Source organism: Onychostoma macrolepis, chromosome 09 (assembly GCF_012432095.1).
Source record: "Onychostoma macrolepis isolate SWU-2019 chromosome 09, ASM1243209v1, whole genome shotgun sequence".
In the NCBI taxonomy this organism is placed as follows: domain Eukaryota; kingdom Metazoa; phylum Chordata; class Actinopteri; order Cypriniformes; family Cyprinidae; genus Onychostoma; species Onychostoma macrolepis.
Window position 1 is genome coordinate 20,019,500 of NC_081163.1, and position 72,089 is coordinate 20,091,588.

General features: G+C 40.7%; 1 protein-coding gene across 1 annotated transcript; it reads right to left on the minus strand.

Annotated features, from left to right (window-relative positions):
* Window positions 1–580: 580 nt before the first annotated feature.
* On the minus strand, window positions 581–44,499 carry klf7b (Kruppel like factor 7b). Its single transcript, XM_058786372.1, has 4 exons — window positions 44,019–44,499; window positions 15,643–16,252; window positions 10,897–11,020; window positions 581–5,452 (listed from the first exon to the last, which is right to left on the minus strand). The coding sequence occupies exons 1-4, from the start codon at window positions 44,118–44,120 to the stop codon at window positions 5,401–5,403; spliced, it is 888 nt and encodes a 295-aa protein (XP_058642355.1). The 5' UTR covers window positions 44,121–44,499; the 3' UTR covers window positions 581–5,400.
* Window positions 44,500–72,089: the final 27,590 nt, after the last annotated feature.

Below are 72,089 nucleotides of genomic sequence, written 5' to 3' on the forward strand. Positions count from 1 at the left end.
ATATTTTCATCCAAAATATCTTAAATTGTGTTGTGAAGACGAACAAAGCTTTTACGGGTTTGGAACGACAAGGGGGTAAGTGATTAATAACAAAATTTCATTTTGGGGTGGAGTAACCCTTTTAACGCAGCAACCAGACATTGCCTATAACTAGGCTAATGAACTATGATACTTGGAATTTATGATTTATTTTTAATTTGATTACATATTTATTGGTAACTGAATTATTATTATTAGATTTTATGAATAATTTATTTGTTACTGTGAACACTGGTAAAATCGATTCGAATACAACAATATCTGCAAAGAAAATGTGATAGTCTTTGACCTTCACAGTGCTGTTGTTGGTGATTGTGTTTGGCTTTCCAATTCCAATGAACCGTGGCCACACAAAAAAAGTAATTTTGAGCCAATGTACACAGGGCCATTGTCACAATGTGGTGATTTCTGTGACAAAAACGGTCTAGTAATGAGTCTTGGCTATTTGAAAGAACTCCACCAAAGGTTATAAAAGGTTATGACAAGACTGCGTTTCTCTCACCCGCTGTCAAAGTAATATTTCTTCTTTCTGGTCACAGAAAATGTCAGTCTGAGGCATTCAGATTCTACCATTTATTACACTTATTACATTCTTAAATAAAAATGCTCCACTGAACAGTTCTTGCATAGATATCTTACAATACCAATTTAAAAAAGAATTATGAAACAGACCAGTAACAAAAATAAATTTCATCTTCTTCCTTAATAAAGAACATTACCATACTAACATTATATCATACAAATAATAATATTTTAAACACTTTGTACAGCAAAAGAACCAATAAAGAAAAACACACAAGGAAAGAACAGAATAGAAAAAAACGGAGAGGAAGAGTGTGAAGATTACAGGAAGTGAGGGGGTGGAGTGTTAGTGATGTGGCGAGGGAAAGAGAGGACAGTGAATATGAGGGTCCCTGCTCTAGCGAGAAACTACATGCTTCAGCCTACATATGGCAAAATGTCGTCCTACTTCCATACAGATAAATCAAGATGGCACATAACTGTTCTATTTTTTCCTTTCTTTCTTTTTTCGGATTTGTATCTGCTCTACCAACTGGCGGCTGCCTGCGAGATCCATGTTTGGATAAGAGAGAGAGAGAGCACCTGTGAAAGCATTGAGGTCTGTTGTTGGCCGGTTGCTCCCTGGTTAATGATGTCTAGGGACGTTCATAGGTAAGAGAGAGATCGCCGACAGCTGGTAACGCATAACTGTGGGATGAAGCTGAAGTGATAGAGTTTTCAGGAAGTGACCATGGTTCTGCAGGTGCAGGGTGGGATAGATGGGGGTGGGAGGTGAGAAACGCAAAAAGCCAAAGAGAGAGACCTGGTGAAAACCTTATGTACTGACATATCAAGTTTGGACAAACACGGATACAGACGCACTTCAAGATGCAGTATATCTCAAGACTAATAAGTTCTCACCTCTGTTTGTGAGTGACTGGGAACCTTGTGGATGAGTATTTGAGTATATATGCAGAATAGAAGACTTTATTTTGATGCACTGTTGACTAAAAAGACCATTTATGTTATGCCATGAACCTACAAGCTTTATCTATCAAGCAGAAGAATGAATTGTTCCCATGTTCTTGTGATAAGTGCATCTTGAAATGCCACTAAATGTTATGTAGACAATCGACAGCAGTGTCATTTAAACAGACTACGCTAGCTGTAACAATGAAGAGTGTTATGCAGTGAAATGTTGTTCCAATACGGACAATACAAAATGAAAAGGTTGTCACCTCTGACCTTTTGTCATAAAATTCCCTTGTGATGTTTCAAGCATCTTTTTGTATAAAATTTAAGCTGCCAAAAGCCTCTTTGAAGCTAAAAAGCAAACGGCTTGGGAAGGGAGCTTCACTGGAAGAGTGCCCAGATCTAGTACACTTAAAATTGTTCCCTTAGAATGTTTTCAAACATTCTTACTGTCATGTAAAATGCTCAGTCACAGAATTATCTCCGTTTCAAAGTCATACGGAAACTCGCGGTAGATAAAGTGGTCTTCTGTACAGCTAAATCAGAATTGTGATTTTAAGTGAACAATCGCTTTAAAATTGATTTCTAAAGACATTCCTGACCTGCACTGACTATAGAAGCGCTAGAACCGATGCGACTAATTCGCTGTTTGAACTTGACGTTAGGCTCTAAACTCATCCTCAACTTTGCATTCAAACTGTATTTTACAAGCTCACATACTCGAGACCAAGTCAATGGTCTCCTAGACGTTCAAGAACGAATGATAGGAAGCTGGTGTAGGGCAGAAGAGATACTGTTAGAATAAAGTTAAACACAAATGTCTCTCTTTCATCACCCAGCAGTTTATTTGCAAATGCGTAAATCTTTGGGCAAAGTATGCATCAGACACCTGTGCGATTGCCTGGACCGCTGCCGTCGTTCTGAGAGTGAGATATTAGGGTTTTCAAATGGCACTTGATTTGTAAGGGGGATATGTATGGCATGTTGCCTGCTAATGAATCTGATTGGCCTATTCCGTATTTATTTGGTAACGTCTGGAGCATGTTGGCAAAAAGGAGTACTGTTTGTAGTTTTGCATTTAATGTTGCTTTGCACTGTATTTAAACAGACAATATTTATATGTATATCTTCAGTGTTGATTTGAAGATTGGCTTCATTGTTTGTCGGTGTCAAAAATGATATGAAGCATTTTTTTAGATTGCTGCATTCCTGCTGTTCTATCCCATATGGTGACTGAAGGAATAACTGGAATCGTCATTTTGTAAAGTAAAGTAGAGCAGTGTGAAACAAACGCAGCTTCTCATCACTGCTACTTGCAAGTAAAATGGAAATAAAACCCTTTCAAAGTGTTAAAGTTGATGTGACATGTAGAATGCTGTACACTGTCAATAATTGCCCCATTTGTGAAATTGTGGAATTTTAGAGAACATCATTATGACACTGTAGCATTACATCCTGCTTGCTTGCTTTACAGACACTCATACATACAGTCGTCACGTACACAGGCCGCTTCTTGCGGAAAAAAGTGCCACAAACCACAACTGATTGTACATTAGTGGAGATGAACCAATTCACCTCCTGTTTCGTCAATTTTGGCATGACTTTGCATTTCAATGGAGAAAATGACATAGAAATAAAAAGAAATCAACTAATAATGGCAACTGAAATCTAACGTGTAGTTGTGGTCAAACAGAAGTGACTGCGTGTTCGAGTCTGTGTCTGTGTGAGTGTGTGTAAGCGTGATAGAAGAGCTGCCTTCAGCAGGCCTCAAACCAAGAGAAAGGCACCAACCCTTCACTCTTAGAGTTTCGCCATCGATCGTCAAATCTGGCGGTCCCCCGAGGGATACTCTGGGTTCGTTTAGTAGAGTCTGCGATGACTCCGAAACATGTTACCGCTGAATCGTAATGGCTTTCAATCTCCCTTCCACCCTTGCAGCCATTAAATCAATGCAGAAGAGGAGGGTCGGCAGGAAAATGCCCTGATTGCGACGCCATGACAGGCTTCACAACCTTGGGAACGATGATATATATTTCGTCCCCGCGATTTAGAAGCTGATTGTTAACGGAGCTAGACCTAGGCCCGGTTTAGCATAATTTACTCGAGTGTATCAACAAGCTTTCGATTTAACGTCTGACGTCTGGATGGAACGCAATCCTACAAAACAACAATTGCTAAAACCCTGCTGTGAAGATTTTGGTGCAAAACAAATAATGCTGAGAGGCAAGCTGTGCACGTATGTGTGCGAGTGTGTGTATCTGTCTGAAAGAGGCTGCCATGCAGTGTTTCGTTTTAATGCTGTTCATTAACTTGGTAATTATTGTTCTACTTTTTTTTCTTCTTTAGTTTTTCTCAGGAAAAAGCCAAGAGCAAAGAAACCGTTCTGTCTGTGGTGTGTGTGTGAAGTTTTTTTTTTTTTTTAATGCATTTTGTGTTTTCTGCTTTTTTCCCTCCAAGTTGTTTTTTGTTTTTATGCTTTTTTATTTTGTTTTTGAGCTTTTTTTGACTATGAAAAAAAGCACAGAGAACATTGAAAAAATCAGTGCAGACAATGGATACGAAACAGGCAAAGTTTTGTCTGGGCTGATGCCACCAAGTTCTTTTGGATCCTGATCCCAGCAGGTGCTCCAAATTGAGAGTCAAACGTCCTGCCAGCTGTCCCCCCCCCCATAACGTCTCCTCCATTGGCTTCCTCTGGGGCACCGGACTACTACGTTCTTACACGGGTGCCAGTATCAACACAAAGCAAAATAACTTTTTCCAGTGTCAAAGAGCGACACACAAGGTCCGTGCTGACGTGCTCTGGTTGGTTTTTCCCGGATCAAATCAGAGCAAAGCAAAATGAAAAACAGAAGACTTCTGTCCTTTCAAACCAAGCCAACAATCCCGATTTAGTTTTTTTTTTTTTTTTGGGGGGGGGGGGTCTGTTCCCATCTTATGCTTCAAACGTTTCCTTTCAGTGCCAGATAGCGGTCACTGAACCTTGTGCATACTGAGAAGGGCTCACAATTCCCTCCCGTTGCCCGTATGTGCACATTTATGCTTGTTCACAAAGCAAGTTTTTATATTTCAGAAGTTTAAGACATTTCAGCTCAGAAGGAAAACAAACCATCTTTTTTAACACTGTCTTTAAAAAAAAAAAAAAAAAAAAGGCAAGAAAGTGTCGCTGCGCATCATTTCGGTCGCCCGTGAGGTGACGGGCGTGAAGAGCAGAGAAGAGTTCGCTCCTGAGCGAAGAGTACGAGAAGTCAGCACACATCCTGAGCATTGCCGTATTTTTTTTGTTTTTCATATTTCCCCCAAGTAGAGCCTACTTCAGGGGCCGGGCGTTGCGTTTGGCCGCTTGTTCCATTGGTCACTCCTCAGAACGTATTGGCAATGTTGTTTTCCGTGTTTGGTTGTTTGCTGTATACGACATAGCTGCAGGTTGGTTATTGTGATGTGTCCTTGGAAAAAGAAAAAGGAAGTTCCATAATGTACAACAAACATGATTCTCTAGTAGAACCGTTATGTTACGTGATGAATGACATGTGCGTTTCGGGTTTTATACATGTAGAGTTGAGTATCCGTTCCATGCTAATGGTTGATTTACTGTACACAAAGAGAATGACGGAAAAAAAAAAACGGTGGTGTTTGGCAGTGTCTGACCTCCAAGCTAGCACTCGGTAAGGCATGGCTAATCGCTGATGAAAAGGAGTTTTAGACTTTCAGAATCCAACAACGTTTGCCCACGCTGCCTCACATGTTCCTCCTGGTGACGTTTGCGGCCAGACCCCTCATGTGCACTCAAAGTCTGTTGTGAATGTTCCCGTCTGGGCGGTGCACACCTGTTCTCCTCTTCGTTCTCACTCGTTTTCTCTCACTCTCTCTCTCCCGTCTCCCTCTGCCTTAGATATGTCGCTTCATGTGCAAAGCCAAGTGATCAGACCTGGAAAAACATCTGTGAAGAGAGAAGGAGAGAGAGTTAGCTTGGATTCACTTAAGGAAACACAGTTATTATCGCACTAAAGAGGGACGCAGTCTGAGTTTCTTGGAAGACGTGTGGCGGCTTTGCAGATGGAACAGAGAAAACAACATTTGGCGTTTGGGAAAAAAAAAAGTGAATTTTTAAGCATAGCCAGCTTTTTGCTCTAAAACTGGTGACAGATCGTTTCGAACGCATATCTTGCCAATGCAGTTAGCAGGGAAGTCTGTGCCGAGCCTTGCGAAAGAAATAATTTTTTGGGAGTGCAACCACAAATCACGCCGAGCCTGTTTGAATTAAGAAATTATTTCAAGGCTGGAGGTGAAATGCTATTGTTTAAACTGTGCGGCCACATTAGTTATGTAGCACTTGAGTCATGGTGGTTGGTTTCTCGTTGTGGGCCGTGGGCTTTTTCGTGTCATCATCAATTAAGCTCACATGTAGCTGCTGCTGATAGGAGCAATACATAAATGTGCTTGGAAAATACGGGGTTGCGATGCCATTTCTATGTTACATTTATGCGACTATGAGGATTCCAATATTACAGCTATAGTTTTGAAAGTGAATCTTAACTGGAATGAATAAAAACTCAGAGTGTAGAGAGTTCGAAAGGAGTGGAGAATTATAATTTCAATTTGCCTCTGGCTGTATCCATTATTAATTAGTCAAGAGCCACAGTGTTAACTCCTCTGTTGCTTTTTGGATGGGAAGCAGCCAAGATAGAAATTTGGGTGGAAGGAGGATTTACATCTACAGGTAGACACAGTTGGTTTTCAAATGAGTCATTTTGATGATTTTCTATATTATATATCAGTCAGATGGTTTCTGGTTTTCCCCAGTTGCATTGCAGAATTCTATTCTGAACGTTGAACAAATTTACAACCATTTTTCAGTATTTTCCTTCTTTCTCTGTATGGCCCTTCAAGATCAAAAATTCCTTTGATCATATTTGCAATGATCAGTCATACTTGTATGCTAAATGAGGGTTTAAGGTCTATGGAGTGCAAAAGCCAGGTTTTAGAAGTTAAAATCCCATTCATTTTCTCTATAGAGGAACTGTTTTTTTTACAATTCCATAGAAACCTTTCAAGACAGACCTACCATGAGCTCTGAGGTTAAGAAAAAAAAAAACTCAAAAATTGTATTTAATTGACATTGTCCAAGTGAAAAAGCGCAGTTCACTACTCATGAATCCTGAAAAAGATTTATGATTTATAAAAGATTAAGATTTATTATGATTATTTTTACAAATCACACATTTCTACAAATCAATATTTTTATATTGTACCATTGTTTTGGCGTTCACAGTTCTTCCCTCATAAAAGCCATATTATTATATCCATTATTGAGTTTTTTTTTTTTTTTTATGGTCTAATGGTTTCTAATGTTAATGTTCTTATGTTTTCAAAGTTCTAATGTGAAAAATGAATGGGGAAAAACATTTCCAGAACCAAAGCCACTAAAAAGTGGGTGGTTACTGTGGCATTGTTGACATTATTTTCACGGCAATTAAGCCCATATCCCCAACCATTACCAGTGCTGCGATGACAATTTTTTATTTTATTTCTTATATTGCTTACTTTTAACACAGCTGGACTGCAGTATTGACCAATCAGCATCTGGCAGTGGATTCATTTTATGCGAATGACAGTTCAGTACATTTTCTTTTCATTCAGGTGTGTGAATTTTTAGCAGAGCCTGATGACATTGTGTATTACATTCGGTTAAATTTTCGTTTGTGATTTGCATCGATCTTGGTGTGACTGGGATTTTAGGTGTGTGTGTGTGTGTGTGTGTGTGTGTGTGGAGGCAGGGCAGAGCGACTGGACAGATGGTCCTGTGACTCACTGTAAGTGGCTGCTACACCAGCTGGCACACCCTTAGATCTCATAACCCCTCCCCCCACCTCTCACTCAACCCCTCTCAACACCCGACAGGGGGCTGTGCTTGATTAGGCAGGATTAATGATGCCCAATACACTGGTGTGTGTGTGACTGAGACAGTATGACTGTGTATGTGTTGGCTGACTGTATTTACTGTTAGACTGCCCATGACTGTTGCTCCTCATAACCCATTGTGATGATAACACAAACACACGTGCAGTCAGTAATTACAACTAGAAGAGAGAAACTTTTATGCCTTTCCTTTTATCTTAATGTTTAAACCTTTTTTAATGCATTTATTTTCTTAATGAAAGTTACCTATTTATATATAGTTACTTTTTTAGTTTCAGTCTGCATTGTTTTGACTTAGTAATACTAGTATTACCATACCACATTTGAAAATATGGATGTAAGAATGATATTTTAGAAGAAAAAAATTCACCAAATAATTACATTGAGAACTTTTTTTTCTTGTTCAAATTTGTATGGCTTCAGAAGACTTTGCATAGTGATGTAGTTGAGATGTATGGAGTCATTTTTGGAGCCGGTATCATTTTAGTATTTATATACTATTATAGTATTTATTAATCAGTCAATCAGAATCAAATTATTTTTATATTTAACTTTCATTTATCTTTCTTTCAGTTTTAGTCATTTTAGTACATGAACTTAGCTGTACAGGTTTGGAACAATATAAAGGTGAGTAAATGATGACAGAACATGTCATTTTGGGTAAACTGTCACTTTAAAGAGCATGGGTTATTTAAGCTGACCTAAAAGGTTGTGGGTTCAACTATCACTATTATGCCCTTGAGCAAGACTTTTAACCTCAGGTTGCCCCAGAGGGACCATCTATGTAACTTAAGACAGTTGCAAATGTCTGGCACTATACCATAAATTGTAGAAGAAATGCCACATTGTGTGTTAATTTATTCTATTCCTATTTTTATTTCATGATCTGACCAGGGAGTTCAGCTCTGTTACTGGACTCACCCCAAACTGACTGGAGGCAGTGCCAAAGAAGAGGACAGTTGCAAAACTGAAGACCATAATGGACAATTTTGCACGTTTTCAACAGTGCACTCTGAATCACCTTTAGCCGCTGGCTTATTCACATCCAGATTCAACTGGGCATCCTTCCTGCCATCAGATTGTACAGTACTGCCTCCTCCTGTCATTCCAACACATTACTCTTGATTGTTGTCCCAGTGAAGAGCAATAATGCTGCACAAGGTCACTTTCACATCCCAGCAGCATCACTTTTCACACTTGTAATACTTTTTCCACTCTATATACAAGTATATATACTATACTATAGTATATATACAATGCACAACTACAAATGGATGTGCTCCCCAAAGATATTCTTCAGTGTTTAGTATTAAAAGCGAGTAACAGGAGGGCTCAACTTATAAATGCTTCCCAGGGAATGATGGGGGTCTATCTGTGCGGATTCTGCAGCGGAGCTAAATTGCTTAGGCTAAACTCCAAATTCAGAAGATGCCCTTGTTTATACCTGACATGAGGGAGAAAGAATTGCCAATGTAGATTTGCTTATCCAAGCCGGCTCCTCCTCCTTTTGTCATGCAATAGCTGCCAAACACGGAGTAATGAGTGTAGGGACACAGATTTCCCCATGCCTTCCCCCAGAGAGTTCACGTGCTTGGCTGCGCCCGAGGGAAAACGGCACTGTTCAGGTGTCAGCAGCAGTCTGTAGAACAGAGGCCGTCCCAGCCACGTCTCGTCCGCTGGGATCGGTGGAGCTTCATTGTGATGGAGCAGCAGAGAAATGTTCAATGGACAACTTTCAAAAGGCTGCAGCGAGGTTGGTTTGATGCCGACGGCGAGACAGGGAGCCGTGTCTAATTGTGCTTCCACCTGGAGCTGGCTCAGTGGGCACATGGCCTCCACTGTGTAATTGCTGCCCGCATGCCAGGCCCGAGTGACAGCTTCCTAATACTGTCACCTGACAGGCTATCACTCTTTCTCCCCATGCTAATGCAAATCTCTCTTTTTCTCTGCTGTTCCTGTGTCTCTTCACCTCTTTATCACCAACATACACACACGTTCACCACACTGCCTCTGCATCATGTGTCTGCCCTAAAATAGTCCTTAAGATTTCAACGGGGATCCCACAGTCACAGAAAACTTAGAAATATGAAATATAAGGGAATTTTAAACTTGTGATTTTCCTGTCTTATGTAGAATGTATAAATGTATTTATTGTATGTTCAGCTATGAAATATTTTGTTAGAAAGAAATTTGCTCTTCGGGAGTCTTTGCTCTTTTTTTTTTTTTTTAATTCTAGTTATCATGAACAATTCAGTGGTCAAAAGGTGTGGGAACATTGTTTAAATAATTATTGAGAACTTCAATAATATATTATAGTTATTGTCATTGGCCAGTTTACACCAATGACAATAACTAGAAATATAACGATAAAGATATAGTTCTAAAAATCTCTCTCAATATCAAAGCATAGCAGAGTCCACACCACAGCTATAACGATAAAGGTACAGAGAAACGATATTGTTGGAATCACCTTCAGAACGATTTTTTTCCAGCTGATGAACAATAAAAACATTTACACCCAATCAGAATCCATCCTGCTATAACGAGCTTGCGCTTAGAATAAACAGACGATATCGTTTGCTGATGTGGATGCTAATATCGTTATCTTTATAGTTATCGTTCTTGGTGTGAAAGGGCCTTCGTGCGAGTTTGATTTAATTTCTTTACACAAAATGCCTTTCATTTATCATTTGTCAGCAATAACAGAGTAATTGTTGTATTGACCAGAATTTGATTATCAGTGCATTTCTAATAGTATGCAAATTGCGATTAGTTACTCTACATAGCGTCCTACAAAAACGCTTACTGTGTGCTGATGTTTCAGTATTCACTCAAAAAAGCCCCTCATCAAATATGCTGTGTCTTTCCTCTAGAGCCCTACGTGCATCCATTTCATCCTGTGCCTCTCCCCGGCTTTTATATTACTGTTATATAACTCTCTTACCTTGGAATGCACACCCATGCCTGTAAACTTCTCTTTCTCCCTGCACTCAAGCCACAGTGTGGGCATACACTGTACCGATGGGAGGACGGAGGAAAGTGGAACAGAATGTGAGAATGAGATATTCGCAGTAATTCGGTAATGGGTATCACAGGACCAGACTGTGAATGAGTTATTCAGCAGGGAACTGGGCCTGCAGTAACTTCCAATGAGCCCAATGCAGTACGGCTATGTGCGTGCCATCAGAGAGAATTCGAGAAAACAAGAGCGAAGGGAGGGGGCGATGGGTTCTTTTTAAGGGAGAGAGTTTAGTCTTGTGGTCTCATAACTTGAGGAATTTGTTTATGGGTGCTTGAGGACTGTGGACTAGTATGCTTGAGTGTGTGTGTGTGTGTGTATGTGTGTGTGTGTGTGTGTGTGTGTGTGTGTGTGTGTGTGGGGGGTGTTAAAGAACTAAAAAGGGTTAAATATGTGCATACATTTATTGTGAGCTAGCTTTGCAGCTTTTGCAGTGTGTCTCTTACCTGTCGCAGTGGTTGCACTTGAAAGGTTTGGCACCAGTGTGTTTGCGGTAGTGCCTCGTCAGTTCGTCGCTTCGTGCGAAACGCCATTCACAGCCTTCCCAGGAGCATTTGTAAGGCTTCTCACCTGCATGCACAAACACACATCATTTAATCCCTGCTTCACCATTCACACACACCTGTACACAGATGGTGCACCTCTGGAGCGAGGCAGCTGCTGTGCCACTGTGAGCACCGTCAGCAGTTCCATTATCTACATCATTCATTACTGTTTCTCTCAATCACACATCCAAGCCAGCCAATCAGATCGCTCGCTTTCTCTCCTAGTCAACCATTCGCATCTCTGTAGCCTAAATCTCCTGCATTCTCAGTCATCGAAACGTGAAAAATGCTGTCTTCTCAGGCAATATATGGAGGCGATCGTTTTCAGACACAGAAATTGATCCAATCAAGGGTCATTTTCCATCTTTTCTTAAATTGAAGAGGAGCTGCCTAAATGTGCTCAGTCACCATAACAGAACGAATTCATAACCCAAAGTCAAGTATCCAAAATGAAGCCATTTGTGTTAAATGTTCTCCACCCTCCCAGTGAGCTCTGAAATTCAAATGAAGTTAAACAGATGGGAAAGGAGATACCAATTGTTCCACATGCCGTACTTTTATGCCTCAGATTTAAAATATGGCCTTGAGTGAGGCAGAGAGGGAGGAAGGGGGGTTTCAGCACCCGAAGACAGGATCCCGGCACAGTTGCAGTGTTCCTGGGGAACAGAACAGGCTTCAGCCTGGGGCCTGGGTGGGAATGGGGAGGGTGTCGATGGCACTGATTCAGATCCGGAGGTGGTAATGATAATTGGGGTCTTAATGACGCTTAATGGGAAACAATGCCATATTCACAGCGCAAGAGCTGCCAGCTTCTCCAGCAAACAATGTGTGCACCAATCTTCCTAACTAGAGTAAGGCTCCATTAAATTTGAAGTTGCCCAATTGGAAATAGTTGTTCACTAAATTGATGCTGACCACGCTTCTGAACTAGGATGACCACCAAGGTGGTCATTTATTTCTTCAATAAAAACACATGATATTAGGCATGTAGGCTCATTTTAATCCTTTAGTTAGATTTAGGTTAAGTCTTTCAAGACATGATGTTGGCTTGTCAAAGCACTGTCTGAAAGTTTAAAATGATTGTTAGATTTATTACAATCAGTCAGACAAAATTGGTAGGTTGCTAGGGCATTATGAGCAGTTATTCGAGGGTTACTAGGTGGTTGCTTAGATTTCCAAGTGGTTCTTTTCTATGGTGTTTGTATCTATGTGTTTCTATGTGCCTTGGATAGGCAGTCCAGACATATAGATGGGTGGATTGACGTATGGCTAGACAGATAGATGGACACACAGATGGACTAGATGAGCAGACAGCCAGATTTTTGGTTTTTGATTATTGATAATTAATCAAATCATCTTACTCAACCAATCTAAGAGCATCCTAACCAGTCTAAACCAGTCTGGACCAGCATAGAAACTCATGCTGTTCTATGCTAGTCTTTCAGCAAGGAAGTGCCTGGACCTCCACGACTGACTCTGGATACTGACGGAGAAAATCATAGAGAGGAATGGAAATGATTACAGGCTGTTATTTTCCTTTCTCCTTTTCCTTTTTTTGTGAGGAAAATATGATCCAATAAGATGTGGAGAAAGTGGAAGGTATTTGCTTTCGCAATATTTCATATCCCAAAAATGTATGCAGTTGATATGAGCATACATATTGCTGTAATGAAATCAAAGTCTGTTCATCTATTTATCCCATCTCGTTTTTTAGCTTTATGATGCAAGATGAGGTAAAGGATGACATAACGTCGGGTTTACCACTACATCGCTCGGTCGGTCCTGGAAGTCTCTTATGATGCAACACAAAGTAAAGAATGACATGGCAGCGGCGACTAGGAAAACGACTCCAAGTAAGATGTCTGACCGGTTCCTCTTTCCATCCCCCATAGACATATTTCTTGACTTTCGATGACAAAGAGAGGATGATTTTTAAATATAATACAATGTACTTGGCCTTTTTTCCACTGGTTCACCTCTGGGAATACTGCAAACAAGCAGCAGGCCTTCTTTGACATCTCTCATCTTTCTCTGCCAGGCAAGACGCGCACAGACAAACAGCAGGTCAAAGTGCCTTGAGGTTTATTTTATTATGTTTGCCTGTCCTTGAGCTCCTTCAATTTATAAAATCAGTTGGAGAAAATATCGCCACATCTCCCCTCGTGTCTGTGACTGCTACAAGTGCGCAGGAAGAGCATCTCTGTGTCATTTGAAGAGTGGCGGGGCCGCAGGTGTGAGACGGCAAACGTTTCGCACTACACTCACAATAATTGGCCAAAGACCCCCTCACACTGGCTCCCTCCTTATGCCGTAGCCCCCTTCCTCCCCCTCTTTATTTCCTTCCCTCTCTTGCCGTCTGACAGCAGCGAGGCAGGCTTGGACCTGCAACCAAGGCAACCATAACACAGGCCAATTATAACTTGGAGAGTCATGGATGCATGATGGAGTCGCCTAGCAACCAGCCGAAAGAGGTAGAGAGAGTGTTAAAGGAGAGAAGAGAGAGAGAGAAAGAGCCATCCAGTCGGTATGCAACCTATGGACACTCCGCAATACCAACCAATTATTGCTCGCTTTAGATATGCATGATGTAGTTGCCTGGCAACCCCAACTGTACACAGAGAGGGTAGGGGAAAGGTGGGATTGATTTGGCACATTGGCGCTTCAATTGGTATCTACAGCTGCAAATAATCAACCTATTACAGTCTTTTGATATAGTCTCCTAGCAACGAACCCCCTCCAAAACAGCAAGCTCCTTCCCTCGCACCAGTGTCCTAGGTGTGTACGGTGCAGTTAATTACATTTCCTCTGGACAGAGTGGCAGAAAGCTATTATGGTCTCCGAAGTTTAGATTTCAGAGGTACTGCCCAATTATCATCCATTTATTTCGTCTTCTCCAGTGGCTCATGTTGCATTTCAAAATGAGCTCTCTAATTCTAACCCACTTTTACCCTCTGAATCCCATTCAGGGATGTGCTATTAACTTCAGCAAACATTGTTGACGAAGCAAAGTAGGACCATGTCATTAGGCTCCACAGCTGCTCTACACATTCATGAGCATAAATGATCAAGTGCGAATGTGAAAAATTACTTGAGCGACTTCTGACACCTGATCAAATGTATTTGTATATTAAAACAATCAGAATAAAACTCCCTGATGCAGCTAACCTTACATGCTTCAGTGTGCTTTTGTTTTCTATCCGCGAAAGCGTGGCTGTATTTTTTTTCAGCATTCTTTGGCATTAGGGTTGTGGATTCTTTTTTTTTTTTTTTGTAAAGACAGCATCAAGTTAAAAATAGTTCTAAAAAGATTTCATACATGTCAAGATTTCAGCATTCTGCTCCATCCGTTTCTCCCTGTCTAGATGTTTTTGAACACAATCCATTTTAATGTGAAATTTTAAAACTTTTGGACATGCAGTGTGTTCTTAAGTAAACTTTTGGCAGCGTCCAGTCAAATCTAGTCATGAGCTTTGTTGGATTTGTTTTTTCTCCAGCTGATTAATGTGTGCTTAACAACATCTGTCTCTAACATTATATAACATAATTAATATTCATGAGAAAAGCCTTCACCTTATTAGGATTTGTTAATTGCAGTGTATAGATATCTCCAATAAAACAAGAGGTGTTCTAATAACAGATATACACATTTTCATATTTGTCTGTTCGTGAACTACTTATTTGTTAAGAGTCCTATAGATGTTCGGATGTTAAGGGTATCAGTCAGGTCTGCTTTTGTTTAGTACCACCTCTCAAGTTATCTTAAAATATTCAGTTTGGAAAAAAGTTATGCATGTCTTATTTCTAAAGAATTTAGAAACATTCTAATTCAATTTTCAGGGTCAGGAGTGCTCCTAAACAAAAATATGTAGGCTTCCCTTAAATCCTGTTGTAATTTAATCTCCCTGTTTTAGTAATCTACGGAAATGATAACCGAAAAAAAAGGATTAAGCCAATTAAAAGAATAAATCTGTCTTCTGATAAACACATAATGTGATGAGCCAGCAAGGCAAAATGTCTCTTCAGGTTTTTATTTTCCCCTTTTTTTCTTGCTATTGCCTATTTCCCCTCATTTTCAAAAGCGAAAGTGCCGTCTATACGCTAGAATCAGCCCAAAAGCGATTAGCATCACCAGCGCTCACAGGAACCTGCCGAGTCAACAGCTGGCCACAGGGGCCAGATACGCCACATTGAGGCCACTGTCACAGTAGGTTTCGGGGCCACGGCAGAGTGCAACACGCTCTCAGGTTCAGCGAGAGGGCAGAAACGACGGCACTGGAGCGTGCAAGCCCGAATTAGCTGGGAAACGAGATTTAGCTCAGTCGGTCTATCAATCATCTTGCAATTACTGACTGCACTGGCAGGTTTTGAATGGTGTGGCTGGGTTCATTTTAGTCTGAGATTAAGGTGCAGGAGAGAGAAAACCAGCTATCTTGCTGTGGGGTTGTGCTTCAAAAATCGAGTTAGCTTCACAAGATCTCGTGACCCTTCTGTAGTATCAGAGGCTTGGCAAAGAAGATTTTCCAAACTCTGAAACTTCATCTCATTACACGCAGAGTTAGACTTGGTATACTAGAAACCTTTCTCCAGGAAAGCTAAAAATGCTACATGTGATGCTAAATGCTAAAAAAAACTGATGCAGTTAATCACCTGTATGTGTCCTCTGGTGTGCCTTTAGGTGGGAGCTTTTTGTGTAAACCTTCCTACAGCCATTAAACTGGCAACGATGGACCCTCTTTTTGTTCTCCGGAATGTCCCCTCCGCCTACCGTTCCCAGTCCTCCCTCTCCGTCGCTCTGTGCACCGCGATTTGGTGGCGAGGGTAGCGAATGTGTCGCCACCAGCTTTGCCGCCCCAAGACCGACTTTCTTGGCCACCAATTTCAGTGTGAGCGTGCCATCGGCTGTGGCGGTAAGAGTCTGCGTAGGCTTGACAAGATGGCGTCCCAACTCCGGCGAAGAAGGTGGCGTGAGGGACGTGACTGCGTTTAGCTGGGCGGGATTAACCCCTCCGCTGGCTTCTTTCAGCCCTGCCTCGGTATTCTTGGTGTTGGCTGGGGCATGAAGGTTTTTAGGAAGGGATACGAGCAGAGGTGGTGGGCTGGGCTCATCGGATAAACTGGGAAGCAGGGGGTCCATCAGGTCCTCGTCGCTGTCTCCCTTCATGAAGGCTGGCGTTAGGAGGCAGTCGAGCTCCTCGTCGAAGAGTTCTGAAAGCCTTTTGGGCTCCGTCTGTAGGTACCTCTCCAGTTCCAGACATGTCTGCAGGAAAAACAGAAATGCATAAACATGAGACGGTAAGGTTCAGAATACTCTTTAAGTCCAGTGATGTTTATAGAGGGAATGCTAATCGTCTGAAAAAACACTGTTGGTTACAGCTGAACGTGCTACAATGAAACACGTGGCACATCAACACATTTCCAGTTGGGATTGGTTCAGTTGGTCGCACCATGGAAGGTGTAAACGACTAAATCTGCTACATAGAGACTTTTGGACAGAAACATTTTTGAGTACAGCTGGGGGGCAAGATTTTTTTGGAGAGAAACTGAACATCCGTGGAATTATTTCCCTTGCTGCGGTTGAGGGAACAGTATTTATCCATGTAGCATAGCGCATTTCGTACGGTGCTTATTGAGCGAGAAATGACCGTCTTATTACTTAAGATACCTTTCCCCTCACCCTGGTTTTTCTTCTGAATACTTTGGCAGACAGAGGGAGGACGGAAGAGAAAGACGCCGCTATCATGGCTCACTGACTGCTCACTCAGCAGTTTCTTTTTCAGTGGTTTAACATTATTGTTCCCCAGTCACAGTGGCCAGTTTGGATATTAGAGACTTCTGTTCACTGTGTTGCGGTAAAAGCACTTTAGCAGTCAAACAGCAGTAGAGTAAACCTTCCAACTCTTTACTTCATGTCGGCTGTAAATTACAGTCGCTGCACATGCCCCTATCTTAACTTATTCTGTCATCTCCTATACCTCGTCCAAAAAGAAGATTTTGCCTAGCATCTGTTGTCTGCTGATAAGCTGCACTTTTTATTCTATTTTACTGAATTGAAATATGCATTTGTATGAGGTTTTCAAACTGGGGTCTTGGGGCCACTAGGGGGTTTCTTCATGTAAATTCAAGAAATTAATGAAATGTTTAACAATTTTAGCACATTTGCTTATATTAGAAGAGAATTAACAGTCAGAAAAACAAATCTACATGACATATAATATATAACCTATTCGTTTTATATTTTAGGGAATCCCTCTCAATAGAATCATATTTGGGGTCCTTGGCATCAAAAAGTTTTAAAATCCCTATGCATATAGGGCTTTTTTTTTTTTTTTTTTAAGAGGTTACTGTTTAAAACCTAATGCAGAAGTGTTAGAAACAGTATCAGATGAATTCTAATGCAATGCAATCCCAGCTACTGCTGCAGTGAAATATTGACCATTCAATTAACCTGAAGCCAAATGGTTCCTGTGCACTTTCTCTGACCTCATTGGTGACACCAAAAGAACAGCACTAATACCATAGCTACAATTTGACTCATGTTATGCAATATAGCAGAGCCTTCAACAAAGACTAAAATAACTGAAATGCAGTCCACTGCAGCAGCTACAATTTACCACTGCAAGCTCTCCCTGTGAGCTCTGCGTTCATTTATGATTCTGAGCACTACCTGAAAAGTGCATGAATTATCCATACACTGAAGCTTTTTTAGCCATGTTTTAGCGAGCAGGAATTTTAGCAACCGAGAGAGATCATGCTCCTCTGGAATTATTCCATTCTTGTGCATTTTGTAGGCCTTATTACTATAATAGATGCTCTGAGGACGTACCCAACCTGCATTGATAAGCACAGAGCATAAATTCTCTATGTCATGCAGCTTAAAGCAACATGCCGTTGAGAGATGACAGAGGGTTGAAAGAACTTGGCATAAGCACACTATATTTTCACACGCATCTGTGCAACAACATAAAAAAAATAAAAAAACAGAAAAGGAAATGTAGATGAGGTGAATCAACTCTTCTGGACTGGCTGCTAGTGTAGAAAGCCCCTTCAAACCCTGCTTATATTGTACGCACTGAGCTCCATCTATTATAAATGCAGTGCCAGGGGGTTCACAGGCAGCGCTAAGAGGCAATGTCAGACAAAGAGCGGGCAGAGAGAGGTGAGGGGGAGAATCGCAAAACTGTTATTAGCAAATGTGGATACAGTCCAAGTTAGGCACAAAGGGGAAATTATCGCCAATCTCAGAGTCAGTTCCTCTCGCTGTCTCCGCTCCCTGCTTGGATAATAAAGTCGGCACATTATCTAAACTAATGTGTTTATATCTCCACCCGCATCTAACAAAACAGATTTTTTTTTCACACCCTCTCTATTTTTGGGGTTGAAATTATGATGATTTTTCGCTCATACAAATAGATTTTAATTAAGCATTTTGGCTTTCATCAGATGTCGTTTGAAGTTCTACCTCTTGATGCAAAACCGATCTCTCCTGCGCTCCTCTCTCTCTCTCTCTTTCTCACTGTGTCTCTCTCTCTCTCTCTCTCCCTACACAGCATGCGCTGATGACTAATTAGCCACTCAAACGACCCAGCAAAGAGAGGCTCTTTATTCAGTTAATTTGCTGATGGGAAGCCTAAGTGTGTATGTGTGCGTCTGTGTGCTTGTATGTGTGTAAGATGTAGTGACTAAGAACAACACTTGAGTTAAAAGTGCTGTATTTATATATTTATTTAACATTTTTTAGGACCGTAGGAAGAGCTACTGCAAAGCATTCCAAAAAAAATGTTTTTTAGAGTCTAATGCAATAGAAGAACCTTTTTATTTTTCATCCCTGCTGGAAAAAAACAAAAAAAAACATTTTAAACCAGCAAGCATGTTCCCAGCCTGCACTAGTTGGTCTTCTAGGCTGACCAACTGAAAAGTGTCCCTTTAAAACCAGCAAATATGCTGGCCAAGCTAACAGCAACAAACCAACATAGGCTAGTTCTATCCACATACTGATGCTTCAAAGAACCCAAGAGAGCTCCAGTTTTCTTCGTTTTCCACCAATATGCTGACCAGAATGACATATAATGTAACATTAGTAACTTTTTTGTAACCCTAGTCAGCACAAGAACCATACATGGTCAAAAGGAACCCAAGAAAACGGTTCTTTGATGTATGTTAGAGATTGTATGTCATGCAAAAATATGAACAGGCCAGTTGTTCCTACCTGCAAAACCTGTCTTAAGCTCTGGCAATGTTTTGTTCAGTACAGCACAGGCATTGTCAGTGATCTGGCGATGAAATCTGTCTATAATATGCCATCATTCCATACCCTGCAGCGTTCATAACAATTTCCCAGGGTGCTGTGATTCCACCATGGCCATTAGCTCTTTTACGACCATAACATCCCCTTGTAAGACTGAATATGCGTCCTTCATGTATTGAAGGGCTTTTGGCCTGTTTGCACACCACATTCATTTATCTATATTATTTCAAGTAGTTTTTTAGGGATCCGCCATGGCTCCTGCACGATTACCTCCGTAATGACACAACAATTACCCGGGAACCCTCGGAGATGACTTGTGCCAAGTGACACGCACCCGCCATCAACCTCAAGAAGTGTTTCGAAACTCTATAGCCCATAAGGACCTCCCTCCAGGATCCGTCTATCCATGCACCAAGAGAGATACCGAGCCGCCTGCAAATCTGCAGTCGGAGGCATATCCTATCTGTCCTGATGACATATAAACCATCATCACAGCAGGGTGGACATCAGAGTCATCTGAGGCCCTCACCGTCATGGATAGGATTTCACGGATCTCGCTCGCCTTTTCAACTGCTCTCTCTGTTTGGTTCCTGCACCTCGCTGGCTGAGCTCAGGGAGGGGAGCTGTCACTGCTGTCCTGGTGTTGGAGTGTTGGGGTGAGTAATGGTGGGGAGGCTGACAGGGGTCCAGGGAGGGGGAAGTGAGTGTGGAAGAAAACAGCTGTCAAACACACACACACTGGAGTGAAGCTTGAATCTCTTCACTTCATCTACTGTCATCGTCCCATCCCCCTGCACCCCCGCTCTGGGACTCCTGACATTTAGACAATACAGTTACAGCATGGGGCTGTGCAGAGTTTGTGATTTACTGCAGACCTCGGTGTGCGTGTGCGTGTTGCGGATGGCCAATTGATAAGTGGCCATAAAACCAATGAACTACAATCTCTTACAAGCAGACCTCCTAACAAAAGGCCCAACAAAAGCATGAAAAAGAGCAGTTAATAACCAATAGAAGAGCTCTTATGTGAAAAGTAAACATCAGTGTGGTACGATCCTGAGCGGCTACCGCACCTCCTTTTGATCTCGCTCGTGATTCTCCCCATCAAAGCCAGCGCAGTCAATAAACGGCCGCTTCCACGGCAACCTCACTTTTACAAAAGAGATGTCAGCAACTTGTTAGGCGTCTACCGAGACACGATTGCATCTGAAATTGTAGCCCTAGCCTTCCCACAACCCGTCACTCTCACTAAACTGCAACATTTGGACAACAAACAATCCGTGTGTCTAGCAACAGCGCCCGATGCCTGCGGAAATGCATTCATGTGCTACTCACCAATAAGTACAAGAACAGAAAACATTGGGATATGGGTCGATGAAGTAACCCTGTTTTTTGTATCCTATCTATTAATTTAAAAATACAATTCATTCATGTAATGAATTATGAATAGACCTCTTTTATTATGAGTGTTATTTTTTTATTTTAAATGTGACTTTTTATGAGGCACTGTTACCCAGTTTGTAAAATGGATAATAATGAAAAAAAAACAAATCCCTGAATTATTGTAAAATAATTGCAATTTGTACATGCACATGTAATCCAAGTATAAGCAAAATATGTTTTCACTTTTACATTTTTACTTTGTCAACATGGCTTTCTTCGAAAAAATTAAACTGAAACTTTTCTTGAAAAGACAACCATATGAATACAAACAGTACATTTCTAAGAAACAATTTTTTTCCCCCAGTGTTTTATTGCGGACACTTACATGTCATTGACCCATAACCCTACACAAATAAAGGAAATCCAACTATTTCCACTGGCCTCCATCCACTTCTACTGTTTTACTACTACCTACAGCAGACTCGCCCCTTGGCCCCCTCCAATGAAATTTTAATCAGCGGTCTGTGATGGAGTGACTTTTTGCAGACTCTCCCGCTGTGTAATAGCCCTTCTTTTTCTCTGTTTCTGCACCTGTGTCATCCCTCCCTACCCCCTCTTACACTTCCACCTCCCCCTTTTTTGCCAATACGGTGGGCTCCTCTGAACACACACATGCACACACAGACGTTCTCAAGCACGAAGAGGCAATTAGCGCCCGGGCGCCACTCCTTGGTCCCCTCTGCCCCACTTCGGCCTAGTCAGTCTGATAAACACAGATTATAAAATGAATGAATGGCATGGACACATGTGGGAGATAAATGCTAACAGCTGTTAGCGGGGACAAGACAGATATGCTCTTTTAATTTGGGTGGATAATTTAATCCCGTTTCCCTTGGCCCTTGGCCACTGTTGCAGTGGATGGAGGCTCATCGCAGGTCGTTTGTCAAGTCAGGGTCCCTGTCTTCCGATGTGCAGCATTTGTTTGCTGAGGAGAAAGATGTAAGTTGGAGGATACAAGGAAAATGTTTTACTTATAGAAGGCTAAGAATGTCGTGCCGGTCAGCATGCAGTTTGAGAGTGTATTTATGTATTTAAGATCAGATGCTTTCAGCTTATCCGTGTGTTTGAGCAGCAGAGAACGATCTTGAAAATTGTGTAATTTTAGTGAAAAGTGTGATGCTTGAACACCATGGCTAAACCATTTGTCATTCTTCAGTGACGTGCTAATGACCACCTGCCACTGATTTCTCTGCTTCTGCTTCATAGCTGAAGAGTAGGCTGAGATGGGTTATGTGCGTTGGAGCTGACTATCTGTTATCAGGGGAACGCTGGTAACATGTTAAGAATTATCCATTTTAGAGATCTCTAATATCCTGCCTCTGCCAAAAGAGACACCAAAGCCCCAAGAGAAAATAATGCAGCTCTTGCCATGGCGAAATTAAAATGTGCGTCTTCAGAGCTACACTAAAATTCGGAAAAAAAAGGGCCAATTACTCACTGAAGATGCTGTCCTATTAGCGAGTTGGCAAAACTGGACATTCAGTGACGAATGGGCCACTGCAAATAAGCCTGAGGCTCTGGCAACCCGACTGCCTGAACGTTTTTAGGGCCAGATTTACTGAGCAGCTCTTTAGCGGAAGAATTTCTCTGGAGAAATTGACTTGGTTTTGTGTCCTGCATTTACATATAGGTTTCATTATTGTTGTGGTTGCCTGGGAACCAGATTATATTTAAATCCCTCGTGTACATCTGCAAATTTAAGTTGCATGGCTTGTCAGGGAGCCTTTCTGCACAAACAAAACGCCAGATTCGGCAGGCTTATGCTGCAAATGCATCTTCACAGGCTTGTCATCAAGTTGTTCAAAACCACCTCTGCACTATACAGGGTCGTGCTTTTAGAAACAACTCAACTTGATTACAAACAAGTGCTTTTTATATAACAGCAGTGTAGTTCTTCATTACGGCATCTCAAATCATACATCCTAATTGGAAATTATATCTTACAGAGAACATTTCAATGCTGTAGTTATGCCAAGTAAAACCTAGCTTCAGAAGCCGGGTCTCCATCCACGAATGTTTATAAAAATTCTGGATGGAACCACCAAGATATAAATACTCATATACCCTGACTTGAGGTAGATATCTTGTGTATTTTGTGAGAGGACATGCACATAAACTATGCTGTGTACATATTTACTGAACAAATGCTTAAACGTGCATTACATTTTCTGGGATTATGTTGCTTCCAGACATAAGGCATCTGTCACCGATTACTAGCAGATGTTGTCAGAACATATATCAGTGCATCATGTCATATCAATTGTTTAAAAAAAATAAATAATAATAATTTATATATAATAATAATAATCTGTACTTGTTAATACTGAACATTTAATAACACATGCTCACTTGCCCCATTTATACATTTTGACTGACCTTTAAAGACATCTCCCACTTATTTAAAGAGTGTATATGCATTCGCTGCTGGGTTCTCTGTTGTAGACAGATGCACAATTTTTTCTTTATGTCTAGTGGCCTGTCTGCCTGCCAAACCTGTGAACGAGTGTGTGTCTGAGTGCTCGGTTATGTAATGACTGCTATCGCCTAATACGAAGACGTTGGCTGCAGTTTAAATCATTATGTCTTGAATATCTGTGTACCGGACTTGACCTTGCTCAAATGTGTACTTAGAGTAATTGAATCACTGGCCCAGTCCCAGTGCCCAGAATATTTTGTATCCGCCATTATTTTACACACAACAAATTTGACAGGAGCAGCCAGGACAAAGTCATATTTTAATAAGTCAAACACGTTTGTACTAATACTGTCATCTGGAACCGTGTGTATCGAGATTATCGTTTTACCTCTCATTACAGTTCTTTGACCCAGAACAAAACATGTGGTATCTGTGCTACTTAATGCTCTGTTCATCTGCCTAGCTCATATCTATCATGTTTCCAATCTTGGATTATTATATATTGATGAAGGTAATGTCTGGAGCCGTTTTCCTGATGTGGCTTCTGTTCGCCGCTCCTGTTGAGTCATTTTCTCCCCCTCGTCTCAGCATGTTCACATCTGTTCAGAAACAATATTACGTGACTCCACTGAGAAATCAGATACTTGTCGTAAGATTGCTTCGAAGTGCTTGCATCGTCCCTCTTCTCGAAAACCATAAAAAGCACCATGCAAATACAATGTAAGGATAATGTCGCTGAGCATAATGGTCATACTCTAGAAAGGCTAAGCTTGGCTTTGGGTTTCAGATTAGTGTAAACTCCATGTACTCATTACTGTGTGTCAATATTTACACTCGCACACAAAGCTAATTACATGTTGACCGTGTAATGCGATTTGCAAATTTGTTTTGAAATCCTCATCCTTTCCCTGCCCTCCATTTTCCTTCCTAGTCTTCCTTCTTGCTTTTGCAGCTGCACCTTATGTGAGAGAGGGCCTCTCCAGTGCTGTTCCTGCTCCTGTGTCTCTCTTTGGCTGGTAAACACAGACCAGCTCCTCTGGGAAATGAGAGGAAACAGACAGACAGGAACTCGGCCAGAGATGAGCACAACAGGCTTGGCAGCTGTTTCCATAGCAGCCACATTGTTGGGTTTTGAAATTTGAAAAGACAGCAGGACACTGGTTTGGGACGTTATTGTGAGCACTGCCTGTATCAGAGAGACACATTTTCCTGTTTCCATTATCAAGTGAGGGCCAGAACAGTGAGACCAGAGTCTGGTGAAGCACTGAAGTGTAGAATGTCCAAGTAACTGGACACCAGAAATGGCAACTCAGACACAAGTTACCAAAAAATTTATTTCGAGATTCGACTTAAACTTTAAATTAGTGACTCGTACACAACACAAATCACATACATATACATACATACATAACACACACACACACACACACACACACACACGTGTATATTTTGATACAAGTTAATTAATCTTAAATGCTTTCCTGGTTACAGTTTATTTTAAGGTATCCTTGTTACAGTGTAATTATGCATTTAAGTTCTGAATAATATTAATTAACTACATGTACTTAGTAAATGGTTAGGGTTAGGGTTTATTTTAGGGTTACTTGCATGCAATTATGCATAATTTATTGTTGTTATGATAGTAAGTACTTGTAACATGTGCAACAAGGACTTATGAGTAAACATACATATATATATATATATATATATAAAAATCATAATGATCTGGATTTTAGACAAAATAAAAAAAAGCATAATTTATACCATGAAAAAATTACCAGGTGGGTTATTTACTTATTTATTTACAGATTGTTCTTTTTTTTTCTTTTATGAATGCTATAATGTGTGCTATATATACACTAGCATTCAAAAGTTTGGATTTGGTTAGATATTTTTAATGCTGTCTCTTATGCTCGCTATAGTACAACAGTGATATTGTACAATATTATTTACAATTTAAAATACACATTTTCTATTTTACTACATTTTAAAATGTAATTTTTCCTCTCATGGCAAAGCTCAATTTTCAGCAGCCATTACTCCATTTTTCAGTGTCACATGATCCTTCAGAGTGATGAACAGAAAGTTCAAAAGTTCAGAATTTATTTTTTGTAACATAAGTCCTTTTGTAACTTTAGATCGATCAGAAAAAAACATCTTATTTTATCATTTTCTCCACCTCCAAAATCCCAAGGTGGTAATGCTTGCAGTTGAGAATCAACTTGGACTTGAGACAAAACACTTGAAACTGTACTTGGACTCTGTGTCAGAAACTTGTGAACATATCTGCTGGCCAAATATTTAGTTACATTTCTTTGGACTGAATAGCAAGGTTTTAGTCATCATGAATTGTCGCTGCAGTCAGCTAACCATCTTTGGTGAGAAAATACAAGCTAATAAAAATATTTGGCAGATTCGTTGTCTAGTGGGGGAGTGCAGGGATAAAAAGCATTCATTAGCTTTAGTTGTGGATGAATTTATCCCAGTTGACAGCTCCTGGCGGAACATTAGGGCCCTGATCAGGTTCATGACATAACGGAGACAGCTTTATTATGACAAGAACACTTGTGAGGTCAGAAACAGGAAATACGCACCCGTTCCTGTCCACTCCATCAAAACAACTGGCAATATCACTGAGCCTATTCTCTACAGACACATGGCCCATTTCTCCACAATTCGCTGAATGAGCATGCATGTAATGCGAAACAAAGAGCAATGCTAATCATGCAAGATAACAACCAAACATTATCTGTGCACTGTTCCCTTAGAGGCAGGATTACTTCACAGATGGATGCTACTACAAGCAAAGTGGTGAGAATTATGACACACTTGGCACCAAAGATCAGCAAGCTAGCATTGACTTGTATGTTTATAGTTATATATTCAAGTCTTGTCCATTGAAAACTCTCTTTGAACACCAGCTAACTAATATATTGCATATGATACTGCATTCTAGGCCAGGCCAATAATAGATCAGCCAATAATTTGACTATTGTTGTCTACTTGTTCTTCTTTAGTTGTTTTGCAATCCTTTTAGGCTAGATCCATGCATGCCAGACTTCGGTGCCTCGTCCCATCAAAGCTTTTACTTGATAGGACACTTTCAATAATTTAGGATTGACAGTGAAAAGACAGTGTCTGCCGACTTCTCCATCTGCATCCAGCCGCACAAGGAGACTTTAAGTCTGACATGGTGCAGCTGCAGCTAATGAATACCTCCATTTAAAGATGGAAGAGGCGGCTTGGGTGCCAATCAGCCTTTGGGTGTGCTTGTATGGGGCTGCTGAGAGCTATTTCTGTGTACACAAACACCGCTTTTGCTTTTAAAGTATTGTGAGACTTCAGTAACAGAGGTCACAAAAGGGACAAAGAAGCTGTGAAGGAACAGAAAAGGCACTATGGCGTCTCTCAATAACTTCATCAGCACAGGATTGTAGAGGGCATAATGCAACCTTGATCGTGTTCCCAAATGAACAAAGTCACTATTAACTCTTTGTGAACTCAGTGAAGAACACCTGATGAATCTGTAGGAGGGAGAGGCGCACAGATGAAGTTGCTGTTGTGCTGTGTGTCACAATGTGAAGTCTGTGAGATGACAAAGTACGATTTGGTTAAACAAGCTTGGTATTTTAAAGATTATGGATTCATGTTTAACTATAACCTGAGTGTATGTTGTGATCTGGTTATTTGTCCTTCCTTTTTGGTTGTTTTTTAAATAAATTTATAATAATAATGTATAAAAATATGTTTAGTTAGAACAAAAATGTCTTGCTATGGTTGTCGGAAATATTAGTAAAATTTACATTACTATCTTTGATCTTGAAAGTAATATATTCTATACTAGGCAAAAGTCTTCTTTTTTTTTTTTTTTGCCAATATTGGATATTCTTTTGTTTTTAGATTTTTATGTTTAAGTTTTAGCAATATGGCAAATATTTAACCCTTTAAATGGATAGTTCACCAAATGGATAGTTCATTCCAAACCTGTATGACTTATTATGTTAAACATAAAAAGATGTTTTGAAGAATGCTTGTAATCAAACAGTTGCTGTTCCCCATTGACTTCCATAGTATTTCTTTACTATGGAAGTCAATGGGGAGCAACAACTGTTTGGTCCTTCAAAATATCTTCTTTTGCGTTCACCATAAGAAAGAAACATATACAGGTTTGGAACGACATGAGGGTGAGTAAATGATGACAAAATTTTCATTCTGGGCTGAATTATTCCTTTAAGAGCACTTTCCCTTTGTACTGCACGTTAGACAGCAGAGCTATTTCTAATTCAAATTATACTATGCATAGAATTTTTTTTTTTCATCCATATAAACATATTCACATACAATCTGTTGGGAGATATAATCATTCACATGTATAAAAAAAAAAAAAAAAAAAAATTCTTCTAGTATAGATTTAAATATTTGGAAATTATTGAGCATAAATAACAGAATAATAAACATCTTATCTTCATCACAATTTCAATATCAGTGCATCTAAGATTTACCATAATGAATGCATGCTCTTTACAAATCACAGAAATCTTGCTAACAGATATGCCGTAGATGATCACGCTCAGCAGAATGACAGAGCAATGAGACAAGCGCAATAATGGGTATAGAGAGGGTACAGGAGGACGTGAATGAGTCCTCACCATAGATGTGCCAAATGGGGGATAATCCCACTGACAAAGGGAGTAAGACTGCAGGCTGGTAAGAGGCGAGCTGAGCCTCAGAAAACCTCTCTCCGTCTTCCTTTAACTGGATTTGCGGAGCGGGGCTGCTGTTTATCTGTGTACGGGGTCGGCTAATGGCCACTGGCTGGCGGCACTGGGGTAATCTAATCAGGATACAGCGATTTTCATTAAATCGCTCAGGCTGGATTATTCCCCGTCACAAGCCGATTGAAAGGGGACATTTTTAAATGGGGTTAACAGCTTGTTATAAGATTGGGGAGTCTAAGTAAGGGATACTAGTGATGGGGGCTCTATTGTGACGGACATAAGGCTAATCTTCATTACTCAATGCAAAGAGAATGCCACATGGGTGGGGGGATACAACACATGGAGACAAAAGAGAACAAGAGGAAACAAAAGAGAGCTGGCCGTCAAGGAGCGAGTTGGAAGAGGGGGCTGAGTTGGAGGGCGTTTTGTTTCATAAGATGTATGGCCCTCTGGGTATTGTATAGAGATCTCCAGTTACATACCATACTGTAACAGGCAACAGACATGACTAATAGGCCAAGTTCTCCAAGGGAGTCAATTTCAGCTGCAGTCCCATTATCAGGCACCGGTAAAGGTCTATACCCCTAGGAGACATAAAGAGAGCTCTTTATTTCACCAAGAAAGTCTCTTATCTTGGTTGTGGCGACAAACACAGGAACGTATTTGAAGCACTATAAATGATTCTGCCCATTAACTTGATGATATTTCACACAAATCCCTGCAAACGAGCTCCTACTGACCTCATATTAAACATAAAACTTCTTGAGGGAAGCTGTTTGGATTTAAGGCTCTTATTGCATTCATATATTCTTATCTTGATCGATGTGTTTGTTATAATCATTAAGCATACTTGAGTGGTATAATGATTCACGTTAGAGATCTGTCTTTCGAATCGACCTCTCACATCAGCACTTCTGTGCTGTGCATTACGAGTGGGAAGCCACATGGAGAGAAGATTAAAATTTCCCTGGAGTGATGACTCTGGCACTGGTGTGAAAGGGTTGTGTTCTCTCATTCTCAGTTATGTCATCGCAAAGCAATAGTCCACATGACTTCAGATTGCAAGGACCTTGGGTTCACTGTGTTACGTTGTCTGTCTCTCTCTGCAGGACGAGGCATCAGCCAGGGACGCAGCAGGTGCTCTCATTACGCCTATCCCACTGTGGGGACTATCAGTCAGGCTTCCCTGCTTTCTAAACTCTGCAGTGTGGCATAAAACCATGGGAAATTCACATCTAGACAAGGAACAGCAGGGGAGAAGTGAAGAGGCCAGTCTTATTCATTGACCACAGAGTCAGTGGTGGGGACTGATAAATGGACTGATAAATGTCTTTGGTAAGTAAGAAAAAGAAAAAAAAAAAAAAAAATAGCAGGGCTGCCAAAAACAGGCTGCATTGCAAAACCCTTGTATAAATGTAAAATGAATTTTCTGACCAAAAATGGTATCAGAAACTGTGACTTAAACATTTAATAACAATCTTTTACATGTTAGAAAGGATATACGATAAGGAATCCCATAAGTTGAATATATTTGTGTACAATTATTGTAGGTTATTGGTATGCTTCTATCAGCCAAGAGTCAGTATTTACATCTACACTACCGTTCAAACGTTTGGGGTCGGTAAAATTTATTAATGTTTTTGAAAGATGTCTCTTATGCTCATTAAGGTTACATTGATATGATCAAAAATACAGTAAAAAATAAATATATTTTAAAATGTCATTAGTTTCCTGTGATGGCAAAACTGAATTTTCAGCTGCCATTTCTCATTCATTCAAATATGCTAATATTATGATTATTTACTATAATTTTGTTTTACAAACAATTTACTTCATTTTAGTCATTTCCGTTTTTTTAGTTTCGACAGTGTGTCCAGAATTTTCGTTTTCGGCCAAGAATTTTTGTTTAGGTGCATCTAGATGTTAAACCCACATGCTTCACCATGCTTGGTTGTCAGTGTATCCTCATGCTATATATAACCCTGGATGATTCTTTGTAATAAACCACAGGATGTGAGCTGTAGGGACAGTGCCACAGCATTGACAAGGAGCCCTAGTGGAGAGGAAACACTACATCTATCTGAGCTTCCCGTCCCATGCGAGTAACACGCACGACGGCCCGGCCTGCCAGCCAGCTGAAAGGAAATGGAAAAGGAAATTGCATAGATGGGATGCAGGAGTCCATGCCTTTCTGCAGATGCTACGACTGGAGCAGAGAGAAGTTACGTAACCCTGCTGGGCCTCCATCCTCTGGCTGCAATCCTGCCGATAAGCACACATAAAAAGATCGGCACGAACAAATTTTCTGGCTGGAGTCGTTGCGGACTAGTGCAGGCACGCTACCCTGAGGGGAATGGATATGGTAACCTGTCCAATCTCCAACTTAGCCCCTGGATCAGGCCGCGGTGATGGACAAAGGCAGTTATGATAACAGGAATTCAAGACCCCTCCCAACCCAGCAGCTGCCCCCACCAGGCTTTGTGCTACGGGGATTTTTCACGCACGAAAGGCTCCAAAACAAAATGAAGAATGCAGATTAGCAAAGCCGCTTAAAAAAATTAAACAACTTGCTCGAGCCTGTTCGCAAGGCTCACCTCCAAGAGATAGGAGAAGGCCGGTCGTTTCTGGTTTGTGTGATAACTGGCTGCAAGGATTTCCAGCCCAATTTCTCAGTGCCGGGATAGGCATCCGAGTTAATTGCCATCGCTCACTTAAGTGCACGTAAATGGCTTTTTCATCCCTGCATCTGTCCTCTTTATAATTATCCTGCAGTGTGGTAATTACACAGACTTCGCACAACTGGTATTTTATGGGACAACAAACTCCTTTGCTCTTTTCTAGTCTCTATTCCTCTCGCTTTCATGCACCAGGAAGGTAAACATAAATCCTGACTTTGAAAGCCCATCTCTGGGGATGTTTACGAAAATCACAGTATTGCTATTTGCTGGATGCTTCCGAAGTATGTAAGCTGGAGTGATGAGGATGTAGTCTGTCATGAGCGGAGAGTTAGAGCTTTGACGACTGCAGTAAAAATCGCAAAAGCAATCTCTCAGAGAGCCTACAACGACTTTGTTTCATGCTAGCAGCGAAATTGTCCTTTCCATCTAGATGTCTCATTACTGACACGTACGGGAGAATTTACAATGAAACAATAGCCTCGTGTAGCTTCTAAAACGCTGGCATCGATCATAGACACCTCGAATCAGATGTCTGCTTCACCGATACCTCCTATGATCTGATACCGCTCCAGCACGTGCTCTGAATACGCAATGGCAAGCCGCCACTGCGTTGTGACGTCTCAATCCTCACAGACTGTCCTGTTTTCTCCACGTGGCTATCAGCCCAGCTCATCTCTCTAACAACAGACACAAAGCCCTGCCACTCTGCCAGTCAGCCATAAATGGAGCGAGGTGGGAGGGAGCATTTGATCGTGAACTGATGCATAAAAGCTTTTTTGTGAAGAATGAAACAACAAACCGCAAGCAGGGGCCGGTGAGAATTTTTTTTGCCATGATAAAACAATGTCTGGATGAAATCCCTCAGTGTGGTAGAAACTAGTTTTCTTGTTTTTATATTTATTTATTTTTAAAAATGGACTTTGTAAACTGATTGGTTTAAATGGTATGACATTTTTTATCATTTTTGTATAAAAATTCATTTAGATTTTTTTTTAAACACAAATATGTTAAATATAAACAAATTAAAATATGAAATAAAATGTCAGATAATTTAAGACAATAAGTTCAGGTTGTAAAATATCCTGTGATGAAATATCACTTTTTACTCGATGGCCACACCACATGATTTTTTTTTTAAATCTATAAAACTAAAAGTTTTTCAAAAATATGAAACCAACATGAATACAAAGAGCACATTTCTTTGTGTTCCCAACTAGATTTTTCCTTTTGTTTATTGATATCGGACATGTTACTGACCGATATCAAAAACTAAGCTTTTCGTTTAGCATTTCTTTTTTTTTTTCGTACTTTTTTGGAGGGGGGGGGGTTATTAGCGTCACAAAAAGTAAGCTCAGAAATCTCCAGCCTTATCACTTCCAGCGTCTATCGTTCATGCATGCAGACACGCACACAAAGACACCTACGCAAATCCAGCCCACACACTCCCAGCGAAAGAATGACCTCATCCCCCACCTCCTCCCTCCTCCCTGCACTCTGGAGCAGCTGGGCCGAGAGTGAGGTCACCTGAGACGGCGAGGTTCCGCCCCTTCTGACTCACTCCCACAAAGCTTTTTACTGTGATGGCACTTTGAACCCAATTACCAACATCTGACAAGACTGCTACAGTGACATAAAAGGAAACCTAACTGGGACTTGATGAATGCCTTTGCAGTCTATTAATTCCTGACTACAATAAAAACTGCGGAGAGGGAGACCTTTGCCAAGTGCACATGGAATATGTGGGCATTCGCACCTCTCCGGGACTGGCACGCTCGCCCAGGAGTTGGGGTTTTTGAAGCCACCGGGCTCGCAGACGGGGTGGGATGGCTGAACGGCAGGTGCCCCTGCTGCCATCACACCTGTCTGCACTGCAGGGAGCCCCGTACGGGAGCTCCGGCAACACCTTGCCAAAATACCCCAACCCTTTGCTGATTATCACAAGGTCATGAATGCAATGACAGCATCGTTGCTAGGACGAGGTAGAAACTCTGAGATGGATCTCAGGCATTACCTCATCATTTTACTGGAATCTACAGAGCAGTTGAGCGCATTTAGCACTTTGCATTTGACAAAGTGGGTGATCTCATCCTGAATATTGTAGCTCACGAGATGAGTCACAGGCACTCAAAATGTAGAATTGAGCTGCTGGCCTGTCTGAGGATCGCCTGAGGGGGGAGGGTACCGTAAGAGCGAGAGTGCCAGCGCAACGCTGGCTAGTCTGTGCAGGGTTTACCCTGGTGCAGTGGCCCATGCCTAAAAGACACATATACGCCGCTTGCTCCACTGAACCTAAGAGGGTACGAGAGGTGCCCAGTAGGCATCTCTCATACTAAAGAAAATCTTTAAACAACCTTTCCGATCTACACGCTCTAACCCGCCATACCTATGCGTACACACGCAAACTGGCACTTGCACACAGACAAGCCCCCATTCCAACAGAGCCGGGCTGTTCCCCCAGGTATTCCCTGCAACATTACAGATTAAAATAGCAGCCGACCCACATAGCTGTACACTGGCTCAGCCTCCCCTTTGGAGAAGGCAGACTTTTTACGTTCTTGACTGCAAACACCTCACAATCGCTGTCATTTTTGCACTCCTGTTTCAGTGCGTTCGCACCAGATGGTGAGAGCGCTGTCATAGCATCCAGGTGCCTTGAGAAAACGGTGCTAAAAGAACTCGGTAACACCACCAAAAAACACTTACAAAAATGCATATTACAGCCATTTTTGTATAAATTATAATGAGATGATTAAGACTTGGGTGCAAATGGTGGAAAGTGGGTCTCTCTGTCTCTGTGCAAATTAAACAAAGAAGGCTGAATGTCTCAATGAGCAGGACAAATGCTCCAAGGTCGCTGGTCCTCAGCGCATGACCTATTTAACTGAGCCATAACAAACTGGAAGGACTAAGAGCAGCACGGTTGTTCTGTCTCCTTCCCAAAAGCACTCAGCAGGACTCGCATTGTACAACCTTCAGGACGAAAGCGCAGTTTAGTGTGGACGTGGTGGGGAGGTTATTGTGTTTGTAGGGCAGCTCCAAATTAAGAGAAGCAAAGTTTCTGCTGCTTAAAAACATACCACACTTTTCAAGATGAGCAAGATTTTAATACAATTATAAAAGCAGTTGGGCAGTTTTGTAACCTTTTTAAGATACACTTTTATTTAAACACCTGACATTATTTGAGCTAGTTATTTTGCAAGACATTGATGTAGTAAATGTAAGTATTTAATGAATACAGAATATATGGATTCTATGGAAACCCATTTCTGCCTGTCCAAAACTTCAAAAGTAAAGTTTTTTTTAGCCCTTTATGCTCACCAAGGCTGTGTTTATTTGAATGCAGTAAAACTTAATATTGTGAAATATTATTAAACCTGAATTACTAATAAAAAAAATTACTTTTAAAATATATATTAATTTATTTCTTCATTTCTTAATTACTGCAGTCTTTAGTGTCACAAGATCCTTTAGAAATCATTCTAGTATGCTGATTTGGTGCTCAATAAACATGATTATCAATGTTGAAAACAGTTGCTTAATTAAAATTTAATGCATCCTTGCTGAATTGAAGTCTTAATTAAAAAAGGGGAAAAATGAAAAGAGAAGCTCACCCCAGTTTTTGAATGGTAGTGTATATTTCCTAATTGTGACTCAGCATTCTCTGACTTGTCTTTATGTGTCGCAATATTATTTCTTACAATATGTTTCACAATTATGACTTTATATCTCATAATTTGATTTTTCTTGTTAACTATCGCATAGCTACCCATTTTAGTTTTTACTCCGCTTCCATAGGATTCAGCTTGATTTGAGTTTGATGTGCCAGCGATAGTGAACAGGTGGGTCTCACAGCAGAGCAGCTCAGAGCAGCCTCAAGGAGAGACAGCAGTGCCTGCAGATCCTTAGCCAGAGCTATATCAGGTATACAGTATGGCACCTGGCACAATTTACAGAGGGTCTGGCCTGCCTAAAATAAAAGGCTTAAAATAAAGCTTACACAATATGGCGCTTGCACCAGCTTAGCAACCATCACCAGGGGCTGTAACCAGTGTAACTGTAACAGTACAGGCTATTGGATTGATGAATGGAGAGGATGTTGGCAGTTGTCCATGTGGAGCGAGTGACTTTCGGGGCATGGGGAAGGAAAGGGGGGCTGATAGTGGAGAATCCCGTCGGTAAACAAGGGCTTGGTTTCCTCCACTGAATTGGCAGCGGATGGAGAGGAAGTGGTAACACGCACTTAAAAACTCGCTTTCTAGGAGAGGAACCGCAAACATTCTCTGTTTGTGCTTGATGGGGCGGTCCTGCTTTCTGAACTGTGCTCAAACTCAGCTCTCTAGGGTATTTGCGTCAAGCTTCTCTGCTCGCTGGAGCAAAGAGTCGGGCGTGTATGCTCTTCCACAGCACCAGGTTGAACACACACCGGTCCTGTGCCCGGTGCCAGGGGGGCATCTGCCCTTTTTATTTTCTCCCCATGTAATTACTGAGCAGAGCTGTTAGTTAGGTGGAGGGCTCTGCGAGGGTGATGTACACCAACCCTGCCTGCACACTTCTCAACATAAGTGCCATACACCTGCTTTGACCTCTACACGAATAGATAGCATCACAGAGATGCAGTTTTACTGCTTTACTATTTTAATAATATCCTTATTTTTTGCATAAAACATCTCAAGTACATAATATGATGATTGTTCCATGTATGTAATGATATGCCTTTTATTTTGTGGTGTACATTGTATCTAGATATGTGTAGGATCTTGTTTTGTTTTTTGCACTGGAACAGCCCACATCATGCAAATTGTACGGTAATCATTGGCTGTGCTCTAAAAGGTCAATGCGAACAGGGTCAAACTGGGTGAGAGAGCAAGAAAGAATGAGTTACTGGAAATGAGCAAGTACAGTCAAACTGGAGGCTGGAGTGATGCCAGGTCATGTGGCCATCAGAGAGAGAGACGATATGCAAATAAGCACATGCACACAGATGTTTATTTTTCTATCATGGTGGAAACTTTCTATTGACTGCCATTGTTTTTATATTGTGCTAATTAAGTTTTCTTTCCCGTAACTTTACCCTCATTGAATCTTGAATATTTTTTTTTTTTTAGTCCTGACACAATACACAAACAATATAGTTCAGTCCCATTTAAAAAGGCAAACTGGGTATGATAGGTTCTCAAACTCTAAACTGTATCTTATTCAAATGTATATTTTCCATGTTTTATTTAAAATATCTGATAGCAGCTTTAATGTCTTTTTGACTTAAGACTTCTGCATATCTTACAGCGGCCATGCTGAAATGTCTACAACAGTTTTGTTTATGTGCCTGAACGAAAGCAGACAGAAACTGATTATTATTCTGTTTGCCCTAATAGTGAGTATAGGCTCCTTTTGAGTCAGAAAAACTGGTTTTAGTGGAGAATCATATCAATAATTAAATCTTCTACACAGATGATATGTTTTAGCATGGAGTACATTGTTCCAAATTCATAATATTTTATTTATAGATATCAGTATTGCGAAACGTCTATATGTTGCTATTGTGTATGTGTTGTTTTAGATGCTGCTTCCACAGATCTGCAAAGGGCAAAACAAGTATGCTTCAGCTGGTAAGTATGCTTATTAAACAGCATGATTAATCTTTACTACAGGATTATTGATATTAATCAAAATTATATAAATAAAAACCCAATTGTGTCCCTTTGCACTTTAGTTTTAATTCAAACAGCTCATTATGAACAAGCCCAGCCAATGTTCATTCATTTACAAATTTTTACTTCAGGTTGTTTCAAGGTCACAAAACATACCCTGAAGGCATTTTATACCTGGTGGAAAAGTACCTGTTGTTGGTCTTTGTGTTTGAATAGTCCTTGTGACCTGTCCTTATTCATTGTATGTCACCAACACCAAAACAAACAATGAGCTCACTACTCTTGTTTGGCAGCTTGACAGCAGGTGTTGTGTGATTCAGACCTGAGCTTCCTGCCACTCTGAAACCCAATCTGAAATCACAATCTCCACTAGACAAAAGACTCCAAATTCCTCTAGAGGAAATGCATCGAATCAGATTTGCCAGTAGTGTTGCTACAACATCTGCGTGGAAAACATGACAATTTCCTATTGATGGAAAGATATCTAGATACAAAGAACTGTGATGAGAGTGGGCTGTGTACATTTTAGTGCTGTGATGTCAAACAAGGTGACGTGGCTTGAATTTGTCATTATGAACATTAGCCAGGCTAACAGCAGTCTTGGATTTGCAGTATACGCATTTCCATCTGGACAGTGTCAGTGCAGGGAATTTCCAGAAGGCCAAAAGAGGATAGAAAGAGTGCAGGACCATCAGCACCGCATCTCACGTCAAGAACACTTGAATAAACATGAGAGACATCCTTCATTGCCCTCCTCTGCCTTCCTCTCTCTGTTTCTTTATTTTTACCTTGACATTCTGCAGGGCTACTTATAGCTGGTTAGGAATACACAAAATACCATATTTATTATTCATATAAAATGCCCTCCTGGTTTATGTAACTCTCACATTTGCAGAATACTGAGTGCTGCAGTCTCAAATAGCGTTGAGGTACCATTTGCAATGAGGAAGTATTGATTTCCAATCTGCCGTGTTTTTTTCAGGGTGGTGTGAGAGATATCATCAGGCTGTTAGTCGGAGTTTGTATGCGTGTGTGTGCACTTAGAGAAAAATGGCTGGTTCCTCTCAGCCTGTTAATCAAATCCTTGAGTGGCTAAACTGCCTCTCCATCGAGACCAAGGGGGACGACAGGCCTCATGCATAAAGATGCATTCCAAACACTCATCTTTCTCTGTCTTTTTCTCTCTCTGTCCATCCTAGCACTGCTTCTCGTCTCCATGGGCTGATAGGCTCTCGAGAAGACGGCAGACAAATGACCCTCACCATCCTTACCATCCAACAGCTCCTCAATCATTGCCCCTGAAAAGCTCTTGATCCCTACATAAAAAGACCACCTCCATCAGCAATCACTCACAGGCGTGGGGATAATTAGCACATCGGCCCCTGTCTGCAAACTGAATGCGTGGACGAGGGTAGGTATATTCCGTTTAGCATGTGCTACCATTGGGTCAACTAACCACAACCTTTTACCCCAGAAAGAATTGGTTCTATGCAAGTGTTTCCTGTACAAATGCATCTGTGGAATTCTGTGAATCAACTGCATGCTGTGAATTTTCTGCAGTTCCTTAGGCAGCATATGCAACCACACATTTTCTTGTGCCCACAGCTATGTATTGTAGGTGAGACACTGTTAGACAAACAACAGACACCCTCAGTGAAGATAAGCATGGCCCATTAGTGCCTCAAAGCTTGCGTGGCCAGATCGAGAGTGAGATCACTTCCTGTGCTTACTGGAAACGGATAGGCTTTAACATAATCTGTACATTGCTCAGCAAATCAGTGTTCCTCATATTATTCACTTTCATGATCTCATAATTAATGCACTATTTTTGGCTTTTGAGGTGATATATTTGGCTCAAACTACAGTGCTTCCTTGAAATGTAGTTAAAAGCTTAATATTAAAGTTCCATAGCTTATAACAATGATCACTTTTGAACCCTTGTTTTCACACATTTCCTCACCTGTTTAATGTTCCCGACTGTTTTTGCATGCAACATCTTCTATACACTTCTGTTTTATACTATGGTGTGTTCTGCAAAGAATACCGCAGTTTCTTCTCGTGACATTTTAAAGTCTTTGTAATGGAAAATCATCCCATAATATCCTTTTTTTTTCATTTAATATTTATACTTTTTTAAACATATGACATTTTATATATATATATATATATATATATATATATATATTATTATTTTTCAGCCCCTGACTTTGTTGTAGGTTGTGTTCTCTGGAGATGCCAATTATCCCCCAGTTTCTCATTTCACCAAACCTATGTTTGACTGTTCAAAAACCTACCAACTGCCAGTTTGATGCTGTCTTTGATCTACCTCTAGCGCTGAGAATAAATTATAGAGCAATTGCCAAATTTCATGGTGTACGATATTTGGTAAACAGCACATAGTGTATATGAGGGTGAGCTAGGGCTGCGCTTCAAATGCTAATGATCTTGTAAAGGCATTTCATTTTAATGTAGTAACTCAAAATCACAGAATAATAGTTAGTTCAGGTACTGCTTTTTTCTGTATAATTTCCACAGCTAGTTGTTTATTAGGTTGCCCAGACCTGTCATGCAAGCTTGTGGTTACAGCTTTATTTTAACAAAGAGATGGAATTCAACATTAAATTGATGTGTTGCTTCAGAAACAGCCTGTGTTAAAGCCTTAGTATGAACTTTACTCAAACGTAACAGGAGAATGTGACTGAAAGGTCCCCACATCAAAGTGAGACCTGGTTCAGCCCTATACATGAAAGACCCTGCTGCACCCTCACTACTGCCTAATTACTGTCAGCTGTCTGGGGGCTGAGTGATCTGCTGTGTCTGGGGCTCCGCTTTTGCTGTAGTTACTAAGAATATTTATATGCACAGTTGTATTTGAGCTACAGTGTATTTTTTTTTTTTTTTTTTTTTTAGTATTCAAGTAGTAGTCGTGTATCTGGCTTTATCTGTCAGCCCAAGTATACATGACACAACGTGTAACCAAATATTTAAAGGATTAAATACACGTTGCACCTTTGGAGCAACTGCACAAAGCTAAGGCAAATTGTAGTAGATTAATGGGTATACATGCTGGAACGAAACTGAGATATTATCACATTAACCAGGTCTGTTAGTCCAACTTTTCAAAAATCTAATATGATTTATATCTAACTTTAGTGACTAAACATTGACATAACATTTTTAAAAAGACAAATTATTGCTTTAGTTCGACTGAAACAAAATGTTCAAAGTGCATGTAAATGCACTTACTCCCAACAACTGCACATCGCAAAATCTAAATCACAAGAGAGATATAGGTAGGCGGGAAGAAGAAAAATAGACAGCTCTTTTGTAATCTCAGACTATGACTTGACAATGATTCAAAGTGTATACTAAACCCAGACAGCGCTTGATTTTGACCTGTCTAGTCACTGGCAGGGGCAGCGTACAGGAAATGCCCAGAACAATGGGTTGGTTTATGATGTCACACTGATAACAACACAGTGGTGACTTATGAGTGTCTGTCTACTCGCTGATCCCAGACATTTTATGGGACAGTCGGTAATCCAGTGGAAACCAAACAGCTGACGAGATCAATTAAGTTCTAAAAAGTTCAAATCAGTAATAGGATCATAAAGCATGACAGGTACTTTCCATTGTGGGCCAAAAGTATGTACCGTCAACATAGTGACTAATGGAGCCAGCTGACTGGTTCAGCAGGGGCCACTGAGGTCAAAGCTGTAGGATTGGGAAGGGAGGTGTCAAAGTAGGCAAGCCTCCACAGATGCACTGCATATCTGCTTGAGATAACTTTGTAACAGCTTATTTATCTTGACATGGGAGTCCTTATATTTCAACAAATGCCTGAGCATCAGCATGTACTGATAGACCTGTTAACACTTCTAAGTGGGGCCGGTCGAACAGGTTTGAGATTGAATGCCAAGGTGGTTCCCTCAGAGTAAGGTCAGCAAGTGAGAACATCACCACTGACAAAATTTAGGTTGTTGCAGAAAGCACAAAGCTTTGAGGGAGTACAAGGAACCTTCTTTGCCTGGACCTGCAAGTCTCCCCGGAGATAAGGAGGAGCTTAGTACAGTATCTTGGTCTCTGAAGACATCCCAATATTACCACTCACTCCACAACTTCAGGGGAGTTTTCTTTGGTGCCGTCAACAAGGTAATGTGTTTGCCCATTACTTTGGTGTCCTGGAGCTTTACCAATTGCAGAAAGAGACCTGAAAAGGGGCTTGAGAATCCTCTGTGCTGTCAGAAGATATACTGTGAGAAAGCAGCTGTGTTCCTCAGGGTATTACATAATGCACATTTCAGTGTTCACTGCCCAGAGAAAGCTTGAATGCCTTCTGCTGGAGCGAGCTCAATGTGGACAGTGAAGGAATGCGATAAAGGGATGGATGGCCAACTGCCTGCACCATAGGCTGCAGGGGAAAATTAGCAAGAAAGCATAGGGGCAAGCTAGTGAAGATGGTGGGCTCCTGCAGGCCCGGTGTGGAACCTCCACAGGAGCATTGACGTAACCCAGCTCAATGGAAATGCATTTTTAATGGTATTACATAGATACACCACCTCTTTCCCAGCCCCCATCCACTGACCCAACTATACAGCCCTTTGTTTCAAAAAGTTACTGGGCTGTGAAATGCAAAAACTCACAGCACAGAATATGCATGCAGTGCGATTCATTATCTTGTCAAACTGGGCTTCTTCTGGGACAGACCGAGCTCAACGTTTGCACCGCCTTCGCCTCAGATAGCTGTTGCCTTCAGCTAGTCTCTGGGGCTTACATGACCCTGCTCAGACGTGTTCCAGTTCTACTGACTGTGATGTGTTTCTGTGGGTTAGTCGTCTGCTCTCCAGCTGCCAGTGAGCATTGAGAAGTTCACCACATCTCAGATTCTATTTCTCAACCTTTTAGCATTAAAGCTATTGATAGAACATGGGGAAAAAAGGGTAGGTTTAAAGTTTTGCTGCGATTGTCAGGACAACTAGGTCTCATGGGTTTGGACCGCAATGCTTACAGTAGTATTCCTAGAAAAGGTTTGAGATAGGTGCAAAACAATCAAACCCTGCTTCTGAAATTAGAACAAAGTCATTTGGAATTACTGATGCTGATGGAAACTTTCCAAACAAAACACTTGACGACGAGGAGAAGAGTGCTGTGAGGACAGGTCTGCCAGACTTTGTAGACAAAGAGACAGAGAGTGACCCATTTTCGCTGTGACCCACAAAAAGGCCTGCTTGTCAGAGGACGACACACCAACAAAGGTGCCCACGTGGTGCACTAGCTGATGGAGGACAGATGGATGGATGCAGACAAACAGACTCAGCCCCCCAACCCGTCTCTTAGGTGATCCTTACTAATTGGCCAAGCTGCCTTGACTGCCTCTAATGGTGTTGTTTACTGCCTCTGCCTCATTCCCCAGGCCACTCCACCTGCTCTTCCAGCCTCCAGTGAGGAGCTCTGAGAGTCGTACTGGGTGGCACTGCTTTGGGAGGGGGGTGAGAGCCAACAGGGGCTCTCTTGTTGCACAAACAGCCGCTCTTTGAATTAACCTCACTTGCGGGTCACCGCCGAAATAATCCCTCCCTTCTCTGCCCCAAGAAAGGTTGGCGAGCTGTGATTACAGCGAGCCGCCCGCTCTGTCTTTTCCCTCTGTGTTCTTTTCTCTCTCTTCTGGGTCTCGTCTTGACAGTGAGAGATAGCGTCTTTGTTTAAGTTGGGAGAGATGGTGCCAGCAGCCGGCGTCCCTTGTGGGGAATGGATGCAGTGCACGTCAGGCCCGGGAGGACTTCATCACGTTCGACGGACAACCCCTCGTCATCCCTAAGCACATCACCTCCGTCACCCTCCCCTCCATGGCCCTTGCGCCCCATCCCTGGTCTCAGCCTGAGCTCTGAAACTCAATTCACCCATATCGCATCCATTAAGGTCTGATTCATGCTCCTCTCGCAAGGGGCCGAGCACAGCTATCCATCTTGTCTCCCACTCAAAGGGGGCTGTTTACCTTGCACTGGCAGATCTAGGGCTACACTTTAAAACCATCCCAACCTGTAAAAGCATCAAACTTTAACTGTGATGTCACTCAAAGAAAAAAAACCGTTATATTTACCTGTCTACAGCCTTTTTTCTTTTCATGCTCACTTTCTTGTCATAAATTCAACTTTTATTTTTTTCCGTTTTCATGTGGTTGTTCCCCTCCTCTTCTAATGTGAGCTGATACTCTCTCTGCTGTCTCTAAACTGTATTTGCCAGTGGCATATGAACACATCTGCAGGTTGTACAAGCTCACAACAGCTTGTTTTCTTTCGAGTCATAATTAGGCTGGTAAACTAATCTTAATTCGAATTCTGTCTCTCTCTTTGTTTCACTGTAGAAGTAGTAGGAGTAAAACAATTATATATATATATATATATATATATATATATATATATATATATATATATATATAAAATGTAAAAGAAGCAAAGAAGTGTAAAACTGTAGTGTATAATTGTGATCCATTTGTGCTTGGACAGCCAGTTCACGACACCACAGGGAATTAATGCCCCATGCACACGAGATCCATTGTTTGATATGACCATGATGCTTTAAGTTAATTAATGCCAGAATTAGCTGATGAACCAGACCTGTCTGTCTTCCTGCATGACATATTACTGTTCTAATCATCAAGATGAGATCGCCAGATCTGCATTTTCCTTCTATACTCATGCCAATATGTCTGTATTTGCATTTGCTACCAGATAATATTTGTGTTGGTGTAGATGTGCCAGTTGAATTGCCAGTGGGGGTAGATCTGTTTCAAGTTCACACACCAGCGATAAATAACCACTCGCTGCATTTCCCTGCAGTTGAGCACATGGAATTGCAATGAGCTGAAGACAGCCGGTGCATGCGTGCAGAGGCGTCCGTCGTCACATCGATTACCAGATGTCCTTCTTACCTCCAACCATAAATCTTGGCATTACATTGCTACTGTTTAATTTATAGAACTTCCAAACCCTGTTGCTATTATTGCTGTATTTGGCTACTAAAACAATTATTGCAATTTATTTGCATTATAAAGACCACATCACTTAAAAACATGACCCTGACAGATATTTCCCAATTTGCACATATGTGCATCACTTCCAAATCGTCCAGAAGGCTTAATTGGGATGTCATAAAAATGTAAAACACTACTATTATCATTGATTATCTATAGCCCTAAAGTAGTCAGCAAATTGTCATACAGATGCACACCAGCTCTCAGAGGCAGAGGGATGCATTCTCCTCACATCCACTCACGCGCGCACCCTCGCGGCGGAGGTAATACATAATACATGACAATCGGGAACTGCTCTTGATATCGTCGGGCAGAAAAACACGAAGTAATCTGACAGATGCAAATGCATTATTTAATAACAAGTCGCTTATTGTTAGCCAAGCCTTTATTATCATTATTTTTATTTTTTTTCTGGCCACATTACCTTTGCCTTAAAACGCCATACTGTCAATTCCAGTTAGAAGTAGCCTTTAATGCACACGAATCTCGTGTCTCATTCTGTCATTGACATCTATTTTGCCTTGAGTGTACAGCAGAGAAGTGTAGTAAATATGCATTTCACTCCTTAAAGCATATTATAGATTATTCTTCAAACTAACAATCACTTTCGCTCGGTTAAATAAAAAGACCGGAGTTCTAGCCATGCTTTAGCGTGAGAGAAGCAAAACAGCGCTTGCATCACTAAAAACCACTACGCGGAATAATTTGGACAAGGAAAACAGCGTGTTTGGGCATAAGCGCGCACTGTGAAGTTGTGAATGTTTCAATTAGATACATGTGCGCATTTACGCACGGCTTATTTATGCGAACTAACAGTGCAAGTAGTTACGCGTAAACTCTCTCACCTGCTGCCAGTTCTCCTCCAACGACGGCATCGCCGAGAAGTAGCCCGTGTCGTGCACCAGCTGAAGTTCCTGAAAAATACTGTAATTCGCCAACACGTCCATGTTGATGCTCACACGAAAAAAAGTGTTGCTTTGATCCTCAGGTATAATTTGTTTTCTTCTCAGCCCAATGTCAAATGCAAAAGAATGCTTCAAATCCTCCGCGAAGTGTAGTTTAAAGCTGGTAATTTTAAGCGCTGAGAAAAGGAAGGAAAAAGAAATATAATTCTTGCCACTTAATTGCAATCCCCGCGAACTCTCAGATCCTCAGCCTGGGAGTGGGATGCAAACTCGGCGACATGAACTGTCCACCTATTTCCGCATTGCCTCTGTCTCTTTTGCGCTATAAATTCCAGGTAGCCTTTCTCTTGAATGCCGTGGATCACCAAGGCAAGTTGCTGGGCTCGCTGTCTCGCGAGCGAGAGGAAGCCAAGGGAACTGAGGGGGCGTGGTTTGTTGTCAATCAATTCCGTGCGTGACCATATACGGTAAATAGGGTTGATGATCTCACTGGGCGTCCACTAAGGCGGTGCCTGAATGGCCAAAGAGGCGGAGTATAATTTGAATATTCTAGCGCGATTGGCTCATGACACCTGTCAATCGAGCCGTAGAAGGCAGTGAAAGGTGAGCTATTTTTAGAGAGCTATATAGCAGCGGCAGCGCTCTGGCGTCGCTCATACGGACGGAGAGAACGCAACAAACAGAAGTAGAAGTTGCAGTTTGTAACGTGAAGCAATTCTACGCCTATATGAAGTCAGATCAGTTGGAAATCACACATTACGGTAACATACACCACAGAGCTGGCGATAAAGTTGGAAACAGTAGTTCAGAAAATTAGAATAACGTTGTGATGTAATAGTTTGGCATAAGCAAATGCCGAAAAAAGTGAAAAAGATCATCTCAGATATTCCACAGGCACTAGGATTAGGTGCTTCACAGACAAGATCAGGGCGACTTTAAATATTTTAATTCTGAATTAAGAGGCTTAGGACATAGAAATGAGTTTTAGCTCTTCTGATGGCGTAAATTACCTCAAAGAACATCTGTAATTGCAACTCTTTCTGCAACTGATGGCATTGATTTGCAGTACTGATCTGGTTATTGTTGTGTAAAGGGTAATTGAGTCATCAGGATGTTTTTCATCCCCGTGGGCAAGCCAGAAACACTTTTAAAAGCAGTTAATTCCTGAAATCCATATAACTGAAATCTAAAAAAAAAAAAAAAACCCCAGCATAATATCTCTTAATAATGACTTTTGCCCATGGCAGTGCTCTATAACTGACCACTCATCTTGCAAAACAAAGTTTCCTTCATAGCTGTGCTTATATTATATCTACATGCCAATAAAGAAAGTTCAGTGTTTAATAATCATATATTAAATGATTTGATAAGTAATCCAAGTCAACCAGTCTTAAAATAATGACTGTATCTTTTCTTTATTATGAAATAATATGGATACACTTCTATCCATCTTAAGTTGACAGCATGGAAGATATTTCTACTTTTGTGTTTTGTGAAACCTATTTTCCCTACTGAAGTCTCATTTAGGCTACACATTTGTTGTTAAAAGACAAATCCTAGATCGATGATTACTGTAAAATCCAGCAACCCGCCAAGCTGAGTGAAGCAAGCCAAATTATTATATTCTTAAAAATATAATAACTGACATAAACAAACATGTGACTGAATTCTGTCAGAATAGAAGTGTGTAAGTTGACACTTCACAAGTCAGATCTTTTTTAGCTTTATAAACAGTATACACAACTATACATTCTATATAAATATGTATGCGTCTCCGTGAGAACTCACCTAATTTTCTTTTGTTCGTCATCTATAAACCGGATATTTTTAGTATGTTGTGGTTCTGGTATTTTTGGTCTGTTTTGAGGTAACAATTCAACTGAATTTGCTCTGTTTTATTAGAAGCTGCCATCATTACTTTGGAAATCGAATAGTTTCCATTTCAATTATTTAGTGACATATGGCAATTAAATTATTGTAATCTGTGGACTGAGTGAGAGAAAATGCCATGATAAAGAATCATTTAATTACATGTTTGATTAACAAAGCAAATGTTACATTCACTTATTTAAGTTCTGATAGCACGACAGCAGCCAACACAGGTTTATTGTTCACTCTTAAAATGAGTATATAAACATAATCTGCTCTTGCTAGCTATAGTTCTTAAGAAAGGTTCTTTGAAATTTAAAATAGCAAACACCCCTGACCTTGTTGTCACACATACCAAATAACATGTTTATATAAATGTAAATACTACTTCAGTTAAAATGACTGTCAGGCAGTTAAGAAGCCTGACTTTGCAATGTGAAAGTGTTTTAGTTGTAGTGAGTAATTGAGTTTGTATGTGCGTTGTGCTGTCTGTCTCTTCCGTCACTTTCCCATGGGACATTGGTCTTTGTCTCAGTGGAGTACCAGGGCAGATGGTTGCTAGATTGGCTGTTTCAGGACATTTTCCCTATTGATTTTTACAGGTCTCCCTGCCAGAGAGAATTAGCCAGAGTGGGGGTTGGATGGAGGGGTGGAGGCTGCTCCATAAGACACGCTAGCCTGTCTATATCAAAAATATACACTGAACAATTTGCAGCTGAATGTCGAAGTGCATGCGATTTCCTCCACTACAGATCCATGCAGCGGGTCAGACGCTGGGGGACAAGATCGAGTCCTGCCTCTTCCTCATTGGCCAGAGAACTCTACCGAGGGAGAGTGCATGCTGGAAAGAAGAAGCAGGTGTGTGCTTTGGTGTTATTGCGCAGCGGGTTAAGGGCAGGTGCGAGTCTGCCAGGCTTGGTGGCACAGCTGGGCAGTGTAAGCCCTGATGACTGGCTCATCGCTCCCTCCCATGGCTAACCCTCTGTCTCACCAAGTCTGAAACAGCTGGTTCCAACTGAGCCTAGCCCTGACCGGGGCAAACCCTGCACCTTCCAAACTGGGCCATGGACTTAATAAAACACACTCAGGGTGCCCCACAGTTCCTACCTCCCACATTTACCTTGGAGGCTGAAGCGTTAAATTTTAAAGGCTGTATGACGTCAACAGGGGAATAATTTGTTATGCCTAGACACAACTGCATGTAAGATGCATGATATTACATGCAGTTGTGTCTAAGCATAAGAAATTATTCTTGACTTCATGCACCGATATTAAAAGGGATAGTTCCCCACAAAAAGATAATTTTTACCTTTTTTATTTTATATTCTTTTTTTATTCATTCTCATCTTGTTCCACATTTGTACTGACTTTCTTATGTAGAACAAAAATGAAGAATGTTCACGCTCTATCTCTTCACTGGCCATGCCAACATTTTCACTGGCCCCCATTAAAAAAAAAATTAGAATGAGTGAATGAATAAATAGTAATATAATAATTAATCAAATCTAGCAGTGCATCGTTATATTTGCTGTATTAGATTTCTTTAAAAAAAAAATTTCAGAAATATTTTTTTTTGCTAAAAGAAAATTGGCAACAAACTGAAATTATACAGCTATAATTAGCTTTACTGCATAATTTTACAAACAGTCTGTTGCTGAAAAATGTCATATGATGGAAAGCATCACAGATTTTTTTGTTGTTGTATTTTTCATCGCATTTGTACTGATGTTTTCAAGGATATTCCAAGTAATTTTTTGCAATTTTGGCAAAACCTCATTTATGCTGGCCAGCAAGATTACATGATCTTTGTGACAAATTGGCAGGTAGCATCTGCAACAACAATGTTTAAAACATTACATAAAACCAAATGTTTAAGGTTGCAAGGCATACAAATGGATGTACAAGATCAATAAACAATGTTATTGCTGGGTCTTAAATAATTGAAGAGCTATCTTATGGCTTCAGAAGACTTGGAATGTAACCCACTAGTCATATGGATTACTTTTATGGTTTTTTATTTTGTATTTTTTTGTAGCTAGACAGCCTCTTATCACTGTATGCTTTTGTTGTATGGAAAAAAAAAAATCTTGGAACACAAATGGAAACCATGCTAGAATTACATTTTTAAGGTAAATGGCTCTTTTAAACAGTGTGTTTAATCAAGACATCACCAGCGTCTCTGATTTGTGGGTGTTATGTTGATAATCCTGCTTTGCATGGTCCTAAATTAGCCGTGTTTCACTGTTATTGTTTTTCCCTCGCCGCCAAGGTGACATCATGTGAATCTGCCTCTGCTTGGATAGTCATGGCAACTGATCTGTTTGCATAAACACATGGGGCTGACTCTCCTCCCCTGCGGTCCCTCGTGTCACTGGGATTCTCACAGATCCTAGCAGCTACAGGGTTGTACCATTGCTGCACCCTGCTGCTTCACAGACTCACAGGGGAGAGCCTGGCGCCACTCCTGTCTGTTCAGCCAGTCCAACTCCCAGAGCGACCCCTACCAGCCGACCCCGGGGCGCTCTTCACCCAGCACCCCTCGTCAGCGACATCCCCCCAGCCTCCAGCACTTACATCACAGCCCTCCACCCTCTCATCTGTGACCTGTGATCACACTCGACTTTCTGACATCCTTTTAAGTGTTCTTGCACAGCGGGCGCTTACGGCTGCAAGCTCACAACGCAGTGGAGTCGCTCGCAGCATAACATAAATGTTAGTGAGATGAAACAAGAAGGCAAACACAGACTCATTTTTAGTTATGATGAATCCTGCTTGCTCAGTTGTGACAACACAAGCTTACCAGGATAAGACGATAGCAGAAGTTGTATTTCATGCACCGCGCAATGTTTTACGAGTGTATTAATTTGTCAACACCGATTTCAGATGAGACGCTGGACTTTCTTTTGGTTGTAGATCAAACCCCAGTTGGCAGTGCAGCGGTCGCCGACGTGGCAGAGTGCGGGAAGGGGAATCAGAGGAGAAGTAAGAGGTTGCAGCATGAGATCATAGGAGTCACACTGAGGTAGGAATGAAATTATATCACTAGTGGGAATTGTCCCAATTAGGTTGGACTGGAGCTCTGCCACTGAGATGAAAACGTCCACTTGCATTAGACTGGCCCTCTTGTAGATGTGCCGAGATTCCCCTTCTCTTGGCCTGTGTTGTTCTGCCTCATTCAGCCTCACTTCTCTTTCTTGTCTAGGCGTGTGCACTGAAATGACCCTGACCTCTAACACCTTTGCTCTTGCATGAGAGAACACCTTTTTGTGGCTTTAGATGGAAGAAGCAAGAGGAGGAGATGAGAAATGAAGAGCATGGCGCCGTCCTTCACCATTATTATCAGGTTTTTGGAGGGGGCTCTGCTACGGCACAAAAAAAGGTCCTCTTTGAAAAGAAGTTTTTCAGATTCGGACCCCTTGAGAACAGAATGATTAATTTAGCACAAGGAATAATACTTTGGATGATAAAGGGAATACATTTATCTTTTCGCTTTCATCCAGTCGTCTTAGACTGTGTGCGGGAGAGCCCAGGAAACCTTGAGGTATTGCGCAAATTCAGTTGCAATTAAAATAAAATCGGATTGCATGTCTTCCAGAAGCTTTTTTTCATTACCTGAATTGTTAGCCAAACATTCCTGCTAAACATCACCATCTTCTTTTCTTTTACTAGGGAAATTGAACCGTACAAATTCAGTCTGGAATTCCTCCAAATTGATCCAAAACCATGAGAGTGTGCTGGAGCATCTCTGGTTTAGCATGTATGGAGTGAGGGGGATTCAGTGCAGCTTTATTGATGTGGCACACTGGGCTGTAATCTCATTAGTATGCTATAAGGCTGACCCGGCAGTGCTCGCCATGCTCACGGCATTATGGGGGAGAGGAGAGTGGGCCACGCAGCCCGGCATCACATCCATCCATTTGACACATTTAGAACTCCCTCACACTGTCCCTCAAACACTCTCCCCGTTTTTCCTTTTATATCAGGCCCTTAATCACATGTTCAGATGGTTAGACTGCTCATCTAGTAGCTCTTTTTTGGTATTTGTTCTTTTTTGCATCTAATCTCACTTTTATCTCTCCCTCTTTTATCCCCCTGTATCACTATACTTCCTCCATCTTTGTCACTGAAAGTGTGTCTATGAAAGCTTGTTGTCTTTCTCTCCGTCTATCCCCTCTCTTCTTTCTCGCGCTTTCTATCTCACACCTTTTATCCTGATCAGTCTCTCTGACTCAATGTTACTGTGTGAGAATCAAGATAAAAACACACAGTAACACACTGATGGCGAATTGCCTCCCTATACATGCTCGCTTTACCACGTGGAGGTGGCCGCCTTCTCCATCGCATCATCTCTGTGCCTTATCTCTGCTCTGCCGAGTGTAAATATTTAAAGAAGGCTCCAGGAGCAGCGCTGGTAGCATCTCTGCAGACCGCACATCCCAACTGCCCACACTATCCATAGGCGATGTGATGGAGAGCCCAGTGTGCAAATTATAGAATCACTTTGAGGGTGGTCGACTTTTTAAAGGAAATGTTATAGGACATGTTCCGTTTAGGTTTGCTTAAATTGTCTTTGGCTTTACTAGCACATTCCCTAACAATCTTAAAGGGATAGTTAACATAAAAATTGTATTTACTCAAGCTCATGTCACAAACCTGCATGGCAGTCCAGTCAGTGGGTTCAAAAACAATATTGCACCCCATCGACTTTCACTGTATAGACAAAAAACGTAGATATTGTTCAAAATTTCTTCTATTAGATCGACAGGAGGGTGAAATATCTATTTAAATGTGTTTTTCCCTCTAATGACAGTATTTATAGTTTTAACACAGTTTAGTCTGATAATAATCCTAACTAGAAGGTGCTCAGGCAGCCTGCTGTTGCTATGGTTACCTCAGGAGTACACACCATCTTCAACTTTTGTGTTTGTTGAAAAGTTAGAAAACCATGTTTAAGCATGTATTTATATAAAACCTCCCACCTTTTTGTTTTTTTACTGCCTTTGGGGGTCCATACTTTAATTAGCAGGGTCAGACCTCATAATTTGCGCCCATGGAGAACCCTATAGTCTTGCCTCATCATCATGTGTTATGGGCAGGGCAAATGAGGTGGGATTTGGGTTGTTCATAGCAGTCATAACCATGTCCCCCCTTCACTTCTGTGCTGTTAGCAATGAGGACCGCGCTGAGCCTCAAGATATGAAACCTGACACTTGCCTCAAATACACACATAAACATTCTTTAAAGCAATATAGTGCTCATCCAGCCTACAGCCACTGATATTACACCCCAGCCCCCCTGTGCTTGTGATTTTATTAATAATAGAGAAGAGGCAATATATCCTTCTGCTGTGGAAGGTATATGAGGTTAAGCATATTCTCTTGCTAATTCTACGTTGAGATTTTAATAAAGAAAAGATGCATAAGCCAGTGTCATAGAGACACTGCAGTGCAAACAGCACACAGGGAGGCACGTTTGGCTGAATACTGATAATAATGGTGGCTGTTACGACTGGTATTTACATAGAATTAAAATGAATGGCTAATGTCCTGGGAATGTGCAAGCATTAAATCTGTGTTCACCACTTTGTGTTAGTGAACCTCTTAAAACATTCCTCAGAGATGCATTTGTGCTTGAACATTTCCAATTTTCTTATGTAAAGTGGTGTCAATATGGAAGGTGTTAAATAGTTTTAACTTTAAATATTTCCATGTAGCTCCATTTTAGTAACATTTAACTACTTTTTCAAAAGAATAGCTTGACTGTACTTAACTACACTGTATCTTGCCTAGCTACAACTGACTTATGGTTTAATTTCTAAGTAGGCACTCAAACACTGGTGTATGCAGAAATATTGAATGATCATATTTGTATGCATAGATATTTCAGTCTGTTTCTGTTTGCTTTGACTGTTTGCCTGTGTATGTGTGTGTGCTTGTTTACCAACAGATGTTTGTGTGTGTGTGTCAGTGTTAGCGTGTGGGTGCATGTCATCTGGGTACACTGATACACAGACACACGCACACACATGCCCTGTGTTGGCACCCTGTGCTTGCAGTCGGATGGCGTTTGAGCTGGGGCCAGGACAAAGCTGTGCACTGGTGGACTGTCACTCCAGCTTAAATCTGCTCCCTGATCAAAGCCCTCCCCTCAGAGCTGGTCAGTCCCCCACCACCCCCACCTCTCCTCGCCTCTCTCCTCTCCCCAACCTTGACTCTTGACTCCAAGCCAGACGCTGGGCCACCGCGCCACCACGGACACGCGGCCTGGCACTTTGGAGAAAGAGGGTGAAAGATCGTACTACGATATAGACGGGATGCTGATGGTCCCGTTGAGACACGTTCTTTATGAAGTCATAAAAATGAACGCTACGGGCAGACTGTTCATCTATTAGAATGACCTTCCTTTTGATGATCGGCCCTTGTCAGCGGTGATTTTTACTGCCTAGGTAATGGCTGTTTATACATACACGGTGTATATGGTCAATATAACTATGTAATTCCACATAACCATATAATTAGAATTATGCTGCTGAGTAGCATAATCCCTCTGGTGGGGTGGGTTTTACAGCATGATTGACATTTGAAAATAAATCTTCTTGTTGGGTGTACTCACAGGAATTAATTACGTGCCAATTGTGTCTAACGTATTAATTTGGTGAGATTATACGAAGCATTAACCAGGCCCTTATTAGTCATGGTTATTCAGTCTATTTTCAGCCTTGAAATCTCATTGCAGTAAAGCCATTTTTGTTTCTTTTGACTTTTTTAGTGATTTTTCCAGGATTAGCCCGCAGCATTAACTCACCCAGCATCCCCAAACTCCCATTAGAGGTTGGAGCAATCCCATCACGCTTTGCTTCTTTTCAGTCACTCAGCAAGGCGTTCGCCACACGACAGACTCGTGCATCATTACTTTCAGAGCACTGCGCGTGTTTGTCATAAAATAAATCGCAAATAAATGAATTCATAATTGGACGCGGGGCTCACGCTGGGAAACAAGCGCTGTGCCGATGATTAAATTTAGTTTTGTGGGTTTGTCGCTTGGTGGTGGCGATGCTGTACTGTGCCTGTGTTTTATTTTTTTGATGGAGGGGGATGCTGAAGTGTTGCAGTAGGAAGTCCCAATTGCCTTGGGAAAACTTAGCATGTAGCTCTAGCACACTCGTCTCTCATTAGCAACTGAGTCCGTGTGGTTTGCTCTAGCTTCTAGGCTGTATACTTGGCTCTAGAATTTTTTCTGTGTGTTTTTGGTCTTAAACAGCAGGGGTGATGTCTGGTATGTCCGGGGCTGCGGGTGGGCTTGCTCACAGGGTTTCTGCAGTGACTTTTTTTAAGCTTCACTGCTAGAGAGAGGATACAGTGATGTGCTCAACGTCTAAATACTGATTACCGATGCCCAGTGAAACCATCAACACGTCAACTTGTGACTTTTTCGCTGTTGTCCACTGGAGAAAGGTTTATGTTGCCTGAAAAAAGCTGACAAACCTAAACTATCATATCCTTATTCCATTAATCTCCACTCTCTGTGTTGACAGTTGTTTCTGTTTTCATTTTCTTTCATCATATGTCATTTTATAAGCACTGGACAACAAAACACGGGATGGTTGGAAGCCAGATGTTAGGAATGTCCCACATATAACTTGGAATGGAAAATAATACATTCGCTGCATTTACCTTAAGGCATGTCAGGCTATGTGCAGGGCACCTTTCTTCAATGTGCCATTATATTTTAGCATGTTTGTATGGTGAGTATTTGTGTGTGTGTGTGTGTGGGAAGCAAAAACATTTGTTAGCAAATCGTGAGTATTTGCAAATAAATTGTGTTTCTAACACAAATACGTTGTTTACTTACAACTTCTATCATGCAAGCATCTTATGAACAACTTTAGGGACAGACATGCTTAAGAATCCTTGTAGGCTCATAGAATATCCCGTTCATGGAGTTAATAGGTTGATTTTATTGTATTAAATCGATTTTCATCACAAGTTTTCTTAAGACGTGCTTAAATATATTTACGGTTTAGATGTAGTCAGTATGTCTGTGTTTCAGGATATATCTAAATGTACAAAATCATGTCTGTAAACATTATCCATGAATACTAATCAGGCTGTGTGGGAGTGGCCAGTCTGATCACTCTTGTTCTTCATCAGAAACCTGAAACTCAAATGTATTTCTAATGTGAGTGGAGCGGGGGGAGTCTTTGAGCAAATGGCAGTGCAGACAGGGTGTGCGTGGGTCGATAAGACCTATATTTACCGATGGAGAGAGGGCTACAAATCATTCATAGGAGGAGTTCATCAGAGCATTATAGATACACTCACTGATTCTCAGCTGGAGGGATTTGGGGGCCAGTCATTTTCACTGCTCCCCAGGGGTAAGAGCGAAGGTCACAGGCTACAGCCTAGATGAGATCGCAAAATGCCGCCTGGTTTAGGGTGAAGTTGAAAGGAGAAGAGAGAAAGAAAGAGGGGGGAGAGAAAGTGTGAGAGAGAGACAGTCAGAAAGTGCGTTCTCAGCGGGGTCAGTATTAGTGCTGTGTTGGTGTTTCTTGTGCCAAGAAAAAGAATAAACAGCAGAAAAAGAGAGGAAAGAATGTGGAAAAAACGGCAATAGAGTACACAGAGGGGGCCAAGAAGGGCATGCATTTACAGTGCATTAACAGGAATGGATGGAAGGGAAGGACAGATAGAGAAAGACAAGAGTTTGACCATCTCTCCTCTAACTTTAGCTTGTCATTTGAATTTTTAATTTATTGCTAATGTGACCTGTCTTGTAAGAGTGATCATGAAGAAAGAAAACAAACACCTGTGCCATCATGACTGAGGTAATTTGACTTTAAAGGATATAAAGAATGAATCTCACATGATTCTAACATGTACATATGCTGACATTTTTTCCGAGAGGAAGATTTTATTACTTGGTAGTTGCTCTTTCTTCACCGAGAGCTCAGTTATGTTTATTTTAAGTTTTAACACTGTCTCAGATGTTTCTACCAAAATTGCCATAAAATTGTAACTCCCATAAAGTTGTAGGCAGAGTGTATTAAATCTGGATTGGTTGCCTCCAAAATGCAAATCCAGAAAGATGCAAAGGTAGCAAATGCACATGGGTAGTTGACGTATCAATGTGTCCTATGGTGTGATGTAAAAATGTAAAAAAATAAAAATAAAACTCTAACATTGAAGATAAACCTCTCTCATGCTATTTGTAACTCTAAGAATGAAAATACATTTTTCTCATGTTATTTGTATATTAAGTTTTTTTAATTTTTCTTATTTTTTTCTACATTTTTGCTATGTCACACCGTAGGACACAGTCCAATTTTTATTTGTCAACTACCCACATACAGTGACACATAAACTTTTATTTATAATGGCATTTTTTTTTAAAGAAATATAGCACAAACCTTTTTAAATTATGAAATTTAATTTTTACTTGTTGAACATTAATGGAACATTCATAATGGTTATTCTGCTAGAGCACCTGATGTGTGAACTTGAGAAGAACTGACTGTCATAGCAAATTGAAATCTGCAGTCGTGTCTGGGGTTACTGTACAAAATTCACAATCAAGAGAAAATAATCTATCAAGGTTAAAGAACATAAGAAGAGTGATGATTGTCATGACAAAGGTTTGATGCAGCATTTCATTTACATATAATTACATAAAATATATGTGTTCTTCGCATAGTAGCACACAGACAAAGCAGCGGTCTTGAAGAATTTTCTTTTTTTCCCTTTATTTTACCATTTAAGATTGGTATTGTGGCTGGCAAAATAGCTGAGAACTCCCCACTTCCAAGGAATTGCCTTAAAAAAAGGCCTGCAATCACTTCTGCAATTAATTTTCCTGGAATGAATTTTGCTTCTTTAATTTCATAACCACACTAAATATTGGCTCCTGATTATGACTGTTTGGACCTTTGTTGTGAAGCCAATTTAGATACTATTGGAATTTTGACTGAATACAGCTTGTACAGAACTATACAAAGAATGTGGATGGCTCAGATAATTTGTTCTTAAAAGAATTGATAAGAATTGTTTGAGGTAATGATGAAGTCTGACTTTTGCTTTGAAATCTGACCACAATGTGTAAAATTGTTGAGAATTTCTGTGAAATTCTAATGGAGGCATGTGAGATTGCTGCGGCCTTTTTCTTGATTTAAGTCTTAATTGATCTCCTCATTATTTCTTATTTGAAGAAACGATTAAGATATTGAAAAGGTCTCATTTGTGATTTTTCTTTCAGGTTCTTCAAAACAGGAGATGATATTTTCCCATTCAAGTTTGGGCAACTTTGGGACTGTACTGAGGTTACTGGGGTCAATAGTGCAGGGATTGGTCTTTCAATAAGGGAGCCATGGCAACAGCACAGCATGTTAGCTGCCAGGTATCGACCTCAATAACTGGTGGTGCACCTTTAAAAGCTGCTGGAGCCCTGGCCCAGGAGCGGCCTAGATCAAAGGAGCAGTCCATCAATATCATCTTGACTGTCAGCCCACAGGTAACTCTTCACCATCACACCCAATCTCACCCGCTGATCAGAGACAAAACCACTGTCAGTTTGGATTTGATTCAACTTTAATTTGTCATTGCACCCTTGTTTTTTACCCCAGAGCACCGAGATACTCAGGTGGACCAAAGAAATGGAGAAAGAATGAGTGAAAGTCTATGGGAAACAGATCAAAGAATGCTGTTTTCACATAATGGTTAAGAATTCAGACATTGCATTTGTCTTTTCTCAGTCCTGTAAGTTCAAGTTACATTTGGTTAAATCATAAAGGTCAGTTCAAACAAAACAGTCAAGACTGGATTTAAAGCTCTTGTTGTTTAATCACTACCATGACCTGCAACCCACCCAGAACATAGGTGTTACACGAATCGGTAGAGATCTCAGCCGGAGCGCTGCTTCAGGTATTGACCAAATGCTGCTGTTCACATCGATAACCACTGCAGTCCAGCCGAGTGTCTCTGAAGCTGCACAAACGAGGCAGATAAAGAGCCGCTTTTGCTCATCCGAGCTCATCTGAGCTTGTTTCCTTCGACACACAACATTTCTCATGCATTACTACTGTTTCTCAGGAACAAAGCTCTTGCATTATGGTTTAAGGTGAAACATTTATATTTCTAAGGTGTCAGTTACGAAGTTGAGCTGTTTTTCTCAAACAATATTAAGTTAGGCTGACTCATTACATTGCTGCAAGACAGGCTGATGCAAACCATTCAAATAAACACTTCAGCACACCCTGATTTTGCTGAGCAAGGCATGTTCTAAGGTTAACATGTTTTGTTGGTCCTGGAATAAAATCCTATATATATATATATATATATATAGGATTTTATTCCAGGACCAACAAATATACAACCTTTTAGCTGCTAACGCAATGCTCTACCACTGAGCCACAGGTATATATATATATATTCCTGTGGCTCAGTGGTAGAGCATTGCGTTAGCAGCGCAAAAGGTTGTGGGTTCAATTCAGGAACACACATACTGATTAAAAAATATGTATAGCCTGAATGCACTGTAAGTCGCTTTGGATAAAAGTGTCTGCTAAATGCATAAGTGAGTGTAAGTGAATATATATATATATATATATATATATATATATATATATATACACACAATACCAGTGGTGTCCAGTCCTGCTCCTGGAGGGCCATCTTCCTGAAAAGTTTAGCTTTAACCCCAATTAAAGACCTAGCTAATCAATGTTTTTAAGATTACTAGAAATTTACAGACTGGTGTGTTGTTGTAGACTGGAGCTAAATTCTGCAGGACATTGGCCCTCCAGGTGCAGCGACATGACTGGTATATAGCGTAACCATAAAATCAAATTAGTTGTAAGGAATGTTGCTCCATCAACATGCCATGCTATTTTAAAATTGGTAGGTAGTAGTGAAAAGGTTAAGCAAGTTGTACATTGTATGAAAACCAGACCCATGTCAGATGCCTTGTGGTTTTAATTTGTAGTCGTCAACACCAAATTCTCTTGTCTTTCAATGATTAGCACATGCACCTCGCATGAAACAATCAATCAGCCAAACCTCACTAAGGCACTAGAATTTGTAGAATTATTAGTGTTTGCATCAGAGATACCATCTAATCGCCTGGTATTATCCCCTCCTTTCAGGTCAATTCCATCTCCCTCCGTATCTGTAATGCCTGAAAGTTTCTAATTAACATGTTCCAGCGTGTTGTTTTGCTCCTTCATCGCGTTCTAATTTGCCTAATGCTATGATCTCCCATTTGTGTTTTGTGGGCAAGCTAATTGAATCGCTTTTGATGTGTTTATATTTTTAGGGAGGGAGACCTGCCGTTAGTTTCATTGTGCAAACCGGTGCTAATTGCTAAATGAGAGCCAGTTAGCGCCAGCTGCTAATTTAGAGCAACGCAGAGCAGATAGAATGTAGTGGCGAACATGAGGGATGCACTCAAGAATGGAAACTAAGGTGTGATTTGGAGGAAGGAGGCTTAATAAAAAGGCTTCTTTCTCCTGGGCGAGGGAAGGGGGTTGCGTTGCCCTCAGCTGGCACTTGCTTCTTTCCAATCCAAAGAAAAGTGCTTCAAATGCATGACAAAAATAATGATTCTCAAGTGGGAACCGTTGTCTCTCCATTCTCCAGGAGATCATCTGACGAGCTTTGCTGACTCTGCTTGATTCTCTTGTACCTTTGTTCTCACCGGTCCACAAAATCGTTTAGTGGACTTCACCTCGGAGCCCGGCGGCCCAGCAAGTGTGCGTCACGTTGGGCCCTTTTCTAAGCAGCTCTTGGATGAAAGCGAAAGCCAGGCTTATTTCTTTAATTCTTTATTTCATCATTTTGTTCCTTGCAGCCGTGTTCAGGAAAAAAGGCTTTTCAGTACGCTCCCATGGGATGCTCATCTCCTAGCTTCTGTGCTAATGTGGCGCTGTCAATTGAAGTGGTTTCACCAGTCCCAGACTTGGCAACTCTTGTGGTTCTTTTGCCTGTTTTTTTTTTTGGTCCTTGTTTTCTCTTGTGCATGGATGCATTCATAAATAAATGCAGAGATCCTGCCCAAAAATAAAATTGTGCTCCCCACGTGCCCCCACCCCCTTTTTTTTTTTTGCACTGTTCTTTTTAAGTGTGTCGACAGGCAGGGGAACGGCGCTCATTTCATTAGCATTGACATTAGCAGATGCCACCGCAAGCCTCAGAACTACAAAGGCTCCAGGGTTCAAAGCCACCCTGCCTGGATAAACAGATCCCCTGGAAAAAGAGAGAGAGAGGGGGAAGAAAGAAAGAGATCATCGTAGTTTTTGCGTGGAAGGTTGCCATGCGTTCTGATCATTTAGTGGCTCCTTGCTCAGCGTTCACCCCTTTCACACTCTCCCCCCAGCAGAGAGTTTATTCATTTAGATTAAGCCCCCTACTGACTTTGGTACATCTGGGCCTTCGTTTTCTATTAGGAGTCCCAATCTGGTTCCATGTTGTTTAAATTGTGCTAAATCCATAGAGATAAATGAAAACATTAGATCATATTTATATTTCAGACTTTATTTATCATTATACATGCATTTGAGAAAGTCTGAGAATGTGTTTTGAGCCCTATTTTAGCCTTGGGAATTGTTATACATGTGGATGTAAGGTAATTTGAACATTTAGATGAGTTATTCAGTGGTTTTATTGCTCTCCAAATTGGAAATGTCTGTTTTTCTGCGACCACCCACTACAATATTCACAAATTACCTACTGATGAACACCAGAGTTGTGAGGTAATGTAATTCCTATTTAAAAACAGTTTGGAAATAATTCTGACCAAGTTCTGTATGGTTCCAACTTCATAGTAATTTGTGTAAGTATTTATGTTGAACTAGGCGGTCCTGGGATGGAGCAGGAGATCACAGTTGGACACTCCCCCGAATATGATTTTGGTGTCTTGCTTCGAATTGAGCCCATATGCAGTGCATGTTTTGCATTTCACGTTTTGCACATATGTATACAAATATTATAATTTATATTTTATTTGAATAACTATATAATCATACTTGCCACATGTGACTGACTACATCAAAAACAAATTTTTAGTTTGCAGGATGGCAGAACTCACTTGTACTCTGTGAATTAAATTGTCATCCAATCGCGTACGTTTTATCGCAGTAGAGCCATGCAAATTTTCTTTTACGGATGTCACCCTGAGAATTACCATCCAAATAGTGCTAATGTATGTGATTCTGTGGGGGCATGAGCTGTGGCTCTAATATCTTAGTATTGTAGTGGCCTAGTAATAAAGTGGCCTCCCTAATTTCCATACACAGTGTTTGCAGTGATTTAGGGCTTGATGAGAGATGATTAGGTGACAGGCTTATAATGAATAAAACTGTGCGCAAAAGGGACACGGAGGAGGACGGGTTGCTCCTCTCCTCACTGTTTATGGGATCTGTGAGATTGCAATCTAATATGTGATTAGACCCTCTGTTATTTATTCTTCAATTTGGAGGGATTTCTATGTTTTGATAATATAATGTGAATTATTTATTGGCCTAATCTCTGAATTTCCTCTCCTCTGCATGTCATTTTGCTCCCAAAGACAAAGATACATCATCAGAGATTGCAAAACAGTATTTGTCAATACACTGAAGGGGTTACACAAGTCAGTGACTATAATACATTTTCTTTAGATTTACACTGTGAGACATTACTGCTAGCATTGAGAGCAAGAGTCATCCTTTGAGCCATTTCAATGTCCCATCTGACCCGGTCTTAAATTAAAAGTGTCTCTGTGTAGCCATGGAAATTTGTGGTAATTAGACCTATTTAGCAAAGGTTAATCACAACTGACATGAGCAGATGAAAAGGCGAATAGTAAGTGCTGCCTATGCAGCTGGTAACCTGCACTGAACTCAGTGGGTAATTTTGTTCGCACTGTGCCTAACATTTATGTTGAGTACCCAACACTCAACACTGCTGCTTTTTCATAATACTGATACATAAAATCATACATGACCTACAGTCACATGAAATCCCTTTATGCTGGTTATTTTTCACTGTGCAATATGCAGTTAGTAGTGTTGTGTTGTACCATATATTGAAATTAATCTGGCCTTAACTATGTATTAATCACTTTCACAAGACATTTACTGTTATTTTATTTAAAAACTGATATTAATCAGTATCTTAATCCATTATGCATTTATAACAGTTTTAATGTTTAGTATATAGTATTTACTGCTTGAATGGTGTATTTTCAAATTTAAGTTCTCAATTTCAGGTAATTTATACTAGACTCCATAGATAAATATGTAGTGGTTTATTTCAGCCTTACAGACTGAATTTTGGCAAGTGAGACTTAGTTTAGATTATTTATTGATAGATGTATACATTAACATAATGATTAGGGACTGTTAAATACTTTATCCACTGACAGGCGACTGAATAAAGTATATACATTTCAAAAGGGAAATTATGTTTTAAACGTTCATAATGTGTTTGTGATGTGAGCTTTAGCAGTTTTAGACCCTCCCCTTCTGCTACGTAAGGAATGAAGTTACTAAGTGCATGTTGACCAGCATTCCACGCCTTTTTGATTTTAATGCACCATCTGGGTATTCGTAGTGACTATAGTCTGGCTGTTTTTGGTTTTTTTTTAAACGTCGGTAATAAGAACCTTACAGCAGCTACACCTCACCACTTTACCCACGATTACTGCACTTTACCTTCATTTTGTGCTTGATTTTTCTCCTATTGGCGTTCTGGATCTCCCTTGCTATCACAAGAAGCCATCTGAGGCCTAATGATCTGCGGCCATGTACACAGTTTATCTTCAGTCCAGCAGTGTAATGAGTGGGAAGAGCTCCACTGAGTGGGCCCGCTGGGCCAAGGGATTCCATTAGCACGAAAATGGTGTGGCCATTTCAACTTCTTTGTTCACAGCTCGGCAAACAGATGTTTTCTTGCGTATTCATCAAGTTGTCCAGGCGCATGAAGCGGATGATGCTTCTGGAGATGAGTTAATGTTGAAATGCATGCCTGTGGGAAGTAGATTGAGGGTCATCAGCGAGAATAGCTTTCAGAACCAAGAAGCATGCATATTGCGAGTCTATATATTGGGATTGCTGTACCCAGTAATGTTTATATTTTAGAAAATGAAAAAAAAAATATGCTGCTGATGAAGATCAAACAGTAGGCGTTGTTTGTTAAAATGTCAGAATTTATGCGATGAATGCATGGTTACTGATGCAGATTTACAGACTTGATTCCAATTCACAAGCTAATGATTCAGTTTTATTTCTATTTCAATTTGATTTGATTTTGGTGTATTTTATTTATAATGTCCATTTAACTTGCATGCACAAAAACTCTGCTAATGCTGTAAATCATAGAAAGCAGTGTTTCAGACTGATTTAAACTGGAAACCTGTCTTTTTAAACTATTCAATAATAGCACATGTTCATAAGAGTCATTTGTTTGTGAATCAGACTGCATTGATCACACAGTATGTTTTGTTTTTGCTTGCAACCCTTCACTGTTTGGATGGAGCCAATTTTGTTTTAAGACTAAGACAATAAGACTATAGATAGAGAAGAGAATACTATAGAAGAGAATAGATATGGTGAGGTTGCAATATGGAAAAAGCTGTTAGCAAATTAGCCAGTCATTCTAACTAATTCATAATGTGTTTCCCCCTGTTTAATGTCCATGCGGGTCCCATCATGTGCATATATTGATGAGCTCAAATGCAATCTGATGCTATGCCTGTGCTGTCAACACTTGTCGTTGAGGTTTGGTGCAGCTTCCCCTTGTGTAGTGCTAATGGAGGATGCTAAAATGAGATAATTAGGGAACCAAATAATGCTGCACTTAGACAACCACTGGGGGTACAAAGGAAGACTGTGTGTATGTGTGTGTTGGTGCGGAAGCAGTGGCTAGGAGAGCGAAAGAGGGATTAACAGAACTGATTTAAAGGGATTAGCAAGTCCCACCGAATCCAAGGAGCCGCTAGAGCCCCCTACCACACGCTCCTCAACCCGTAATCCTTTTCAAGTGTGCCACAGAATTGGTGTTCCCTGTAATCTGCCCGATTCATATGATGAAACCCAATACACTTGACAACCTCTGTGAATGGGGGCAGACGGAAAACAATGACTGTAAAATGCCGCTCAGCCAAAGCTGGATTAGTACAGCCGCAAGTGTTACACTGGAGCTCCTTTCACAGATGGACTTCATGGAGGTACTTGCGTCAAGAGCCTTCGCATGACACCGCTGTTGTTTTTACGATGGATACTACTTGTTCTAGATCTGTGATATGTGTCTCTGATTGCATTCATACCTCATGCTCATGCTAAAAGGGAGAGTGTGGATCTATGCTAATGTTTCTCATCCATCATGTGGATATTAAATGGCAATCACTGCTGATAAGAGGAGCCTGAATGTGCCTACAGCCACTTAGAAAACAAAAGGAATGTGTGTCCATCAACAAAAATGGGCCGGGGATGCATATTCAGTATAAAACATACATTAGTGCCTCAAATGGAGCTGGGAGGAGGCTGTCCTTGCTATTTGAGCAAAATGGGAAATTTAATTACACGACCATTTGGCGCAAGCAATGGTAACATCACTTGAGGCGCTGCCAAGTCCCATTCCCCTTCCCCTATCCAAAGGGAAGGTTTTGAAGAGGAGTGATTGGATGGCTTGAAGACCAATGGAGTCTCAGGTATCGCTTTAATGCGATGGACTGGAGGACTCATGGTGCCTGTGGTAATTATTTCGCTGCCGTTCTGTTGAGAGTTGGGTGGCGGGGCAGCTGTAATTAACGCTGGGCTGATGGATCCAGTGACTTCCTGCTCTAGGCGTACTTCAGGGATGGCGCGAGAATAAGAATAAGCATTGTCTCCAGAGGGCGAAGCCTCCATACGTTGGACCTTTAAGTTATTACAGAGATGAGTGATAGCCCATATCCAGATACGAGGTGAATGCAAACTCGGTTTTAAAGGGATAGTTCAGCCAAAAATGAAAATTGCCATCATTTACTCTAGCTATCATGTCATTTCAAACCTATATGGCTTTATTGTGCATATGTGCATACTTCTGCTGGCAAACAAGCCGCAGTGCATCCAGGTTCTGCGACAGAGTGCTGGTTCCTGCATCAGCAGCATTACACGAATGTGTCGTAGTACTGACGGAAACGTGCGACGAAGACTGTCACGGAACACAATAAATTGTTGAATAAAGTTGTTATTTTTATTTTATTTTCGCACAAAATTATTCTCGTACAGCTTCATAACATTACGGTTGAACCACTGATGTCACATGTACTATGTTAATGATGTCCTTACTACCTTTCTGGCCCTTGCACGTGTTAGTTGCTTTGCAGTCTGTGGAGGTTCAGAAAGCTCTCAGATTTCATCAAACATATCTTAATTTGTGTTCTGAAGATGAACGAAGGTCTTAGGAATGACATGAGGGTGAGTAATTAATGACAGAATTTTCATTTTCGGGTGAACTATCCCTTTAATTGAAAGCAAATATGACAACAGTTTCTACTTCTAATAGAATTGCACTTTTTTTCTTATTTATTTTATATGAAATTAACCAGTCATTAAACTCCCCTTCCATATCTATCTCCAGATGAACACACAAGTGGACTGGCCACTAACTGAACAGTGAGATGTTTAATTGATTCAGAGGTTAACGATCCAGGCTTAGCATTGCGCTGTTAGTTTTTAAATGTCAGATCTCTCAAACCTGCCCTTTGTGTCAGCGGCAAAGAATGAGAGCGTGCGTGCATGTATGTGCACAGGTTAAGTTGTAGCTATCTGCAAAGGTCTGTCATAGAGTACATTGTTACAAGTCCAGTCAGTGGTTCAGCCTAATAACACTGAGCCTAATTCATGTATGAAATCAAAGCCATGGCAACATTTGAAGCACTACCCTTGTGACAGTAGGGAACTCTTTGGTCTTTGCTCTGTGTCCTCAAAATGTCAGATTTTTATCATTCTCTTAATGTCCACCTAACACTGCAGAGTGGAAGGTTTCTGGCCATAGTGAGAAGAATGTTCCTGTGGCTGTGGTTAAGCACTGTCTTTTGCTTTGAGGCTTTCTGGGAAAAAAAAATGCATTTAATGAGCTGTGAAGGTGGGTAGAAGAAATATACATCCAAGTGATCAGATAATATCCACAGCAGGGTGGTCACAAGCTTTGCCACAGTCAGGTTTCTTTTGGCCTCAAACCCATATTAGAAACGTCTGTGTCATATCAATGCATGCTGAGGATTTAGAAAAGCATCCAAGGGTGAATAGAATCAAGGGTTGTTCGCTGGTTTTATCTTATCCCTGTCTGGTGCTCAAAGGCTACTCACGAGGAGATCGGCCATTTCTCTGAAAGATCTGTCTGCACAGATCGTCCTGCCTCTGTTAGCTAATGAGTACGTATTTAAACCACTCATACATGCTTTGGACATTGAAGCAGAGACATCCAGCAGCTGGTATGCAGGCACACAGCATGCTGGGATACGAGAGCACAGAGTTTTGACATGATGATTAAAAGTCCAGTGTAAAGTCCTGTGTCCAATATAATTCAAATGTGCAGTTCTTTAAAAAAAAAGAGACAATTCTTAAAAATAAAAAAAATAAGAAGCCATGTAGCCATGCATAGGCCACAAAGGATTATCTTGAGGGCCATGTGTTGACTAGTGCTTAAAGCTGAATCTATTTTCTCCATCAATGGGATGTATATCACGTGTGTAGATTGAACTAATTGCTGCATTGTTATATAGTCAGTGTAAAATTGTCATGTAAATCTCTAATTGCAATAATTTTGTTGCAGTGCTTCAGTCTGGTCAGTGTGATCTACAGTATGAAAGGCAAGTAATACCGCTATATTTTACAGTGTACATTACTTTCTTCGACACAACAATTATGGAGATGAGATTTTCATCCATGCGTTCCAATTGCCTGACTGTGTTTTCATATTAACGGCATATTGATCTCAGATTGCTGGAGCATGTTATTTGGCTAGATACATAATGGCCATAATGGCTCCATTTCTATTGCAATGGTGTCATCTGCCTTCTGAGATCACAAGATTGGAATATGCAGGTTTATCACGCAGGAGTCTCTTGTATATGTAATGGTCTCACAAGCTCATGTTGTATGTTTAGTCTCTGTTTCATATAAAGTTTGACAAGGTATGTTTGGCAGAAGATGAGAGGACGGAGAACAAATTGTTTACCGTATGATGTGCAGTGTTGGTGAGTATTACTTTTAAAAACATGTTGCATCATTGAGTTACTCACAAAGTGATGCTGCTTTTTATTTATGTTTTATTTATTTATTTATTTATTTATTTTTTGCTGTTTAGCAATGCAAACAGTTTTGATTATAATGGGAGTTTAGCAGTGTTTATCAAGTATTTATTTGAAGCATATAATATGGAGTCAATTTAAAAAGTAACATTATTTCCAAACAGCAATATGGTACTGCTATCGATCGAGTACACATTCTAATCAAATCAATTACATTTGCTAACATAATATTTGCTTAAACCTTTGAAAACAGATACTTTTATTTTATTTACTTTTTTTTTTAAATTTATGGTTTATTTTACTATATTTAATTTTTAAATGTTTATTTTATTATAATTAAGATTACAATTGTGTCACATCACTAAGTCATTAAATAAATATTATGCAAAGTGGCTGTAGAAGTCAGTATATTTTTTATTTTATTCTCTGTCTGTCAAGCTGTCTGAGACAGCATCATTTCATAGAAGATGCATTCTTGCATAACATTTTTTTTTTCAATGCTAGTCTATGTAGGCATGCAGATTGACACCTTTGACTGTTTTGTAGCATCTTGCACCATGCCACATTTTTGTCAAGTAAAAAATATATTTAAAAAAAAAATGGGTCTCAGGACCTCCGTGTCATTTTGTTGCATATCATCTAGCTGCCTTCGAACACAAGAAAGTATTAAGTATGATTAATTGCATACATTTTTTTTAATCATGTTTTTTTTAAATTAATGAATTTAATTGACAGCCCTGCTTGTAATGCTGTACCCCAACACTGATGATGTGTCAGATAGATTCAAGAAATGATCCCTGATGTAGTTTGGTTAGTTAACATAGCTGAGAGCTGCATGCATGCAACATGGGTATTTATAACCCTTACAGCAGAATGTTAGACATCGATGGATCATCCTCTGCACAGAAAGTGAATGAGGTAGGGCAAATTAATTGAGACAGGGAGAGATCGGCGCAGTTGCTCAGCCTCAAGGGCGAGTGGCCAAATTTAAGTCAGATTCCATTGAAGACGCCGTGTAGCCTAATTATTCTGGGCTTCACATCTGCTTGTGTGTCTCAGTTGCTTCTTCTGTCTTTTCAGTTTAGTGAACCTTGGAGGCCCCTGCCTGTTCTGAAAAATCCACCCACTCACACACACATACACACACACATACACACACTAGCAGACAGTAATGAGAGGCAATCCGTGAGAAAAAAACGCGGCAAACTACCCACAGCCACTGCAACTTTCTTTACTGTTCATCGGCAGAACGTTTCCAAACTGCATTCCGCCTCCACACCTCATGTCTCCTCGCGCTGCCTGTCTTCCCATGATCCTCACTCCTCCCCAACCCCCCCCCCCCCCACCCCATCCTCCTCAGCGCAGCGCTGATGTTTCCAGCATGGCTTCTGGGAGATGGAAGTTGTGAAAACCTCCCGATTGGCCTTGCAGAAGGAAGAGACAAACAAAAGGGGAGCTGAGAGTTGTTTGAAGCCTGTTGAGAGGAAAGAGAGAGAGCGAAAGAGATGGCAGAGATTGAGGAAGCTGTGGAGCAGGGGCTCAGCTGCTCCCTGGAGGGCTGGCAGAGGGTTTTTGGGCAGGGGAGGAGAGATCTGGGTTGTGAGGAGCGATCGAGCGAGCGAGCGAGAGAAGAAAAGAGAGGAAGAGAAGCATAGCTTTGCCCTCGGTGACTGGCAGCGCAAATTGACAGAACTCTGTCGTAGCCACGTTCTCCATCCAAGGCCGGGATGAATTTGTGTCGTCCCCTCTCACGCTCTTGTTAGTTGGCCTCCAGAGGGAACGGCTCCGCCACGCGCCAAGAAAAGAGAGCTCAAACTATGACTAAAACCGTGTCTGAGCTAAGCGGGAGAATGCTGACTTCTCTCTGCAAGCCGTTTGAAGCGAATAGTACCGGCTGGAGCATTTCTTATACTTATAGATTGGGCTCCGGGTTAAGCCTCGACCATACAGTTTCTTATTTTCTCGAGAAAAAGAGCCCCGGGTCTGTGCTGCTACTGCAAACTCATTGTTTCTCAGTGTATTACACAGCCCTTTTAGCCTCTGTTTCCCCTGGGCCATGTCACCTTGTCCGTTTCTGTGCCCTTAACTCATGCTGAGGCCAAGGTTGACTGCTGTGAGCAGCTTATCTATCGATCCCGCCGGAAATCCAGCCGCGTTTGAGAAAATATGTTACAAATTGCATTATGATGATGAACATTTTCCTCTGTAATGCTAATGCTATTATGCAGACAGCTCCATCCAATTTAATCAGCAAATGTGTGAGTCTAGAGCAGGACTGTGTTGGAAACAGAAACACTGGGTTCAGTAATGTTGTGTGTACTAAGGATCCACGATACATTAATAATGAGGCATCTTTAAGATCATAGCTGTCATTTATGGTGAGGATGTTCACACCACTTTTTGCCATAGGCCATTTTACCCAACATGTTTTTATGAGAAAATGTAAGTGTTTTACATGTTGGTGATTTTGTATCAATTTGTACTATGAAAGCTATACTTAAACTTCATATTAGAAAAAAAGCACAATTCTCTACACCAAACCTCACTGTCAGTGAAGTGTAAGAAGATTATATGAATATGAATTAATCACCAATTTGCCAAAATTGCTGTGAGATTGTTGTTTTGTCCCCACAGCTTTAGGAAATAGCTTGTGAATGTATCTAATACAGAATAAGCATTTGAAAATGTTGCTTGTTTGTGTTATAACGAGTGGTGTTAGATGCTTGAATTATTTATGTGCCAATGTTGTATAGTTTTGACATGGCAAATACTCTTTTACTTTGTGTGTTCATACTATAGATCATCTGATTTGAGTGCTGTGTGCTTGTGAGTGCTTTGTAACAGTGAGATTGTTTCATTGTAGAATTCATACACTCACAAACCCTCACAAATTGTTCCAATAATATATTTCACCCTCAACCCTCTATTCACATCCACCTTGACTGTATTCTGTCTGACAAATTCCCCACATGTAGCCGAGTCTCTACATCTTCCTCACTCTCCTGGATTTCCTCTTATCTCCTCTGCGTGATATACATCCAGGCAGGAAGCTGCAGCCTCTCAGATTCTATCGCGTCCTGTGTGCCTTGTTTGAGCGAATGACTGAACCTTCAACCTTACCCTGTGGAAGAAAATGAGATCCGGTGCTAGACCAGAGAACGAGAAATGTTATCTCCGAGTTGGAGGGCCCAATCCACCAGTCCGTCAGTGTTTACCTGCCAGGTGACAACATGATAAGACCCTTAAAGCAGAAGAACAGCCCCTCTCACTTCTCCTATCACTTTGCCATCAAATACTCTGACTTGTATTATAAGAGCATTTAACCATTAGCAACCATTTGTACCTTAGAAATTTATAGTGAGGCACAAGAGATTGTGAAGGGCATATGGTGTGGCTTGCTCTGATTAGAAATGTTTATATGTTCAATTTTATCTGTTGCTCCCTGATTGTTTTAAGTCTCTTGTAGCATTAAAGTATGACAAAAATATAAACTACTGTTTAAAGGTTGGGATAAGATTTATATAAGAAATAATACTTATTCAGCATGGATGCAGTAAATTGATTCAAAGTGATAGTAAAGACATTTACACTGATAAAAAAAATACAGTTAGGTCCATATATATTTGGACACTGACACAATTTTCATAATTTTGGCTCTGTATGCCACCAGAATATAAGTAAAATGAAAAAAAATCAAGATGAAATTGAAGTGCATACTTTAAGCTTTAATTCAAGGGGTTAAACAAAAATATAACAAGTTTAGGAATTACAACCTTTTTTATACACAGTCCTCCCATTTTCAGGGGATCAAATGTAACTGGACAAAAGACTGCCTTAAGTCTGGAACTCACGGACATCACCAAAGACTGGGTTTCCTGCTTTGTGATGCTTTGCCAGCACTGTAAAAATAATTCCGTAAAATTTACGGTAAAAAAACGGCAGCTGTGGTTGCCGGAATTTTACCGTAAAAAGTACGGTAACAACATTTTATGTTTTACGGTTTTAACTTAAATTTACAGTTAAATACTGTGATTTCATTAACTGATATAATGTTAATATACCAACCTATTAAAGTACTGAAATCTGTTTTGTACATTTGAAACACACTGATAACCACCAAATGCAGGTGGTGATGAGAAACCAAAGCCCATCACAAGCAGCTTTTAAATAATAAAATATATAGAAGGTGCACAGTGTCATTCACACAAGCACTAAACACTATCATGGTGAGACTCATTAAGCTGAAATATGCAATAAACATTAATTTAACAACATTAGATGTAACATACAACCCTAATAAACATAACTGATAAGAAAAAACTAAGAAGAAACAGTTATTTAAAAGAAAAACATCAAATTCAAACAAAATTTGAAATGCAACGCAGGGAATTCTGGGAATATCAGTTTACGTTTTTTTCCCCTGTAAATTTTACAGGAACTTACCGTTAACCATTTAACAGGTTTTTACTGTAGCATTTTCACAGGTTTTTACCGTTAAAATCACAGTCATTTTTTACAGTGAGGCCTTTACTGCAGCTGACCTAAGTTGTTGTTTGTGGGTCTTTCTGCCTTTAGTTTTGTCTTCAGCAAGTGAAATGCATGCTCAATCGGGTTGAGATCAGGAGACTGACTTGGCCATTGCAGAATAATCCACTTTTTTACCTTCAAAAATTCCTGGGTTGCTTTTGCTGTTTGTTTTGGGTCATTGTCCAATTGTACTATGATGCACCGTCCAATCAACTTTGCTGTATTCGGCTGAATCCGGGCAGACAGTATATCCCTATACACTTCAGAATTCCTCCGGCTGCTTCTGTCTTCTGTCACATCATCACTAAACACCAGTAACCCAGTGCCACTGGAAGCCATGCACGCTCATGCCATCATACTGCTCCATCATGTTTCACAGGTGATGTTGTATGCTTTGGATCATGAGCTGTTCCAAGCCTTCTCCATACTTTTTTCTTCCCGTCATTCTGGTACAGGTTAATCTTAGTTTCAGCCGTCCAAAGAATGCTTTTCCAGAAGTGGTCTGGCTGTTTTAGATGTTTTTTGGCAAAGTCTAATCTGGCCTTGTTTGCACCTTGTGGTAAACCCTCCGTATTTGCTCTCGTGAAGTCTTCTCTTGATTGTAGACTTTGACAGTGGCAGGCCTACCTCCTGGAGAGTGTTCTTCACTTGACTGGATGTTGTGAAAGGGTTTTTCTTTACCATGGAGAGGATCCTCCGATCATCCACAACTGTTGTCCTCTGTAGATATCCAGAACTTTTTATGTTGCTGAGCTCACCAGTGCGTTCTTTTTTTCTCAGAATGTACCAAACTGCTGATTTGGCCACTCCTAATGTTCCTGCTATCTCTTTGATGGATTTGTTTTGTTTTTTGTTTTGTTTTGAAGCCTAACCATTGTCTGTTTCACTTGTATGGAGAGATTATTTGACCGCATGATGTGGGTTCACAGCAACAGCTTCCAAATGCAAATGGAACACTTAGAATCAACTCCAGACCTTTTACCTGCTTAATTGATAAGCAGGTATCAATTTATCTGCTTGAAATAATGAAGGAATAGCCCACATCTGTTCATGAAATGGATTTTGAGTCAACTGTCCCAATTACTTATTATCCCTTGAAAAAGGGGGAAGGTACATATTAAAGAGCTGTAATTCCTTAACCTTTCCTCCAATTGTGATGAGAATACCCTCAAATTAAAGCTCAGTGTCTGCACTTTAAGCCCAAATTCATTATATAACTGTAAATTGAATGTTTTGGTCAACAGCTAAAATAATAAAAATTGTGCCTGTGTCCAAATATATATGGGCCTAAGTGTATATATTTCTAATAAATGTTGTAAACATTCAATTCATTAAAGAATCCAGAAAAAA

What these genes read in the sequence shown, in the direction of transcription:
- klf7b (XM_058786372.1), bottom strand. Translation starts at nt 44,120, where the DNA reads ATGGACGTGTTGGCGAATTACAGTATTTTTCAGGAACTTCAGCTGGTG. An exon ending in ACACCAGAGGACACATACAG is followed by an intron (nt 11,021 to 15,642) that starts GTGATTAACTGC and finishes TTGTGCATGCAG; the next exon opens with GTGAGAAGCCTTACAAATGC. An exon ending in AAGTGCAACCACTGCGACAG is followed by an intron (nt 5,453 to 10,896) that starts GTAAGAGACACA and finishes CTCTCTTCACAG; the next exon opens with ATGTTTTTCCAGGTCTGATC.